We start from the raw sequence: 67178 nt of genomic DNA, 5'->3' as shown, positions 1-67178 counted from the left end.
CATCCCATCTGCTTCCTTGCAGACTCATTTAACCTTCCCTCCTCTCCCCGCAGGACAGGAAGGGTTTTTATTTCCACTACTGGGCCTTGTTTGATGGCCATGCGGGAAGTGGTGCTGCTGTCATGGCATCTGAGAGGCTCCACCTGCACATTTGCGAGCAGCTCCGGGACCTCGTGGAGATCCTGCAGGACCCCTCCCCACCTCCCATCTGCCTCCCGCATGACGCAAAGACCAGTTCTGCAGATCCAAAGCGGATGTCCTTTACTGAGGACCATGAGGAGGTCCCAAATGATGCGGTGCCACGGTTTCACCTGGAGAAAGCGGTGTCCCATGAGAGCCTGGTGATCGGTGCCATTGAGAATGCCTTTAAGCACATGGTGAGGATCCTCTGCCTGTGGGACCATCCAGGGCATCTCCTGGGAGCACTTAGGAGCAGTCAGGTGCTATTTGGGGCTGCCCACATACCGTTCCTGCAGCCTCTCTCTGTCTCCCCAGGATGACCAGATTGAGCGGGAGCGAGCATCCCAGCACCTGCCTGGGGGCTGCTGTGCCCTGGCTGCCATCTACCTCATGGGCAAGTTCTATGTGGCCAACGCCGGTGACAGCAGGTACAGCCCCACAGGGCAGCCCTCACCTTTTGCTGGGTGACTGGGGACACCCCAGTAGAGTGGAGTGGTGCTGGGGGCATTGCTGGTGACGACCACACTGTTCCATCTCTGTCTAGGGGAGGGTGGAGGTGGCAGAACTGGGCAGAGCCATCCCCTGCCTGTTCCATGCCCCAGCGACAATGTGCTCTGCTGTGATCTCCACGTTTGCCTGGTGCACAGACAGGGCTGTAGAATTGCCTCCCAAAATCTGGGACATGGTCCCTTCCTTCCTAACAGCATCCTCTTTGCTACTCAGATGCCTATGGATCACACTCTGGCCCCTGCTGCTGGCACTGGCCAGGGTTGCAGGTTGGGGAGTGAAAATTGTCCTCAGCAAAGCTTTCAAAAATGTGCAACAAGATATTTTAGGGTACACTTCATACCAGTGACCTGTTTCAAGAGAAGGACACAAATCTATGTGCAGACAAGTGTTGTGGGAACTTGGAGCTCAAGAATTTTAATTGCCACGTGTATTTCCAGGGGTGGGCTGCTCTAACTGCACTGTGTGTGCCCACACACCCAAGCAATGGCAGGATGGCATGTCCACCTTACACTAAAGATGACACTGTGGGTGAAGCTGGTTTGAGCTGCCCTGTATTTATCATTGGAACACAGAATGGTTTGGGTAGGAAAGGACCTTAAAGCTCATCTCGTTCCACTCCCTGCCATTTGCAGGGACCCCTTCCACTAGACCAGGTTGTTCCAAGCCCTGTCTGACCTGGCCTTGAATATTTCCAGGAATGGGGCAGCTGCAGTTGCTCTGGGTATTTACCACAGGTTACTGTGTCCTCAGCAATGTCAGCAAATACAGGCTCTGGTCAATTTTCTCCAGTTTTCTGGTCAATTGTGCTTCCAGCTCTGGGACAGAGAAGAAGGAGATCCCTCATGCCTCTGCTTTTGGGTGCAGGTGCCCCTCCATGACAGCAGCAGCCATGCAGGATGTCAGTGTATCAGCATACATAGGGTCCTGAGGGTGTAACTGTGCCTCTGTGTGATGGTTTGTGTTGCCTCCTCAGGCATCAGACACTGCCAGAGCTGAGCTCAGCCTGCCTTACATCACTGGAGGAGACTCACAGCCCTAGGTGGAACAGCTGGACCACCAGTGCTGGAGATCCTTGAGCCTACCATGACATCCAGAAACATCTCATAATCAGACTTTATGTTTTTTTTAGACATTAAGCCATCAGAGCAGCCCGAGCAGCAAGTGACAGTGCTGGTGTGGGATGGGCACATGGACCCGTGTCCTGCTGCAGGCGATTTCTGCCCCTGCTGTGTGCAGCTCCCCTCTAAAGAAGGGTGCCCACCTTTGTGCTGCTCCTTTTCTAACCATATGCTGTCCTTTTATTTGCTCTGCTTCATCCCACTCTGGCCCATGCTTGTCTCCCATTTTCCCTTCCTTCCTGCCCCTGTCCTGCGCAGGAGGAATGCCGTGCCCTGCCAAGGGGGGCAGCGAAGCCAGCAAGCAGCCCCCACTCCAGACGAGGAAGAGGGCGGGCAGCAGAGGGGAAGGGGTTGCACCACTCCTGGGAATCAGCCCTGGAGAGCCATGCTCAGCTCCTCCACCACGAGTCCTCTCCTCTCTAATCTCATCCTTCCATGTTTCATTACAGGGCCATTATCATCCGTAACGGGGAAATCATTCCAATGTCCAGGGAGTTTACTCCAGAGACAGAGAGGCAGAGGCTGCAGTTTTTAGTAAGAAAGACCTTTCTTCTAACCTCATTCCTGCTGAAACACCTCCTGGCCTCTTCCCAGTCCCCTGTGCTGCCTGCTGGGCTGCTGCCATGGTGAGGTTCTGGAATCAAGGGCAACCCCATGGCTGGGACCTGCTGTTGGCACTTGTCCATCCCAGACTACTCCCTGGGATGGGAAGAGGAGCTGGGATACAGGGAGCTGTGGGGGCATCTTGTGTTTGGCACAGGCCTGGTTTGCTGTGAGCTCAGTGTGAGGGTCTATGACTGCAAGCCTGGCATGGCCAGCACATGGAGATCCCAGGCTTTTGGCATGGGGCTGGATTGAAACCTTTGCATGGAGCCAGTTTGGTTCATCTTGTCCTGCTGCTGTCCAGCAAACAGGGAGCATCCCCTGCTGGGCTGCTGTGACCTGGAGGAGCACAGCTCTGCTCCCTCCATCCACCAAGCTCCCTTTCACTTCAAAGGAGCTGCAGTGCTCCTGCTGAATCCTAGTTTCTTCCCTGGCTGCTCCCTGGAGAGTTGGAGCTGATGTGTGCCAGTGGGTTTCTGTCTTTCTCCCTGAAAGCTCCCTGTCCCTATCCTGGATGAGCCCCATGGTGCCACCCAGGGAGACTTTTTAAGGTTATAAAGAACTCTCTGAGGGCAGCACAGGGGAGGAGTAGTTTGTGTGGGAGAAGGTCTTGCTGGATGCAATTTCTTGGCTTGCAACGTACTTGGAAAAATACTGAGGTGTTTTTTCTTGACTCTATTTTTGAATGACCGAGAGGAGGAAACTGCTGTGATCAGTATCCTCTCCAGCTGGCTGCAAGGGGCAGGGCACAGGCTGGGGACAGGCACATGCTGCTCTGCCACATGATGCCCAGGCTGTAGTCAGGGCTCCCCTGAAGTGGGCTGGGAGTCTCCATGCCTGTGCACCAACCCCATGCCACCCCATCTTCCCAAGGGATCTCCTCTTTTGGCTTTTTCTTTCCTCTTCGGCATTTTCCAACACTCCCTGTTCCCGATCCCGTCCACACTGTGCTCCAGGAGGGCTTGGGGCTGCTCTGGGAAAGGCCCTGTGCTGCTGTTTGTCCCTTGTCACAGTCACAGCTGGGACACTGTTTCAGGAAAGACCCATCACTCTTTTCCGTGGGTGGGTGCCATGCCCTGTGCTTAGCCTGGGATCCTGGGAGGTTTGCAGCTGTGACTCCTTCTGGGCAAATTTCAGCTTCTCCTGGAATTTGCTGGGGTTTGATTTTTTGATTCCTTTTGAAGATCTTTATTTCCCAAAACTCTCTATGCAAAAGCTTCACCTTCCTGCTGAGTGCTGGCATGGCTATCCCCAGCTCCAGACTTCCCTCTGGCTTAGCACAGGTGGGTGGTTTGAAGCTGCTTTACCAGCACATATTCAAGTTGCTCCGGAGCAGACGATGTTATCTCACCACGGAATGTTGTAGCCAAGGTCCTGGTGGGTGGTGGGTCCCTTATCTGGGCAGGGCTGGATCCGAAGATCCCACTCTCCCAGCCCTGAGAGTGGCTGAGACAGCACTTCTTCCTGCAGGCACTGCTAAAGCCCGAGCTGCTGGGGAAGGAGTTCACCCACCTGGAGTTCCCCCGCAGGATCCAGCCCAAGGAGCTGGGGAAGAAAATGCTCTACAGGGACCAGAACATGAATGGCTGGTAACCCCCAACCCGCCAGTGGCACTGGGGTCCTGCTGCGGTGGCTGCTCAGCTCCTTGGCATCTCATCCCATGGGGCAGGGGGCTCTGGTACTCTGGGTACCCACGGCCCAAGTGGGCAGCAGAAGTGCTGAAGCCTTCACCTGCTGACACCTTTTCTCTGGCTTATTTTAACCAGGGCTTACAAAAAGATAGAAGAGGATGACCTGAAGTTTCCACTTATTTATGGGGAAGGCAAAAAGGTGAAGTGCTGTGGCAGGAGCTTGGCAGGGGTTATTTCCTTCCTGCTCTCGCTTTTTTGGGGGATTTCAGCCCATTTTTGGTAGTGCTGTCATCACTCCAATGCCACCATTTCTCAGCTGGGAATGGAGTGTGAGGTAAAGCCACTTAAAATTCTCTTTTGATTCCACCATTCTCCAGGCTCGGATGATGGCCACAATTGGTGTCACGAGGGGCCTGGGAGACCATGACCTCAAGGTGTTCAGCTCCAACATCCACATCAAGCCTTTCCTGTCCTGCTTCCCAGAGGTAAGCCTGACTGCCAGCTGCTCTGCATCCAGGGGTTCCTGCAATGGCCCAGTGCAGCAGGAGCTTCCTCTGCCTCTCTGCCTCTCACCTTTGCATCTTGCCCTGTTCCCTACCAGGTCAGGGTTTATGACCTCACACAGTATGAGCACTGCCCTGATGATGTTCTGGTGTTGGGCACCGATGGGCTCTGGGATGTCACCAACGACAAGGAGGTGGCTGGTGTGGTGATGGAGGTTCTGACAAGCTATGAGCCAAACGACCCATGCAGGTGAGCTGCAGGTGGGCAGGGGTACAAGCATGTCCTGCGCTCTACCACCTCCCCTGGGCCTGGCTCTTTGGAGCAGTGTTGTGGCCATGTATCCCTCTGGGCTCTGCAGCGTGCAGTGCTCCCCTGGATGTGTGTATCTGAGCTTGGATCTCTCCAAGGTACCCTTTCCTACATGTCTAGCTGCTCCAGCTTCTCCTTCCTTGACAGGATGCTGCTTCAGGGGGTCTCAGGTCAGTGCTGAGCCATGCTCTGCTGTGCCCCCAGGTACACCATGGTGGCTCAGGAGCTGGTGGTGCGGTCACGGGGGGTGCTGAAGGAACGGGGCTGGCGGCTGGCCAATGACAAGCTGGGCTCTGGTGACGACATCTCTGTTTTTGTGATCCCTCTGGGTGGTCCGGGCAACTACACATGATGCTGAATGAGCCTGGGGCAGTGGGCTCACCTTGCCTGGATGGAGATGAGTGGGACACTCATGCTGCCTCAGGGCCACCTCTCCTTTGAGCACTTGTTTTCTGAGCGAACTGCAACAAGAGTAAGAAACATGGAGCCTCAGTCTGTGCCCCTGTCCAGAGCATCCCCCTCCACCTGCTTGCATCCCAGTCCCAGGGGAGGTGGATAGAGAGTGAAGACTGGGGTTGAGGGATGTTTTTGGGCTGCTACTTTTTCGATGCTGTGAAAAGCCTGAAGACTCTTCAGCTCCACCACGTCTTTTGCCCCTTGCCATGGCTGTGCTGCCTCCAGCCCTGTGGGACAGCTGTGGGGCTGCTGGGGCACTCATATGTGCTGCAGTCACCCCGTCTCCTGTCCTGTGACCCTTTTGCCAGTGACACTGAAGCTGCTGTTGGAGCTGGGAGCTCAGATGGGATGTGACAGAATAAAGCCTCACCGGCAGCTGGACAATGCTCAGCCTGGCTCAAGTCCAGTTGTGGCCCTAACTATAGCCATCCCAGCCCTGTGTTCCCAATTTACAGCCCCTCAGACTTTCATTCCATCACCTACCTGTATCAGTCTCTGGTGTGGGAGGTTGGAGCAGTGACCAAGCTCTGCTGTGCACCCAGAGCCCTGAGGAGGGATGAGCCATTGCGCTGGCACTGGCTGTGCCACAGGTTCTACCCCCATCCTCTTGTGCCTTGGAACACTGCAGTGCTTCTGGAGCCAATTATTTATTAACTGGAGAGCTGAGCTGGAAAATGTCTAAATCCTTTCTTGGTGTGGGGAGTCTCTGAATGTATGTCTATATTTTGGAGTGGTTCTGAGTTAGCAGCCTCACATAGAGCAGCCCTATTCAGGCAAGCTTAACAGCTTAACTGCACTGGATCTGCTTAGCCCAGGGCTGGGAACCTGCAGGAAAAGCAGCTTGGTGTGACCAAGGCAGGGGAAGACAGCTCCCACTTTTTCCTTAATGATATCTTATAACTGGTGCAGAGTGGAGCTGGAGCGGTGGATCTCTGCACAGGATTTTTGTACCACACACATCTCTGAACTGGAACATCCATTTCCCAGACCTCTGCAGAGTATTGCATCCTCCTAAACTGTGAGGGATTGTCCCATCCTGGCATTATGGGGATGGGGAGAGCTGGGCCATGGTCCTTTGTTTGGGAAAGGGGCCAGTAGTTTGTGTCCTGTCACTGGGTGCAGCCAGCTCTTGTCAAGTGTCACCTCTGCTGAATGTTGTTTGTCTCCTGTAACCAGTGAGATGTAAATAAACTGGGTGCACATAATGGAAAGTTAAAGTTATGCAGTGAGATTTGAACATGTTGGCATCCATGCCGAAGGGAGCAGGGAGTGGTGCTGGGGCTGGGAGGCTGTCCTTGTGTAGTACTGTGTGTTTAAATAAAGATTTTGCCACTTGCAGTCCTACTTCAGAGTCTTTCTTTGCAGAGCTCCTGCAAAGAAGACTTATCTAAAAGCCAATTATCTCTGATTAATTTATGTAGGCAGGCAAACAGGCCCAGGCAAAGCCATGTGAGCTGCTATCCCTCTGCCCTTGGTACTGGTCAGAGCCATGGAGTATCTGTCTGGTGCCCACAGGCAGTGGGAACCACTGCCGTGCTGCCAGTCTTGGTGTGGTGCTGCCTGGGGGTCTTGCATCCCTGTGTCTGGCTGGGAGGCAGCAGTGATGGCCAGTCTGGTGGGAACAGGAACATTCCACATGGAATGGAAGGGAGAAAAGGCTCATGGTTTTCCCGTCTGTGGAGGAGGGAGTGGGGCAGGTTGTGGCTGCCAGGAATGTGACTATCCCTTTCTGGGAGCTCAGGCACTCAAGCAGCAGCTGCCTCTGCCTCAAGGGTGGGCTGCCTGCTGGAAGCATCCCTGCTGTCCCATGACCCTCTGACGGCCATCTGGTACCCCTGGTACTCCTGATGCTCTCTCTGAACTTATTTGCACAGCCCTGTTCCCCTGGCACATTCCTTTTCGTGCTGGTGGCTGAGAACTGGCTCTGCTTTTCCAGGTCACTGCCTTGCTGCTGGATAAGGCAAGAAGGCAGAGGCTGCATTTAAAGCTTCCTCTGTGGTTCCCTTCTCTACTAAGGAAACATTTCCTTTGGAACCAACTCCTGGCCCGGGGCTTGATAAATTAAGAAAAATTGTCTGCAAGCCCTTAAAATAGCAGCAGTTTATGAGCTTGGGTCTGGGCCAGGCCCCTGGGGCTGCTTCTCTCTGGCCGAGGGACAGGAACTCTGCCCTGCAGCTGGATGTCACGGAGGAGCAGCCGCCTGGTGCTCGCTCCTGACAGCCCATGGTGGGCACGGGGAGCCGGAGCCTCCACCAGTGGCACTGGGCTCACCTTAATGCAGGGTACAACACGTCACAGCCCCCTCTGCCAGTGCCCTGTGGAAGGGACTGAGACCCTGGGGACAAGGCATGTCCTTCTGCCACCTCTGTGTCTGTCACAGTGCGAAGAGGTCTTTGCTGTTCTACCTGGCACGTGGGTGTCTCAGGGCAGCAGCTCAGCCCCTCCCGAAGGCTGGGGTTGTGCCCTCCCCACCTGGCCTCGGGACCCCAAACCGGGAGAACACTGTCGGGGTGCCCAAGGGCTCAGCAGGGAAACAGCGGGGAACGTCGAGCGTGCTGGAGCCGGTGGGGGGACAGCGCTGGGAGTGGCACGGCAAGGCTCGGCGCGGCACAGCGCATCACGGCTCGGCACAGCCCATCACGGCTCGGCACAGCCCCGCGTTCCCGCTCCGCCCTCGGGCGGCCCTGGACGGGGCGGTGCCCGGAGCGGCGAGCCCGGGAGCGGAGCTGGAGACGGGAGCTGGAGCGGGACGCGGTAGCGGCGGAGAGAGGTGCGGGGACGGCTGGGGACGCTGCTGGGGTCCGTGCTGGTGGGGGGCAACTGGGGAGTGGGGATACTGGTGGTGTGGGGGGATACTGGTAAGGAGTGGGGTCAGGGCTGGGGTCTAGGGGAACTGAGGTTTTCATTACTGGTGGTGATCAGGTCTAAGTTACTGGTGGAGTCTGGGGAAACAGGGCTTTGGGATTACCGGTGGGGCTTGGGGGAACTGGGATGAAGGTTTACAGGTAGAGTTTGGAAGGATTGAGATCTGGGGTTGCTAGTGGGATGTGGGGTTGCTAGTTCTGGTAAGGTGTGAGCTCAGAGATGAGGTTGCTGGAGTGTGGGGTTACTAGTGGGGTGTGGAGTCAGTGCAGGGGTGGGGTGTGAGCATTGCTGGGGGAATGGGGTATAGGGTGGGTGGCCCAGCTGGGCTGGATGGGGTACAGCAGGATAGGGTGCGGTGGGTGTGTCTGGGTTGGGGGTCCCTTGGTGTGGGCAGGGGTGGGTCAGCTGCACCTCAGTTACTGGAGGTTGTCGTCCCTTGAGGGTGGCCTTGGGTTGTGGGTCCCAACTTGCAGTTGTCCCTCAGGCAGTGTCAGACCTGGGATGAGAGCCTGGGAGCTGCTGCCCCATCCCACATCCCTCCCTACAGCACCCGCTGCAGCAGTGTCCCTATACACAGCCTTGCTCATGGAGTGGCTACTCTGTGTTTTCTTCAGAAAAAGGAAAAAAGTTCCCTTTGCTTACTGCTGAGCTCATTCTTAAACATTTATATTAGGGGGGCTTGCGGGGAAGGGAAATAATTGTGTAATGTCTTAGGAGCAGGGGAGCATTCCAAAAGCATGACTGCGTGGCCCTTTCCAGCACTAAGTCTGGCAGCCAAGTCTCCCAGTGGCCGCCAAGCCCCCTAAATCCAGCCCCAGCCTCACGACACTCCTGTGGGAATGGTAGCATGCTCCCTGGGTTGCATCTGCATGGGGTGGGCTGGGAGCAGGGCCCTGGCTGAGCCCCCCAAGCTAACTTCTGTGGGAAAGTGTTCCGGTCGGGAAACTGGAGACTGGAGGTAGTGGTTTGGCTGGCCGTGTGTCATGGAGATCAGTTGCATTTTGTTTCTATTTTGCCAAGTGCTTTTGGTGTCCAAACGCCAAAAGTCCAAACAGTTTCAGTTTATGTCCAGCTCCTCCTTCTCAGCTCAGGTAGAGACTGCATGAGAATTTATGAAGTTTAACGTGAATCCATGTTCCTGATAGCTACAGCTTCTCCGGGGAAACATATAAGTGGAAAATAAGCCAAGTCACTGTCTTCCAACAGGTTATTGGGAGCATTTAACCGGGCTCACCTCCCAACTTGCCGTTTGCACTGGAGAGGCGTATTGACATGAAAAGTAAGGAATTGTATTAGCAGATATTGATCGGCGCTGGGGCAGTCAGGCGTTGCACAAGTACAGGCATCTGCTGAGATTGTGGCATGTTATTTGGAGCTTTCAGCAAGACACTTGTGCTACCGTGAGGCTGGGAAGGCTGTCACTTCTGCAGGAGGTAAAATAAGAACATGGCATGATGTCCTTTGGAAAAGGAGGTAAGGGCAGGCAGCTTTTCCCACAAAGCTCAAACACTTGTGGTTCGAGCTTTGTTTAGGCTTTCAAATTCTTCTGTTCCAAGTTCCTTTCTGTGTTTTGCTTGTGGATGTTTTTTGTGGGATTTAGCAATGAAAACATGCCAGGCTGGACTGCTCCGGGTCTGGGTCCAGACAGTTGCCCTTTGCCACTGGAGTGTGCGGTTAGCCCAGCCTGCCTGGTCGTGCCCAAAGAATATCTCCAAAAAAAAGGGGTAAGGTCTAAACTTGAGCACTGAGTTGAGCTCCTATTTTGATGATCACTCATTTGAATACAGCAGGTCTAGAGGTCTGAGGAAGGTTTCAGGTGGTAAATACAGACATTTTCCTTGGTGCCAGGTAGTTTTGGCAGCGGAGGCAGGCGGGGTGGCAGGCGGGGTGGTAAGCAGGCTGGGAGGCTCGGAGCAGGGGGCTCTGGTGGTACTGGTGGTGGATGTGGGTCTGCTTTGGATGTCAGTGATGGCTCTTGGCCTAGGCGAGGGCTGGGGAGTGGTCTGTGCTGCACAAACTAACCAGCTTGGCCAGCCGAGGGGCTGCATGAGCATGAAATTGCAGATGCTGCTTTGCCAAAACCAGCGCCACTTGGATGGTCTCAAACTGTGATCCGCCCAGGAACCCAAGCTCTGCCTTGCCCATTGCATTTTCCCTCAGCATTACTGTTTGCTTCCAGTCCTTTCTGGAAATTTTTTCTGCCTTTCAACCTTAATGATTTTATGATTCTGCAGTAAGAATCCCTCTCGCACTTGCAACAGTGGCCAAGACACATGTCCTGTACTACCTTGGCCATGGTTTAGGTGTCTCAGCAAATGAAATTCCCCTCAGTGCGCATTCCTGTTGGAGTTTAATTTGGAAGTTTACTTACTTTATCATTGCACCAGTGAGTCCAAACTACTAAAAGCTTTTTCATAGTGAAACTGCCCCACAGCACTGGGGGTGGCCCTGTCAAGGGGCTGCTCCCAGCACAACTCTTTCCCCCCCAGCTCTGCCCAGGCTGCAGAGTTGTGCCTCTGGCCAGGGCTGTGATCCCTGGTGTGACAGGTCTGACTGGGGTGGGGCTGTCAGCAGCACTGGGGAATTTCTGCTTTAGAACAAAACCTCTCTGTTACCTCCGGGAACTCGAGCCTGGCCAAGGAGGGTTCAGGGAAAGATTTCTGTCCCTGGTTGGAGTCCTTCACAGCATTAACATCTTTCTGTGCTAATCCCGAGTCCCTGTAGCTGACACTGGATGATGGACGCATCCTGCTGCCAGAGGAATTCCCCATTTCCTGCACAGCAGGAACTTCACATTTTGAGGCACAAAGCTGGGAGAGGCCAGTAACATAAGGGCTGCCCTGAAGCCTGGCTGATTTTATGGTGATGGCTTTAGAATAGCTGCTTGGAAAGTAGAACAGAGCAATTTGGGGTCATGTTGCAGCTTTTTGGTGAGCTGAAGGAGCTGCCTGCTCAGGATTTGGCTGGTGCTGGCAGCAGTGGTACACACTAAATCCACAGCCATCCCTGTGTGAGCCCACCCTGCCTGCAGTAGCAGGTGCAGAGATGGGCACAGGAGTCCTGCGGGGCTTGGCAGTGGGAAATGCTGGCGCACGGTTGCTGCTCCCTTTTGTTATCTCCATGGATGAGCAGGAGGCATCTCCAGTGGGGCCCCTTGAGTGCTGCTCACAACCGAGAGCTGCCAGGTTGGATTGCCAGCATGGGCTGGGCAGTCTAGGCTATAATTTGGGATGGTTGGCACTTGACAGAGTTTAAAATCTCAAATTCCATGTCTGTTGTGGATGACTATGTGCTTTTAATCATTTGGCCTGGTGGCAGTTGTAGTAAAGCTGTCCTCAGATTATCATAGAATCCCCAAATGGTTTGGGTTGGAAGGGACTTTCAAGCTCATCTTGTTCCACTCCCTGCCATGGCAGGGACACCTTCCACTATCCCAGGGTGCTCCAAGCCCCATCCAACCTGGCCTTGGACAATTCCAGGGATCCAGGGGCAGCCACAGCTTCTCTGGGCACCCTGTGCAAGGGCCTCACCATCCTTTCAGGGACCAATTTCTCCTGGAATGGGCTCTAAGGTCTCCCCAGAGCCTTCTCTTCTCCAGGTTGAGCACCCCCAGCTCTCCCAGCCTGGCTCCAGAGCAGAGGGGCTTCAGCTCGATGGCCTTGCTCAAGCAGCTCCAGGTCCTCTCTACGTTGTTCTCCAGGGCTGGAGGCTCTGCAGGTGAGGTCTCACCTGAGCAGGGCACAGGAGCAGAATTCTCCCCTCCCCTGCTGCCCTTGCTGGAGGATCAGCCCAGAACATGGGGGTTTCTGACACTGCTGTGTCATGTTGAGCTTCTCATCCACCAGCACCCCCAAGTCCTTTTCCTCAGGGCTACTCTCAATTCATTCTTCTGCATTTGTGCTTGGGATTGCCCTGTTTGTCTTCATGAAATTGTCTTAATGTTTTTCACTCTTTTTATCTGCTCGTTATCTGGCAACAGTGCAAAGACCTTTGCATCAGAGTCCTCATCCCAGGGACTGGCCTCATCCTGCTGAGCAACAGAGCATCCCCTGGCAAAGCAGCTCATCTCTCCTGGAACAGAGAGCTGCTGACATCTGGTGTTGGTGCCATGCCAGCTGCTGGGTCCAGGGCACGGATGGGGCACCCAGCCGATCTTTGAGGCTCACAGCTCTTCCAGCCCCCTTGCCCCGCTTGCCATTGCACACCAGCTCTGGATTAGTAATGGGCTATTTCTGGATGGCTCTCCTGAGTAATGGAATGAATTGTGCTGAGATTTCGGGTGGGGACAGTGCCTCTGCCCTCTGAGTCAGTGCTCGGCATCACGCCGGGCTCGGAAGCTGCTGGGGCCCGGAGCCGTCCCAGGTCAGGGAGGATGTTGGAGGCCGTGGGAAGGAGCTCTGGGTGTGGTGACTGTGCTCAGTTTGGGGCATCTGCCATCCTCCTCGCCGCCGGGCAATGTGCAGGCAGGGCAGCATGCAGACAAGGAGCAGTGCCACTCTGGTTGGTTTTGGTTTCAATCCAAAGTCTGCAGACTGGGCATGGGCAGATCCTGGTGTCTGTCTGGGGGAGGATGCCTGTGTCCTTGGGCATCTGCTGCTCCTTAGGCTGCAGATGTTGTTGTCTGCGTGGTGGTGTGGGTTAGATAGCGGTATGGCCCAAACTGCCTTTCCTCTTGGGGATACGGAGTCACAAAGCAGCATATCATGTTTTGCTATGGACGAAGAAGCTCTGTGTCCAAAAAACAGGCTTTTTCTCCCTGAGGTTGCCTTTTTCCATGCTGTGGACATGCTGCTGGAGAGAGGACAAGCCTTTGGTCAGACAAGAAGGGTGGTTTGCAACAGGGGTTGGACTTATGCACCTTGGAGGTCTTTTCCAGCCTTAATGATTCTGTGATTCCAAGGATGATGCATTTCTGTGTCCCAAGGGATATACTGTCCTTGAGAGTTTTCCCTCCTCAAGCGGCAAGAGCCAGCAGATTCCTCCAACCCTTGTATCTGCTTCCATGACATAAACCGCCTGTCTCCTCCGGATGAACTCCTGGCCAGCTGCCCCTGCGTGGGACTGTGGGTGTGCCTGGCCCAGCTGGGACAGGCAGGAGCAGGAGGGCATGAGGAATAGGGACAGGAGCTCTTTCCCCCTCCATGTTCAGCCCTTGCCTCCCTAAAAAGTTCCCTCAATCCCTAAAAGGGACCCTTTGGAGCACTTTTTTCATTTTTTTCTACAACTTCCGTGTTGCACAGATGTGTTCACCTTCCTGTAGACATGCTGCTCCACTGGGATATGTGCCTCACACTGAGGCTCCCAGCTGAGGAATGTCAGTTCCTCCCGGATGCAGCCCTTGATTCTTTCTTTTCACCTTACAAGTGCCAGCTTTCTATTTTTATTAACAGCTCCAGAGCACTCGGCAGCCATAAACCTTCCTGCCTCAGCTTGTCAGCCAAAGTGCTTGGAACCTACAAAGATCCATGGCTACAGCAGCAGCTGGTCTGGATTTGGGTGAAAGCTCTCTCTCTTTTGCCCAAACCATTGGCAGTTTGATTTGTGAACTGGGGTGGTCCCGAGGGTTTTTGTGACAGGGGTGACCTGCCAGGCATACTGATGAGACAAGTAGCTTTGCAGCCTGCCTTTGGAATGCAAGTCAGCCATTCAGGCTCATTTTTTAATCCTTCACTTGCAGCTAATTATGATGCAGCCATACTCCTGTTTTACCCTTTTCCTCCATTTTCTGTTGGCACAGGGTGTGGGGCAGGGACAGATGCCCAGCCTTTGTTCAAGCTCAGTGTCAGTGCCCTGGTTAAAGGCCAGGCTTGTGATATTCTGGTCTTCCCAGGGTGATCCCAGTGATCCTGGAGTGATCCCAGCGTGGTCCACTCCCACCACTTGCAGCTCAATGCATCAGCATTGGTGTGTGTGTCCTTCCCACAGAGTTATTTCCCCTGAACCTTCCCCAGGCTCCCAGAATGAATGGCTCCTTCCCATCCCACTGCCTAGGCAGAGGGTCTAGAGAGGGATAGGGCTGAGGGGGAAGACATGGAATATCCCTGCCTTGAGGAGAGGTTTCCTGGTCACCTGTAATTTCCCCCAGAGCAGTGTGAATTTTTCAGGTATTAAACCTTGATGTCTGCCTGCATCATTCCCAGGATCTCAGCAGGGACAGGGAGCTGGTGATGTGCTGAAGGCATGTAAGGAGTGGGTCAGGCTCTTTGGACTGGGAATCTGCAGATGGAAAAAAGGTTTTGGTCACAAGGTTGGGGAGGGATATGATCTCCCTGTAGCTGATTTTCTCATGCCTCATTCAGATGCTGTGCCAGGCGTTTTGTGGCATTGTCCTGGCCGATTCCCAGGCTTGGCTGCTACCCCCTTTTGTAACTGAGGGATGCAAAGGCATAGTTTTCCTTGCAGAACTGCATCCTTTTCCCTTGGGACAGAGAGTAACCTACTTTGTCGTGGGGTTTCAGCTCTGTTTGCTGAGTGATGACTGGCAGTTTCTCCCGTCTCCAGTGCCAGTGTTGGCTCTCTTGGTTCCATGGCAAAGGCTCCTTTGTAAAACAGGCTGGGATGGGGCCAGCCTGGTGCTGGGTGCCAGGCACACAGGTCCTGCTTGCTCAGACCTCCAAGAGCTCGGCTTGATGCGTTCCAGCTGCTGATCAGGTTATTTGTGGGCTGGTGGGTGTGCTGGCCACAGTTTCTGCCCTGAACAATTTTTGATTTAAAATAAACTCTGTGTGTATGTGAGACTCTGAGGTTGTCTAAAATTGTGGTTACCTGGGTGGTGGCACGGCAAAGCCAGGGAGGGTTAGATGTCTAGGGAAAGCCTGAGGTGCCTGCTTGCAGCCACCAGCACTGACCACAGCTGGGAAAATTGTCCCAGCCACAGCATCAGTGCTGGGTGTAAATGGTTCCAGTCAGGCCAGTTCTTGCAGTGCCCATGAGCCTATGAGTGTGAAATGGTGTCCAGCAGGGGTTGGGGAAGCCTCTGTCCTGTGTGTCACTGGCTGCTCAGAGTGGGATGTGCCCAGATGCTTCTGTCTGGTACCTCCCAGGCTGTCGTGCACAGGAATTTGGGGGGCCAGAATTGTGAACTGCCCGTGCTGCTCTGTCCTGCTCACCTGCTCTTGTCCCCACAGCCATGGCAGCCATCAGGAAGAAGCTGGTGATCGTGGGAGATGGTGCCTGCGGAAAGACGTGCCTGCTGATCGTGTTCAGCAAAGACCAGTTCCCTGAGGTCTATGTGCCCACCGTGTTCGAGAACTACATTGCTGACATAGAGGTAGATGGGAAGCAGGTAAGGGCCATCGCCATTCCCATCCCTTGCTCCATGGTCCCATGCTGGCAGTGCCACTGGCCAGTGCTATTGCTAGGATTGGTCTGTGTGCTCGGATGCACCTGCAGCACTCAGAGAAGCCCCACGGCTCCAGCATTTCTGGGTCACCCTGAACCTGCCCCAGTTTGAGGAAGAGCACAATTATACCTAAGGAAGATAAATCTGTCACTCCTGGCCTGCAGAGCCACTGAGCCACGTCTCTCTCCTCTCTCAGGTGGAGTTGGCCCTGTGGGACACAGCAGGACAGGAGGACTATGACAGGCTGCGGCCACTCTCATACCCGGACACAGATGTAATCCTCATGTGCTTTTCCATCGACAGCCCGGATAGCCTCGGTAGGGACCAGGGAGTGAGGGGGACCTGAGGCTCCCACAGGACTAGGTGCTGCTACTGAACCTCCTGGGGTCTGGGAAGCTCTCATGCTGCCCCTTGGGGATGCCAGAGCCTTCCCTTCATACCCTGACTTTGTGTGCACTTCAGGGAAATGCTGGCAACTTGCTGAATGGGGAAAGGTGGTGGGAGCAGAGGATGTTGTGGAGTGAGCTCTCTCTGCTCCAATGGAAAAAGCTTGGGGCTGGTTTCTCTCACGAGACTCTGGATTAGCAGCCCCTCAGCTGACAGGATTCCATGTGTGCTTGCTGCAGAGAACATCCCTGAGAAGTGGACGCCAGAAGTGAAGCACTTCTGCCCCAATGTGCCCATCATCCTGGTGGGGAACAAGAAGGACCTGCGGAACGACGAGCACACGCGGCGGGAGCTGGCCAAGATGAAGCAGGTGGGGACAGCCCTGGGTCCCCCCAGCCAGCAACCCACCTCTGCCCATACCAGATCCTGGCTGGAAGGGTTGGATGCACCAAGGGTAGCTGCTGTTGTGTTCTGGCAATGTTTCCAAACCCTGTTTTTACTGCTTCCTAGGAGCCAGTGAAGCCAGAGGAGGGGAGGGACATGGCCAACAGAATCAACGCCTTCGGCTACCTCGAGTGCTCGGCCAAGACGAAGGAGGGGGTGCGGGAGGTGTTTGAGATGGCCACCCGTGCTGGTCTGCAGGTGCGGAAGAACAAGAAGCGCAGAGGCTGCCCGCTGCTGTGAGCAGCCCTGGCTGGCACCTGCACTGGCACCTGGTTGCCCTGCCTGGGGAAGGAGTGCTGGTAGACAAACCAAACAGGACCTCCTGGTGCCACTACCTGCCCTGAACCCTTTGCACCAGAGCTGCCATGCATGCTGGGGTGTCCCTGCGACATTCTGGGGCCACGAGGGGCCAGTGCCTTTAGCACCCGCTGCTCTCCATGGGCTGGGTGTTTGCGTTGCTCCCCGTGCCACCCCATTTTGTACCAAGGTCCCTGGTTTTGCCTTTCCCTTGGGGATTGCCGCGGTGTTCACTCTCCTTCCCCAGCTCCAGGCAGGTGCCACAGAAACTGCTGGTCACAGCTCACATGTGGGGTGTGCTGGGCCCTCGGTGTGCTCTGCCTGCTCTCTTTGGCTGTGCAGGCAGCACACACCAGTGATATGAACTTGCCTGGGCAGCTTTAGCCCTATCTGTGAGCAGAGCCGGGCTCAGCTGCTGCCAGGAGCTCTTTTCTCCTGGGACACGTGCCCAGTCCTGCCAGTATCGCCGCCTTCAAGTCTGCCTTTGTCACAGACTTGGCAGCAGTAAACTGAACTGCGTAATTGGGAGAATAAATGCAAACCGGTATTTTAGTAATTGTAACTTTGCTTGCGTGGCATCCTTCTGGCTCTCCTTTGTGCCCCTTGCTGCTCCAGGCTCCTGCCTAGGGCTTGGGGCCTCGTGCTGCAGGGTGGGGACTTGCCTGGCCCCCAGCCCCTCTTGCTTCAGCTGCTGGTGGAGGATCAGGGCTCAGTAGCCTGTGCTTGAGAAAGAGCCAGGGAGCTGCTTACGTGGGAAGGGCCAGAGAGGAGCTTCCCAGCTGTACACAGGTGATGGGCACTGCCAGAGCCATCCTGCCTCTGGAGCAGGTCGGGACAGGGCTGCAGTGACCCTGATGCTACTCTGGCAGCCCTGTCTGCAGTGGCAAGGCCCAGCCAGGACTCAACAATACACTGTTTTTCTCTAAACATTTATTCCAGGGAAACAAAGTGCCTGCACAGCCATGCCAGCTCTCAGGCCAGGCAGCTGCCTAGCGGAGAACCAAGCCAGCCTGCCCCAGGCCAGGTCCCAGCCTGCCCCAGGTCAGGTCTCTGCTTGCCCCGGTCACCCATGCCAGCAGCACTGAGCTCCCCTGAGCACCCAGCGATGCTCTTTGGAGGCCAGAGTCTCCAGCTTAAGCCTTTCACTGAATGGCGAGACGAGTCACAGAGAATTGTTTTGCCACAGCCATGTTACAAAATGGTTAAAATGGAGAGTGTTCCCAGTCTGATGCTGACACAGTCCTGCTCTGCAGTGGGAGGACCTGAGCTGGGCCTCGTGACTGGCAGCAAAAGCTGGCAACACCCTCTGGTCCGGTGGGTTCAGCCCCATCTCCACAGGGATGCACAGAGCACCCCAGCACTGAGAAAGGAAGAGCAGGAGCTGCTGCAGGCCAGGGACAGGCTGAGGGAGATGCAGCTTCATGGGGCTTCTCCTCCTTTCCCAGATGGGTTTTCTGCAGAAAAACCTCAAGGCAGAGCTGGCCCCTGACTTTGAGATGAAGACAGGGAAGCCATAAGCAAGAACCTGTTAAAAGCCCTGTTGCCTTTGGGGCAGGAGAAGCCTCCCAGTGCCCCAGGTGTAACCCTGGCTGTGCTGCTGCCCCGGGGTGCTGGCATGGTATGCGATGCTGCTGGGGCCTACTGGCAGCACCAAGCTCTGCTCACCTTGGTACTAAACATTGAGTTGCAGCGCTTGGAGGTCGCCGGCGATTCTATCCTCAGCTGGGCTCTCATCCTCGTAGGGGTATCCTGTGTAGCCACCCTCTTCCTTACAGTACCTGAGGAACCTGCAGGTGCAGAGCCAGGGGAGTGTGGGCACACGGTGGCACCAGCCTCACTGCTGCGTGGCGCTGGGCATGGCTGGGCACCATGTGCTGGCAGCAGAAAAGGGCAAGTGCTGGTCACAATTGTCTGCAGCAGGGGCCCGGAGCAGCTCACCTGTGCCAGTGGGGGTCCTTGCTGAGCACAGCTGGGTTACCCACCACGATCAACAGAGCCTTGGCCCTGGTGATGGCCACGTTGAGCCTCTGAAGAAGACAAGCAAGAGGGTTTTACCTGGCGGCAGCACCTCATCCTCTCCCAGCCCCAGCCGGGTGCAGGCAGCTCTGGTGTGGCACTGCTCTACCTGCTTGTGAGAACCAGAGGGAAGAAGGGGATGCCAAGGAAGAAGGGTCTGTGTGGGGCAATGCGGTACCTTGGGGTTCTTGAGGAAGCCCAGCCTAAAGGTCTGGTCAAACTGGAAGTATGTGCTGCAGCTGCGCACGGTGGAGATGACGATCACGTGCCGCTCCTGGCCCTGGAACTCCTCCACAGAGCCCACCTGGGGCAGGGACAGCAGGTGAGGGGCCAGGAGCACCCCTGGGTTCAGGCTGGCAAGGCTCCCTCCTCCTGTGGCAGGGTGTGCTCCTCTCCCCTCCATGCCCAGGATGTACCTTCAACTGGCTGATGTCTGGCAGCTTCCGCAGATCAGGATCCAGGGAGGTGATGGCTTTCCGGATCTTTTCCACCTGAGTGGAGGCATGAGGCAAAATCCAGCCACCACAGGGCCATCCTTGTGCCAGCCCTGGGGCTGCCCAACCACCCCAGCGTTCCCTGTCCCTTGGTGAGGTCTCTGCCCATGCCCTGCCTGCAGAGCTGTGCCCCTCACCTGCTTCCTGTAGGGAGAAATGATGCCGATCTCCTTGGGGGAAACAGTGGGACAGCCCCCCTTGCCCCGGCTCTGCAACAGCTTCTTGACGTAGTGGACCAGCACCTCAATTTCGGCTGTGTTGAAGAATGAGGGGCTCTTGGCCTCTCTCTGGTCTTCCCCATGAACCCCATGGAAGATGATGGGGAAGCCCTAGGGATGAAGAACATTTGGCTCTGCTCTGCCTGTGCCTCGGGGATCACCATGAGCCAATCCCTGCTGCACCCCTCACTTTTTTGGGAAGCTCCTCCCAGGTACAAAACAGATTCCGGATGTCAAGCCCGTCTTTCTTGCACACCTTCAGCTCGTTGTCATAGAAGAGCTCATTGGGGATCCTGAGAATGGCCTCGTGGGACCTGGCAGAGGCAGGACAGTGCCTAGGGTGGGTGCCATGTGGGTCCAGCACCCTCTCAGGAAATGTGCACCCAGGACAGCAGGTGCATTCCCATCTCCCACACCAGCTGGGGCACTAGGAGGCTCTGGGGGACAGATCCTGGAGAGCCCTGCTCAGCAATCCTTGCCTGGCTCATTTCCTGTCTGCACCATCCCTGTCCCCACCTGTAGTTCCAGAGCAGTTTGGTGATGAACTGTGGGTTGTATCCTCCACTTGACTTCTTGTACAGGGGATTGTGCAGCATCAGCCTCTCCAGCAGTGAGGTGCCTGTGCCCAGTGATATCCTGTGGCTCCCCACAAGGCCACTCAGCACCTGTGGGGTGCCTGCAGCATTCCCACCCCTGTCTTTACTCACCCAAGCCATGCTGCATGGCCAGTGGTGAGGTCAGGACTGGGCCCAGCTGCTTGGGGTCTCCTGCCAGCACCAGCTGCCCCCCCTTGGGGTTGGTCTCCTGGTCCATGGGAGTCAGGAGCCCTGGGAACAGGGAAAGCTCAGTGGGGAACAGTGGGGACCACGGGCCATGCAGAGATGCCGGTCCTTGAGACAGTGGCTGGGCACCACTCACCCGCAATGGCAACCAAGCTCTCTGGCTCTACTGCATGGCCACACTCATCAATGAAGACGTGCGAGAAATACCCAGGGGGAAAGTTGGCTGACACCAGCCTGGGGGAGAGGTGGAACAAGGCTGCCTCAGCATCCTGCCCCTCCTGGCCATCCTTCCTCTCCTACCCCTCATCCTCAGCCTCCCACAGAGGAGGGTTTCATCACCACTGCCTGCCCTCCTCCAACCCCTCCCCACTGAATTGCAGAGGGGCTGCCTTCACAGTCTGCCTGCAAGGCAGCCCTGGGTCCACCTGCCGTGGATGCTGGGGACAATCCCAGCTCCTCTGACCTTCCTGCTGTCACCAATGTGGTGATGATGATCCGGTAGTGCCTCAGGTGCTCCTTGCTTGGGTACACATAGCTGCTCTGCTGCTCATCCCAGTTGCAGCAGGGCTGGAATGCAGGCATTGGGTGAGGTCCCACTTTCGAAGGGGATGCCAGCCCAGATGTGCTGTCAGGATTTCAGGATGGAGAGGCAGGGACCTACCTTGATATCTGCTGGCACCTCCCTGTAGCTCCTGGAGCTTGCGATGAGCCTATAGATGTTCTGAGGGGCAATGTCCTTGATGAGACGCTGGCACAGCAGGTCTGCGGCGCTGTTGGAGGGGGCACAGGCCAAGATATGGGCATCCTTGAAGCAAGTCCACACCTGGGTGGGAGGAGGAGGTGACACTGAGCACTGAGCCCTATGGGCCAGAGTGAGCAGCAATGCTCACGGCTGGATTTGGGCACCAGCCACTCACCTGCTTGATGGCCTCCACCATAGTGACCGTCTTGCCAGTGCCAGGGGGGCCAAAGATGAGGTATGGGGCTGGCCGGGACACCCCCGTCACAATGTGGGTCACAGCTCTGCACTGCTCCTCATTAGTCTGCAGCTTGTGGTTAAACCACCTGTGGGGGCAGAGGCTGCGCTGCCAGAACCCCATCCCCTTCACCCCCTTCATCCCTCAGACCCTCCCACCCTGCAGAACTGGGGCCTCACCGCGGCTGGAAGGGGCCTGGGAAGAGGGACTTGTGGCAGGAGGCGGAGGGGAAGAGGAGGCTGAACAAGCCGTGGCGCATGGCCAGGACTGCAGCCCGATGCTGGACCTGCAGTGGCAGCCGGCTGAAGGTGAAGGTCACATCAAACTTCAGGTTGTTCACAAACTTCTTCTGTAGCCTGGGAAGGAGCAGTATGAGCAGGGCACAGGGCACTCTCCCATGCCCTCTCAGCCCTTTCCAACCCAGTCCAGGCCTTTGGCATCTCCATGTTGATCTGCTGGGGCTGGACATCACTCACTTGGAGGAGAAGCCCAGCTTGACCTTCTCCAGTTCCACACTGTGCACGTAGCCCTTGTACTGGACAAGCGGGGAGTGGTGCCGCTCGCTGCTCAGGTGGGCAAAGAGGTGGTCCCCCCTCAGCAGGGATGGGCGGTTCTCAGCCACACCAGGCACCTGTGCCAAAGGGCCAGTGTGATGCCAGGCACTCCAGGAGTGCCAGTGTGATGCCAGCACCCCTCCCACCCCTCACTCCCCTACGCACGTCAAGAACCAGCAGTGCCCTGTCCTGCACCATGGTCACATCCTGCATGTCGTAGCGCCGGATGTCTGCCTCCATCTGTATCTCCTCAAGGTGCAGCAGCAGCTGGAACTTCTGGTGGTAGTTCTCAGCCTGCAGAGGTGCTTCCAGCAGCGAGCTGAGGGCAGCAGCAATGTCAGGAGCAGCTTGGCCCTCAGGGAACACCTCAGCATTGCTCTCAGCCCTTGGCACTCACCGCATGGCAGCCCAGTTGGAGCTGGCACAATTGTTGGGTCCACGCAGGATTGTGTCCTTGAGGCTCTTTGGGCACTGGTAGGTGCCCAGAGGGATTTCCCTTTCCAGTTCATTTTTAAGGGAGCTGGGTGGAGGGGACAGCAGTGCTGCAGGGACTGCAGAGTGTCCCCAACCCCACCGTCACCAGCCATCGCACAGGGTTGAAGCACTGCTCTGTGGTGTCAGACAGCCAAAGCGCTGAACCTTGTACTGGCTGGAGAACAGGCTGGGCCCCTCTGATCAGAAAGGCAACAGATGACTCCACCACATACCTGTCAGGGGGGATGCCATCCTCAGTGATGACTGTGACAAGGTGCTGGAGGCTGGCCTTGTAAGGCTGGAAAGGTACCGAGGGCCCCAGGTCCTTGGCCAGCTGGCTCTCGGCGATGGCAGCAACATAGCGTGAGATGCTGAAGGGCTCATGTGGCTCCTTGCTGAACTCGAAGAACATCACAGCACTGAAGTGCCCATTGCAGGTAGTGAGGCACTGCACCTGGATGGGGTATATGCCACCTGCGGGGTGAAGAGGTGAGATTGGGTCCTGCATCCTCTCTGCAGGGCATGGCATGGGGCAGGAGTTGGGATGGGACCTACCTGGGTGTAACAGCAGGGACTGGCCCTGCACTGCCCCTTGCTCATCGGTGAAGGAGAGCTCCTGTGACTGCTGGCGTGGCTGGAAGCGCTGCAGTGTGACTGCCTCCGTCCCACGGTTCTGCACATGGACAGTGACTGTCCGGGGCTCACCCAGCACCACTGGGAAGCGGATATTCCCATTGCCCTGGTCAAAGTCTGAGACGATCTCTACCCCGTGCTTCCCACGAATGAGCTCAGTCCTGTGGGGAGGGAGGGTCAGGCTTTGCCAGCTGGGGGTGTGGATCTGGGGGCCATGCCAAGGCAGGGTGCTGCCGGTCATACCACTGCTTGGCATAGATCTGGGGCATCTGTGGAGTGGAGCTGAGCTGCTGTCTTGAGGCAGATGTGGACACGGATGTCTGTGCATTCGTTGTGGGCCTCCGGTATTGGTCTGCCACCACCACATGCCTCTTCACCTGCAAGGAGCAGCCAGAATCAGCGTGGCCCTGGGGACCTGCCTGGGGCTCCTGAGGAGCCAGTGCTGGTGGGCACTGCTCCAGCATGAACTCACCTTGAATTTCACCACCTCCCCGCGCACCTGCACCTGATGGGTTGCCTGCAATGCGTACAAGACACTGGAAAACTTGGGTGTCTTTGCATCAGTCCTGCAGAGACAAGGGAGAGGGTTTGTGTGGGACAGCGTGGCTCGGCTGCCATGGGCACAGACAGCTGAGGTGAGGCAAGTGAGAAGATGAAGCAGGACACTGAGGCTGGGGTGAGGGAGTTCTCAGAGGGTCCCCTCTGCACCAGAAGAGGAAGACGGACTTGGGCTTCCCACTGGCCTGTGCAAATTTTACATCTCTGCTGGCCGCTCCAGCAATTCCATGCTGTGCCATTTTTGATCCAGTTATGCCACAGCCATTTCAGCTGTCTCACTGCATCCCTGCTGGCCCTGATAACCATGCAGTCCCTGTCCATGCTAGTGCTCAGGAGCTGAGCTGGCACAAGGTGGTGGCTCTGTGAAGGCACAGCAACCATGGTGCTCCCAGCAGTGATGACTCCCCAGGTACCTCCTCCCAGTTCCACCAGTGCACTGAGCTCTGGCTTTGCCAATGATTAACAGTGGTGGTATTGCACAAGGGCCAGTGCGACTGGGGTCAGCAGGGTGAGGTGGGAGGGCATGGTGGGCACTGGGTGTCCAAGGCCATGCCCAGGCAGCTGCTGGGAGCACATGGAGCTGGGGATCTTCCCATCGGGGCTTTGATTAGACAGAATAGCTTGGGGGTCCCAGCGATGCTGCTGGGACCAGTGATGTTGGCCAGGCACTGGGGATGCTGACCCGGGGATTGGGAGATGCTGGTCAGGGAGAATGGGTTATGCTGGCCAGGGGTCTGTCCCAGGGGATGCTGCCGGGGTCTGGCCGAGGGCTCTCACCTGCCCCGGAACTCCTGGTTGTAGATGCTCCGCAGCGTTTCCCGAAGGCTCGTCTGCTCCCGGCCCGTATCCCGCAGGAACTGCACGAACTGATCCCCCCACAGACTGGCCTCCGCCACGCTGAACCGGGACATGGTTGATTCGAGCCGAGCCGAGCTGTGCCGAGATGCGCTGCGTCGTTGTGCCAGTTCAAGCCCGGCTGGGCTGGGCTGACCCAGGGCTCGTCACGCAGGGAGAAACGAAAGCGAAAGGGGCCGTGCGGCCGCCCGGCTGGGACCGGGGTGGATCGAGGCGCTGGACTGGGATAGCGCAGCCTGCTATAGAGAGGGCTGGTGGGGGAGAAGGGCCAGGAGGCAGGCAGGGAACGAGTCAGTCTAAAGGATGATTAGCTAAAGATTTGGAGAAGGACAAAGAGATAGAAACACTCTTAAGGCTGGAACACCAGCAGTGAACTACTTGCAGTGTAACCAAGGAACAGGAGACTAGCCTTGAGGCAGATAAAAGCCGTGTTGTGCGCACAGCCTTATCTCGGGCCCTGCTTCAGCTTCACATTCCTGGAATTGCAGCAGTGAGTTCCTGGAAGGGTCTAGGGCCACAGCCCACAGTACCTGAGGCCCACACCTTTCATCTCCCCTGAGTGCTGTGGCAGGGAGGAGACCCTCTTAACAAACTGTCCTTGAGTAACTTCATGCACAGCACTGTGCAAACCCTCCAAAAAGCCCTGCTTTGTCCTGTGTAGGATATGACCAGGAGCATCTGAGGTAGGTGTTACAGTAAGACACAGAGGATGCATGGCATTACCTCCTTGCTGCTTTTTTTCCAGGATGAGGAGCTTCATTAAAGCTCTGCAGCTGTTTTTAATTTGGAAGCTCAGCCCTCCAGTTCTCGTGTCTGTATACCAGGGTGGAAACATCACCCACGGGTCTGGAGTGGTAACACCCCTGCCTTAATCATGGAATTGTTAAGGTTGTAAAAGACCTTTGAGATCATCAAAGTCCACCCATCAACCCAACACCACCACCGTGCTCACCACTAAACCATGTTAAGTGCAGCACTCACATCTTTTTGAACACTTTCAGGGATGGTGACCACCACTTCTCAGCCTTCAGGAATTAACAGTGAGACCACAAAAGAACAGACACAAATGGCTTTAGACAAAGACTGGTGTATTTGCACTAGACTAGATACAGGGGATGGCTGAGGGATGAATGGTCAGTCTCAGCAGCAAATACAAATATATTTTATTTTGATAAAACTCACAAAGGACAGAAACTTATTTTGTGGTATTACTGTGCAAAACCTGAAGTGTAATGCACAGGCAACCCCATCCCTCTCTTCCCAACCCTTTTTCCTTTGTGTATTTAAAAACAGGAAGACATGAGCCAGTTTAAAAACCAGAACGTGCAAGGCGCCCACTGATAACCAAGTGCAAACAAGCAAAGGGAGTTCACCAAAGGAGGTTCATGTTGTCGTGAATCCATGTTCCAAGGTCTCAGAAAGGCATGTGTATCTCTCCATCCTCCCCTTCACTAACTGGTAGGAATGCTAGTTTTGATGGTATAGGGGGAAGAAAAGTAACGTAAAGCAAGGGTGTAGAAGAGATTAATTCCAAAATTTGCTCTTAGCATGACAAGGAACTGTCCACAACTGAGACAAATGGAAAGGATTTGTTCTCTCACTTTGGTGCAAGTTTATTTATTTTGTACACTATCCATCCATACACCTGTGATACAAATCTATGAACCTGCCACAAAGCATTAAAGCACAACATACTATTATTCTGTAGACATTTGCATTTTTAATCACCATCAAGCCCTTGTGGATCAGCAGTGACTCAACTTGTAGTTCTGTAAAAATGCAGATGTCTGGTAACCGTACGTACACAAGGGAGAAGAGAACAAAGATGTTCACTTTTAGGGAACATGGCTCAAATCTTCAGACTAAAAAGAAGTTATGTCCCTGGAAGAGCTGGGTGAGTAAGGAATTCTGTAAAGGATCCAGTAAACTCATTTTCTACAGTAAAATCTAAGCCTGCAGGCATCTGCTTTGTGGAGTCTGGGAATAAGGATACACGAAGACTCACTGTCTTGCAGTGCTGTGAGCTGTTGGCAGGTTTGACAAACTTACTGGATACCTGGAGTGCTCAATACAAGTGAAGGGAATGCTCTGCACCCTCCGCTGGGGTTATAATAGGGCTTTTCCAGCTAGGAAGTTTTCCAGCCAGTGACTGAAAACAGTTATACTTCTGAGCCATGAATGGCTGAATTAAAATGACCTATTAAATGCAGTTACAACAGGAAGTTTATGTGGCAGGAAACACAAAACACAAAGACAACTATTTGTTCCACAGTTCCCTCTCAGGCTAGAAAACCTGTTAACTTTGAAAGCCCTAAAAGATGCTGCTCTGGTTTAGAAACCATCTACTTGGCATAGGACCACATTTGTTTTTTTGCACACGAACGTTTCATACACCTCCTTGTTTTTGCATTAAGCATTCTGCATTTCTTTGCCAATCTTGTAGCTGAGGATTTTGTTCCAGTCAATCTTGGTGCGGGTGACGGGCAGCTGCCGGCGTAAGGCTTTGAAAGTGGTGTCTGACATGGTCTGGTAGTTTTCACTGATCGCTGTCTGCAAAAGCAAGCAGATTTGGTTAGGGCACTCATAAAATGCTGTGAGAAAGTTCAACTCAGTTTTAAAGCCACAGACTCCTTTTGTAAGGCACACTATTAACTGAATTAATAATGCCAATAATTAAGTCATGAGTGTGTGTGCAAGTCAAAGGGTTTCTATTCACCTTCCCTGTAATCCAGCAGCATCTCCTTAGGTCTTTCACTGACTTACCTCTTTCGAGGCTCCCTGCACACAGGCTGTGACAATTTAAAAGCTGTTGCACAAATTTCCTCCTCGCTATTCTTAACTGTCACAAAGGGAAATACATCGACTCATCCACCCACTCCCCTCCCATGTTTGTTCCTGGTATCATTTGTAACCCTTTAAAAAAACTATACAGCAAACTTCATAGTTAATTACAACACAGCTTCAGAACGATATTGTTTAAACAAATACTACTGCCCTTTTCTTACTGATTCTTACAGTCAATACCAGATTCAGCCAGAAACAGAATTAGAGGTCAGTCTTCCACATTTCCATTAACTGCAAATGGAGACTGATAGGATTCTGTGGTTTATTTAACCACCACTAAACTTACCTGGTACTCGTTTTCTGCATTTTCTATTATCTTAATAAACTCCTTAGCAGTCTGGATATCACTCTGCAAAGGAGTAAAAAAAAAGTTTATATGTTTAAGAGCAACTTAGATAAGCCACACAAAAGATTTCTTCTCAAATGATAGGCTGAGTACAGATTAAGTGGGTAACATCAGTTTGTGCCTTGTGGCTGCTCTTTTCACTTACTATATACTGGGTAGAGCTTGTGCTCCAAACTGGAACAGGGCTGCACCCTAGTGAGCAAAAGGGAAGTGGACCTTCACACTAAAATGAGGCATTTTGCAGCTGTGGCTCCCTCTACCATACTAGAGGATTCTTCATTTCCCTTAATGTACATCTCTTACTGTTCCTTTCCCTTACACAGAGATACAAAAACCCATTCTGTCATCTTTAACCCCAACTTCCAAGAGAAGCTTTCCAGCAGAGACTTTCTAGTAAGACTGAATTTTAAGGAATTGGGAATCTGGGACTTCTATGTGACTCTAAACACTACATTGACTGTTCACCCTAAAATTACTTTAAAGTCAATACAATGCAGTCATAGCAGTGCATGCTTCGTGAGCTGTTCAAGGAATGAAACAGTTGCTGATCATAGAGATCTTTTAGCATACTTACTGACACCTGTACAGAGTCCTGGATGTCTTTGTGACTAACCAGCTGGACGTTGCCATCTTCATAGTAATGGACCTGGACAAAGAGACAGAATGCAGGTTTTATCACAACCACTCAATCCAGAATCCCTGAGCCCCCAAATGCTACTAAAATGGCACAATAGAGCAGTGTGCCAGTCTTCTCTGCTTACGTGGAGACTAAAAGCAGGATGGATTTTCTAAAAGGTTTCATTCTTTGTCAAGACTGTTCAAGATTATGTTAATGCAGTAAACGCCTAGAGTTGAAATAAGAGCAATTATAAAAGATTCATGGTAGAGGTTTTAGCTCTATAAAGTGAAGCAAAGTGGAGGCCTATAGGGTAATGCTACCTAATAAACCACAGGTCAGATCTGAGACTATTCCTGAAATATTAGAATTAAGAATGAATTTCTTGAATTGTTTAATAGCATCCTTACTTGAGAAGGACATCTCTGCTGCATTTCAGCATCTCATTGTGAGCTGAATTCATTTGTATAAGGGAAGCACAATGCAGCTTCTCCTGTTATTGCCAGGAAAAATAACTCACCTGGATTTTAAGCACTGCAGCCACTTGAGCTGTTGGTGGTGTGATGGTAAACTTCCATTCTGATCTCCAACGCCCATTCCTAAAAGCAATCAAAGCATGAAAAACTATTTCCAAGAAGCTCCAGCAGCAAAAAGAACCAAACTAACAAGAGCAAGATGTTTCTGATGTTGTCTTATCACCAATACTACATGGGATTTAGTGCTTTATAGGGCATTGAGTTCAACTTCTGCAGCCCAGCTGAATATAATGCAGCTTCAGTACAGAGAAGCTCCAGTGTGCTTGTGCTCCAGAGATGTAAAGGGTTCTCTATCCAGCTCTACAATACCTTTCTCTCTGCATAGGTCACACAAAGGGTTTTGCTAAGTGCTAAGGGCGCTGCAAGGAAAACAGATTACAGAAGAACAAGTATTTCTTGGGCAGTCCAAGACTCCCTGTCCTTCAGACCATGTCAGAGCTAGAGGATGGGTTGGTTTGAGGACTAGCAAAGGAAGAAAACATACTCTGTTGAAATAGTCTTACCAGAAGTTTTTTGGCTGAAACTGGTGGCTCTCAATACAGGCAATAATTGTCTGCTGTCCATCTATAGATTTACCATAAACCTGTATTTAGAAAAAGAGTTAAAAAGGCCCAAGAGCTAAGGAAAGCCATTTTCAATCTCTGTTCCTGGCAGCAGTGTGGAAGCTGCTGAGGTGGCACCTCACTGGGAACATGCACATGCACTGTCCAACACCTCCACTGGCAGGCATGTTATTACCTGTAGGTGTGAAGGTGCTTGGCAGTCCTGACTATAAAAGGGTCTAATCCATCTTTACCACTGTGTGCATACCAAGATAGTTGCACCCTCTTTGGAACTTGTCATTCCAAACTTAGCCAAAATGCTAGTGAGGATGGAGAATTCCAACAGCTTTGCCCAGCAGGGTCTGCTCAAGGACTGACTGATTCAGAGCAATAAACTTTCAGAGAAACAAGATGGATACTCAACAGTGCAAAAGCCATTGGGGTAATGATCTTTGACGTAGGCTCTCAATGCACTGTCACAGGCATCTCTCCATTGTTTTAAAGCTGATTCTGTGTCCTCGGGCTGGGGATCACTTGCTTCTTTCCTTAAGTGATCAAACTTGAATGAGAGTTTGTTTCTTGGGTCTAAAAATCTGCCATTGCCCAGATCACCATGTTCTGTGATTAAGACCTGTAAAAGAGTTGAAAGTATGATACATTTAGGCTGCTATAGATGTGTTATTTTGCACTTTTCCTTACATGCATTACAGTGTTATAATAGGTTCTTTCATTGAGCTGTAAGATCACATAAAGAAAACCAAGTATTTTCAGTAATTATTTAAATTAATGGTAGTTGTTGTGAGGCTGAAGGTAACTCTTTGCTCTCCAGTAATACTGGACTTAGACTTATGTCTCAGAAAAGGCTAAACTATAATAATGTATATATTTAGCTTAAAATTGGGTATCCTTACAATATAAGCAGGTTGCTTTGGTTTTCCTTCTTCGTTGCTAAAGGAAACTGAGAATTTTATTCTGGAATCTACTATTTATTGCCATGTTGCAATAGCTCTACTTCAGGGCAAGAAGGGTACACAGAAGTGACTACTTCTAAAATACACCAACTAAAGCACACAGCAAAGCAGCATTGCACATACCCTCCCTTCTTCTTATTCACCATAATTCTCTGGCACCCCAAATATTGACTTTATTGGGGTGGTTTTTTTCTTTTGCAGGTTGTACTCTAACTTTCACATCAAAGCTATTTCTATGAACAGCCCTCTTAAAAATATCTGCCTCCCATAAACATATCTGGGATACCAGAAAAGCTGGGTCAGAGCACAGAGCAGATGGTCAAGCAGCTTTCTGGCTTCTCTATGACTTGCTGTTTGTTCTCAAAACAAAGTTAAAAAAAACCCCAACCTGTTTTGCTGGCATAGACTGGCTAGTATTAGGTATAATCATTATACCAAGTCAATGATTTGGCATAAATGAAGATATAGTTTGTTTTTTAGGATAGCTGGGAATGAATTAAAATTGCAGAAAATGAAACAAATGAGCTATTAAGAATCTACTATCAATTCTCAGAAGGAACTGTAAGCAAGTAGCAACATAAGGATTTGTAAGTGAGCTTTAAATAGATAGTAATCTTTAATCATTCATACTCCTAAGTAAAATTCCAGTGACTTCAGCATGGAGCTTCAAGGAACAACAAACTGGACTTAGTAAGCAGTGCAAGACAGGACTTAAGAGTATTTTACGTATGCTTTGTTCTTATAGAAGAAAGTTTGGCATTTTAATATGTGGGGGAAGGAGGAGAGGTGGTAACTTGTGAGCAGAATGAGTGAGTCAGCTGATGGTTATGTTGACTTGTGAGTCATCACCTTGATGAAACATTCTTATTGCTTTTTCACAGTGCAGTAATACAAACCTCAAGCGTACTAAGTTTCCTCTTACCTGATCATCGTACCCTTCTATCTTCACCGGAGTGAACTGATCCATGTTGTACTGTGCAAATGCACTGTTGAGGATTAAAAGAACATGAACTTAGCTGTACTTGCACATTTGACTCAGAATAAGCACTGTGTGATTATATTACAGGAAACGTCAATTTAATCAGGCAAATAATACACATGAGCACTGTTAAAAGATTTTTCAATACCTTTTACTATAGATAGCTATAAATCCTGGGTCTAAAGGCAGGTTTGTTTAGTAATGGCCAGGAAAATACAGAGTTCAAAAGCAGAACAGCAAGCAGCCTGGGGGAATGTGAGCAAGCCAAGGCAAAACAGGAACACCCCAGCTACAGTTTAAACAGCAGCAAGGTAAACAAAGGAGTAAACAAATATTTACAACAATTTTCTTATGTAAAGACTTGCTGACATGCCACCTAGCTTGAAATAAAATCTTAGCATCAAAAAGCTTGCATGTGTAATCTTTAAGTACCTTCTGATGAAGCTCTGGAAATAAGGAAGATATTTTGAAAGCTTTTTATTGAGGGCAGCTCTTTTTCTAAACTTAGGCTACAGATTACTCCGTATTTCAGGCTTCAATATGATCAGACATTTCTGCTGCTGCAGAGTTAAACTTTTTGGCAGAGTGCCTTCCACTTTGGTATTTTATACAGCAAAAATTCCAATTTAGGGCTTTTAAGAAGGACCATCCATACTTTTCATCATATATTTTGTTAGGTGGGATAAGGAATTACAGAACTTTGCTCTCAATACAGCAAATGCTTTTCTTGGTCACAGAATGATGGGTATAAGAACACAGAAGTATCTCTGATAGTAACCTGACGTGTTCAAAATCTTACTACTTACTGTGCTGCTCCTTCCCTGAGAAGATTGTCATTGTTAAGCAATAACCGGACATCTGGAGAAGAAAGTGTTCAGGTGGGTTATTGGATTTTTTAATAAAATGTTTCTCTTCATGCATTTTATTTTCATTTGTACAAATGTAAACATTAAAATTATTAAATCATTTCATTAAGCAGATGTAGTCCAGAAGGACTGCATGCTTTCCCAAGCCACTTAACCTTAAAAGCAGTACGGTGTGACACAATCTTAGACTTTTGTAATAGATAAAACGTGAAGAAAACACCACAGATAATTTTTTCCTTCATTACCTACCATTGAATACTTCATTGAACTCTCCAGGGGGTGCATGAGTGATGAATTTTGCAGCTATACGCACCTACAATGAAGCAGAAAAGTAATTAAAGACAAAAGATAATTTATAAGACTATTCAAAACAAGGTTGGACATGGCTTGGAGCAACCTGGTCTAGTGGAAGGTGTCTCTGCCCATGGCAGGGGGTGGAACTGGATGATCTTCAAGGTCCCTTTCAAACCAAACCATTCTGGGACTCTATGAAGGCATTGAGTTTGTGATACATAGTGAGTGATACTATAAATAGCTGAAAAGGCCACCTTTGAACGTCCAGAAACTTTGAATCTGGAAAAGAAAAGCCCTGTCTCTTCTAAAAGAGTAATAAAACTGCAATGTGTTCTGAAGTCCAATATACATGTCTTGCACTATTAGAATTTAGGTGGTCCAGGTATTGATTCTGTTGGAATTAGTAAGAGTTTATGGTTTTCATTATTGAACATTTTATGGCTTTTACAGGACCAAAGGGAACAGAGAGATCTTAGAAGAAACAAAAGAGGAAATGTCACAAAATTAAACCTCTCCCTTAGAATACATCCTTCCACAAATTCTCTCATTTGGAAGGATGAACAACATTAAATCAACACATTAAGGCCTCTGTGCTTCAATCAAATGTTATTACAAACCCAGCTCTAAACAAAGCAAAGGCTGCAAGTGAAAAGTGTTCACTTGGATAATTATCCCTTGCCCTGCCTCTCACTGTGCAATAAAATACAAAACATTTCAGTCAAAGTACTGAAATCAGGAGTGCAGGAAATTGGGGAGTGATTAATTTGAAATGTCAAGCACTTGAATGGTTGTTAGTTTCCAGAGCTCATTTCTTGCAGGGCGGTGTCAGGATGCTCCGCTGCAGAAACACCAAAATAGGACTTTCTGCAACCTGCCCCACTTCCTGGCCCCCGGCGCCATTTCAGGTGCCATTTCAGCTCTGCAACATCAACTTCCTGCTTCTAAAATGGGGAAGGTGTCTGAGGGGAAGGGAAGCTGCTCAGCTGTTAGTTTAAACTCACAAATTGGCAGCAAAATGAACTTGAGCAAAACAGGAGATTTCAGAGGAACTGAAAATCACAGAATCACAGAACAGTTGGGTTGGACAGGACCTTAAAGCTCATCTCTTACTTAAAATATGCCCACAAAGAAGTCAAGCTTGGGGGATGAAATGAATTAATTTTGTTGCTCAATTGATATTTCTGGTTTTTTTGCTTTCCTTTAAAGTACTGGTAAACTCAGACTTAAAAAATTAACATATGTAAAGTTTAGACTCATCTGAAAAGTCACATGATGGATACTGCAATAAATCTTTGCTGCATGCTGCTCTTCCAGATCCTCCCTCAAGGTTGTCCTTCTCTTCCTGTGTGAGGCATGGAGTTAGCTGAAATTGAATCAAGCTGTGTGCTGAAGACCTTAACAGTTCTGCTCTGGAAAACTTATTTCAAACAGTCTCACCTAAAATACTGACTAATGGATGAACTGCACCTTTAAAGGTCTGCTTATTTCACAACTGATGTCACTGAAATGAAGCTGAAATTGCAGTTTAAGTGAATAATGAAAGCACACTTAGGATCCTTGAAGATCCATGAGCCCGAACAACTCCTCTAGAATGTTAAAAAACAAAGCAAGTTCGTAATGTAACACTTCTATGACGTAAGAAAGAGTAACAGTGTATTTTTAAACTACTGTTTGTAGACAGCACTTTTACCTGGCAGAGAACTTGCAGACTGTAAGTTTCTCGCATTCCTACACAAGAGGAAAAATCTGCTCGTTTCCTCCTTTCCTAAAATAATTAGGGCTCTATTTGCTCCTACTTAGTACTTTCCACCCAGTACAATTGGTAGGATCTACATCAAAGTTCCTGTCAGCAGCTGGGGCGAGCAGAAAACGCGACGACAGACTCAGTGGATGTTTAGGAAGTGAAGAGGTTGCACAGCACCTTACAGACAAGCTGGTTACTTTGCTGATTTGGGAAAAGAAGCGCAGAAAACACATTTTCGCAAAATCGTTTTGATTGGAAAAGACCTCCAACATCATCGACTTCTCAACCTATGACCGATCCCTGCCTTGTCAACCAGCCCAGAGCACTGAGAGCCACGTCCAGGCGTTCTCTGCACATCACCAGGGATGGGGACTCTACTACCTGCCGGGGCAGCCCCTTCCAACGTCTAATTGCCCTTTCTGTGACGAAACTCCTCCTGATGTCCAGCCTAAATCTCGCCATGTTTAGGTTGAGACTGTGTCCGTTTTCATACACAAAGATGAGCCGAGGCGCCTCAGCTGCACCGAGACAACGAAGAAATCGCAAGACAATGAGCAAAGCGGAAGGCAATAAGGAAATCTTAACGCAAAGTGCTGCGCTGGTAAGGAACGGCCGGTCCTTCACCCGGGCGGCGGCGGCCCGGTGGTCTCGGGGGCCCGCGCGCCCCGAGGCACCCGCAGGACGCCACACCGGCACCAGGTGAAACACCCGCCACTCCCCACCCGCTGTCTTCCCGGGGGCGGCGGCGCAGGCCCACAGCGGAGGAGAGGCCACCCCCTTCCTTTACCTTCTCCTCATCCGACACCCGCTCCTCCAGGTCCGCCATCTTGGCAGCTGTGTGCCCGGCCCCACGTGGTGCATGCCGGGAGCGCCGGGCAGTGGACCGAAAGCGCCAGTAGCGCCATCTTAGCTGCGGGCAGACGCGGCGCAGCGACCATCATGGAAACGGGTGGGTTCTCGCGGTACCGGCTGACGGAGCCACCGCCGCCCGGAGCCTTCGGGGCTCCCGGGCATAATATGGGATATGCTTGGGCGGAGCAGCGGTGATGGGCTCGACGAACAGGCTGCCCGAGCAAGCGGAGCCCCGCCCTGGTAATCCCGGCGTGCCCGGGCTGCGACGGTCGAGGGCTGTAAACCGGAAGCGCAGCTCCTGCCATCTTAGCTGCGGGCAGACGCTGTGCTGCCGCCATCACAGGAATGGGCAGGTTTCCCCGTACCGGGAACACGGCGGTGGCGGAGCCGCCGCGTCTCGGAGCCTCCGGGAATCCCGGTTGGGGTGTGGGGAACGATCGGTCCGCGCTCCGCCTTAGAGCTGCGGTGATGGGGTCAGCGAACGGTCTGACCGCGCTGACGGAGCTCCGCCCCGATGCTCGTCCCGCCCCTGTCCCGGCGTGCCCCGTCGGCGGCAATGGCGGAGGGCAGCGGCGGCGGTGGGAGCGGCCGGGGGCCGCCGTGCCCTGGGGCGGCCTCAGCGTTCCGGCGCTGGGAGCAGCTGCGGCGGCGGGCGGCGACGCCCTGGGCCCGCGGGCTCCTGGCCGTGGCCGCCGGGCTTGGGCTCCTGTACGCGGTGCTGCGGGTGCCGGTGCGGCTCCGGGACGGCCTGGCGGCTGGTGAGGGCGGCAGGGGCGGATGGCGAGCAGGGGAGAGAACATTGAGGGGCTGGAGGTGTCCAGGAAAGGGACGGAGCTGGGGGACGGTCTGGCGCACCAGGAGCGGCTCAGGGAGCAGGGGAAGGCTCAGCCTGGAGAAAAGGAGGCTCAGGAGGGCCTTTGGTTCTGCACAGCTGCTGACAGCAGGGTGCAGCCATGTGGGGTCAGGCTGTGCTCCAGGGAACAGGGACAGGACAAGAGGAAACGGCCTCAGGCTGGGGGTGTGGCAGGCTGGAGCTCTGCCCTGGCCACCCTTGTCCCTGTCAAGCCTGCATTGGTAGCAGCTAATAAGGCTTACGTGCAATTTGAGTCCAAACCACGGTCAGAGCACCACTAGGTAATTGTCAAGAGCATTGTGTTCTTGATAGCAGGTCTGTGGAAAACGTATGTTAGCACTGAATTTAAATCTGCATCAAAACAGCATGATTTTGTCGTACGTTAAAGCGAAATGATATGTTAAATTGGCTCGTTGTGGTCCACCAGCCACTGTATGGCTGAAACTATAAAATGCTTTGTCTAGAAATGTACACTGATTTTTTAATTTGGTATAAAAGTTGGCTGTCATAGGTGCTTACAAACACGTGGTGAGGATTCCTCCTAACAATGTAGCATTATTAAGCTACTAGGGCTATAGTATAGTATATATTTGCATGTTATTTAGCATTCCTTAATAAAAAAGCATTTCTGTTTTTCAGTTCTGCTTGTTAAGTCATTGGTTTTGTTTCTCTTAACAGTGACCGTGTTCTTAAGCACTTTGACTCCAAAATTTTACTTTGCCCTCACAGTGACTTCATCTTTTATATCTGGACTGATATTTGTAAGTAGTGTACTTCCATTTTGTTAAATAAATAACTTTAGCACCTCTCAGATGACCTTATGAGGGGGAAATGGAATAAGTATCAGACTCTAGAGGGTGCCTTTGTACTGAGAAGGAGCTCCTCTGATGTATTGTGACTGTGTGAATCTGAGAAAAGAACTTGTACGGAATCCCAGAATGGTTAGCAGAACATTCAGTTTAATGGGCCCTTTAGTCTTTTATTTTTTTAATTATTTTTATGAAATGAAAAAAACTATGTGTGTGTTGAATACTGCAAATTTAGTACTACAGGTAGGGCTACAGCTTGAAACATCCTCACCAAAAAAAGAGGATATAATGGTTTTGTCTCTATTCCGAGTTTCCCTATACAGGCACTACTGAAAGAGTTTATAAGTTACACTTATGACCTGGGGAGGGAGGAACATAACATTTGACTAAAATTTTGCTAGTTTTTTTTTAATCTCTTTCATGTTCTGTGAGTGATCCTGCCTGACTAGACAGGCCAAACCAGATAGTTAGTGTTACTCTGTATGGAGATAAGTTCCATCCCAGATCATTTGCAAGGAGTTGTACTCACTGTTGTGAACGCTCTTCATCTCTCATGTATGCTACAAGGGTGTCACCTAAGGAAATTTCTGGTGCTTTTTTCTCCTGTGACAGGTGTTTGAGTGGTGGCACTTCCGAAAATATGGCACATCTTTCATTGAGCAGGTTTCTGTGAGCCATTTGAGGCCCCTCATTGGGGGTGCAGAGAACAGCCCCCCAGCCCCAGCAGCTTTCTCAGCGGGGGAGAATGAGACCAGCAGGCAGAACATGCCAGGTGATTCCTGATGTGCTGTAGCAGCTTTCCTTAAGCTTCAGGGTGGCTTTTAATGGCTTTGGCTCTGCATTAGTGCTTGTAAAGGATGGACAAAGCCTACATCTTACAAAGTGTTTTGTTAGTAATGGTGAAACTACACTAAATAATAATGTATTTTTGCTCTAAACCATTCATTGTTAAAAACATGATTTAGAAAATGTTATACATTTAACTAAAAGTGTTTCAGTAACGTTAGTTATTTACTGTTCTAAATATGTGCAAGGTAAACACTGCATAAGTGTACATGGTGGTGTTTCATCTTCCCACCATGTGCATTTGTACCCCAGCAGTGTTGGGGAGCAAAAATCTTTATGGAATAGCAGAAGTTTATAAAGATGATCTTTGCATAATAATAAAATTTAAGCAGCTTTTGAAAGCACAACTGCTTTTGCATTACTGCATTTTAATGTCAAGGTAATATTTCGCACGCATTTAGTTTAAAAAGTACTTTTTTTTTTATTCCTCAGAGTGCAAAGTGTGGCGAAATCCTCTCAATCTTTTCAGAGGGGCAGAGTATAGCAGGTATTAATTATCTTGCTTGCCATTGCATATTTTTAAAATTAATTGGGGGCATGCACATGACTTCTACACAGAGTTTGCACTGGTGATGTCAGGAGACAGCTGGAGACCTGCAAGATTATAGGGGTGATTGATGCCCATCGTGTGTTTAAAAGACACCAAGCCAAGCTTTGGCAGTTTCAATGTTAAGAACAAAATAATTACTGTAACATCAGGATTTTTGGAGAGTAAAGTACGAAAAAAATTTATTCAGTGGTTCAGACAGGGATTCTCAATCTAAATTCTCTTTTATTAAACAGTATTGTATGTCTCCTAGTGTTACTTCATGGGAAAAGCTGCTTTCTAGGAAGCCAGTTCCCAAGTTTTTTAGAACTTTACAGATTACTGAACAGTAGTACTTGAAACTTCATTTTAGTAGCTTTGGTCTTTTATTAATACAGATTTTCTGCACAAAGCACATCAGATATCTGCTTGGTATCAGCATTGCTAATTACTAGGAATGCTTCTTACTGAAATGTCTTTTGGTTTAGGTACATGTGGGTGACTGGGAAGGAGCCTCTTACTTACTATGACATGAATTTATCTGCTCAAGATCATCAAACCTTTTTCACCTGTGACACAGATACACTTCGGCCTTCGGATACAGGTAGTGATGTCTGTGTAAGGTGTGTAAGTGTTGGATAGTGTGAAGTGAGTGAACTTCAAAGTAGTGCAAGTTATCATGTCAAATATTTTGTGAAATTTTAGTTTCTCAGCTACTAAAGGTAATAGAATCACAGCATGGTTTGGACTGGGAGGGACCTTAAAGCCCATCTCATTCCACCTCCTGCCATGGGCAGGGCCACCTTTCACTAGACCAGGTTGCTCCAAGCCTCCTCCAACCTGGCCCTGAAATTTAGCATTCAGTGTTTAGTGGAATTTAGTGGAAAAGTATTTCACTTTGTGTATTTTCTCAACTTTAGTGCTGTCAGGGTCCTGACATTCTTTTAAGATCTCACACATTTCAAATAATTAACACAATATTGCAAATCTGGGTTATATTCTCAACAGCCAAAACGTGGTCTCATTTAAGCTCTAGTAATGAATTGTGTAGTCTCCAGATTTTTTTCCTTGTGTTCCACATCTTTAGTGCAAAAAATATTCTTTACCTGGTTATTGTCAGTGTGGGTGTGAATTATTGTCAATTTGTCACATTCCGGAGGTGTTCCTTGTCAGTTGGCTGTGACATGTTTGATATGAAAGATGTGTTTTTATTTCACAGAAGGGAGTGTATTGTCTCGCTTGCTGAGCCAAGACTAATATTTTGTTTCCGAAAGAAAACTCAAATATTTTTCCACGTTATTCTTGCTGGACAGCAGGAGGTTTTGTTCCAAAAGAAACATGTATAGATTCTCCAGTTTTCTTATCGTCCTTGAGATAGGCCAGATATGGAACTCCATGAATGTAAGGTTTTGGAGTTCCTTCAGAACTGGTTTTTAGTGTGAAAGTTATTAATTCTGCATAGAAAATGGTAGCTGTGAGTGTGTTGTTTTCCTTGAAGTTGGTTTTTGGTTTGTGTTTTCCATTTTTCCCAAATAGAAGCACAGTGGGGAGGGGTTTAGAGTCATTGCATTGAAATAATTTTGAATTATTCTGAAGCGTCAAAGGACGCTTTCACCTTTTTTTACTTTTTTCCTAGAACACTTTCTTGTAAGCTGATAAATTGTGTTTCTTGAATTGGTTTTGCCATGTGATGCCATTCAAATGTGCACTGTAAATTTAAAAAGAAATTGTTAACCATTTATGATCTGACAGTTGTCTAAAAAGAATTTGAAAGCTTAAATTAAAATTTGTGCAGGTCTATGCAAGAACCTGTGTTTAACAATTGCTCCTGCCAAGCTTTCAACATGTCTTGGGAAATGTGTCCAAAAATCTGTAGCAATTTAGAAATTGTACATCTGCCTGGTTATGTAAGCTGTTTTTGTGAGCCCTGTAGGAGTTCTGAAATGGTCAGCGACAAGTCTTTCTGGTGGTGTTGCTTTCTTAAACTAAATTTGGGATGTAGTGTGCTGTTGCAAGGGTTTGGTGCTTGTGGTAGGAACAGTCTGGAATTAAAAAACACTTGTTTCTTCTTCCTTACAACAATCATACAGCAAACAGGAATTTTCGGACTGGAAGGAAATGTTAATTAGAGCTGGCTCCAAGCAGCCAGTGTTGGCCTCCACTGGCTCCCAGGTCTTTCACAGGTGTCCATGTCCCTCACCAGCCTTTCCATGGTTTTCCTACAGTTATGCAGAAAGCATGGCGAGAGAGGAACCCACAAGCCCGGATTAAAGCTGCATATCAAGCTCTAGAGTTGAACAATGAGTAAGTTCATCAATTCAGCTGCTGTGTTTCTAGTGTGAAGGATTAAGTGGAGGGATACTGAGCACACTATCAGTTTCTGTTTCTTCATGTAATAATTCACTTTTAACAAAGTTCTGAATATCTTAAGGGGGACACAGGGGGCTGTAAGTTGCACTGAAGTATTCCCTCAAAAGGGCTAGTAGGTTTTTCTGTTATTTCAGTTGTGCTACTGCGTATGTCCTCCTGGCTGAGGAAGAAGCAACAACTATTGTGGATGCTGAGAAATACTTCAAGCAGGCTCTGAGAGCAGGAGAAATGATTTACAGAAAATCTCAGAACTGCCATTCCCAGAGCCCCCAGCACGAAGCACAGCTGAGTAAGGACTTTGAATCACATTAACTCTTGGGTTTGTGTGAGCAGAAATGTAAAACTAAAGTTGTAATTAGGAGAGGTAATTGACTGGTAATTGAAACTCGTAGACTCATATTTTTTTGTCTTTGTAATCAGGAAGAGACACCAATGTTTTGGTGTATGTGAAAAGGAGACTAGCTATGTGTGCCAGGAAACTTGGAAGAATACGAGAAGCAGTAAAGATGATGAGAGATGTAAGTAAAAGTAAAAAAACCCTGGAATTAACCGTTTTTTCAGTCTCATTGTCCATATTGATGGTTTTAAGTTCATTTCTAGGCATCATAATTAATCTAATTGAATTATTTTCCCATGAGATTAATGCACTGTGATTGGATGGGGCTTTGAGCAACCTGGTCCAGTGAAGGTGTCCCTGCCCATGGCAGGGGGTTGGAATGAGATGAGCTTTGATTGCTTCCAACCCAAACCACGCTGTGATTTTATGAAATGATTCAGTTCTTTTCATACTGCTTCTATGCCAGTTTCTGTCACTCTGAAGCAACTTGACATTGAAAAATCTTAAATTATTGTGCTGATTTCTTGCAAGTATTTCAGCGATTCAACTGCAATTCTACATGTAATTTATTTCTCTTTACTGATTTGCAGTTGATGAAAGAGTTTCCACTTCTGAGTATGCTGAATATTCATGAAAACCTCCTGGAGGCCCTTCTGGAGTTACAGGCTTATGCAGATGTCCAGGCAGTTTTAGCCAAGTATGATGGTAAGTGATGCTTGTCGGCCAGTGTGGGTGTTTTTGAATAAAAGTGAGGTGGGCAAGGGATGTCTGTCCACAGGCAGGAGTCTACCCATGACCTCAGCAAGGTGATCAGATTCCCTTCATTCGTAACAAATAGGTGCTTCCTGAGTGCAGGTCAAGTTCTCCGTTTGACTGCTGAGGTCAAATATTGGCAAATTTAAGTTGCATACAAATTACCTCTAATCTGTAAAGAAATCTTTGCTTCAGTTGAAGGATTATTTTAATTAATCTCTGCTACATCCCTGATTTTGCCTAAATTCATCAGCCTTTTTCAGACAGCACAAAGCCCTGTAAATAATTGTGCCTTGATCCTCTTCTGCATTGATTCCTCTTAGTCTATGAAAGCCATTTACACCTCTCCTGGTGCTTCTTTCTGCTAAGACTAGGAATTGTGACACTTTCTTAAGAAAGGTTTGCTGATTTTTTTCTGAGCATCTGACAAAGTGAGATTTGTCAGATGATCTGACAAGCTTCAAACTCCCTGCAGCACCACTGTGTTTTGCTTGACACGACAGCCAGACTTGTAGTCAGTGATAGACAAGCCCAGGATGGGATTTAAAAAAAAAAAGCAAGAACTATCTTGCTATACACAACAAAGTACTATACACAACATGGTGCTTGGGAATTAGACCCCAGACTGTCTGCTTTTAAAGTAAACTTGCACTGTGGAGTGCTAACCTCCTAATCTGTAATTGTCAGCTCAGACTTGGCTTCAGATAGTCTACAAAGCTACAGTTAATAGAATGTCCCCCCATGGAAATGCAGAAGAACAGAACTTGCATTTTTGTTCAAATTTGTCTACCTGCCTGAAATGTCATTTTTTGTGGTCAGCTTCTGGTCAATGTCTCAGTGGTGTATAAAACTGTGTTAATTTACAGTTGCAAAATTAAATAAAGATTAGAAGATTACTTTAAATCTTTGTGGGTTAATACAGGAAACATTCTGTTTTTAAGTGTGATTATACATGCATTTCTCTTTGGATTCAGGTTCAGTGTGTTGGTACATCCAGAAACAAAAAACGACTCTAGCACCTAAACACAACTCTGAGTTTTCTGTCTGAGACTGACTGACTGGCAAAGAACTTTAGTGTTTCTAATCACAGCTGAAATGTTCCAGATATTACATTCATTGTCTCCCATACCCAAGGAAAAGTCTTTAACTCAGAGGATGTGGGTTAAAAATGTTTGTATTGCCCTAGAATGTTACATTGTAATTATTTTATTTCATCTTATCACAGATATCAGTCTTCCCAAATCAGCAGCAATATGTTACACAGCAGCCCTGCTAAAAGCCAGAGCTGTTTCAGAAAGGTAAGCAACGACATTTGAAAACAATGGTTTTTTGCTACTCTTGGGTTCTCGTGTAAAAAAATGAAGGAAAAAGGTCTAAATCTTTTATATTTTAAAATTATTTCTAGTCTGTAAGGAAATACTTTCTTCAAGGATTATTTTAATTTTTTAATCTTTTTTTACATCCCTGGTTATGCCTAAATAAGTAGCAGTTACATTTCTAAGAGCACGTTGAGTGTATTTATATAGACACATACATATTTGTGTGTGTATTTAAACACAATTTAAAACGCCTTTTAAGAATCCATAAAGTTAATACAGGTGAGGATGCTTTTCAAGAGCCCATGTATTGGCCAAGTGCTTTTGTATAAGTTCTGTTTTCAGTGCTTGGGATTTGTTTTTTGGGGTGGGTGCAGGATATCTGTGGTGGTTGATGCTGACATTTCTCTGTGGTCTGAGTCCAGCTCCCCTTTCCCAGGAGGTGATGCTGTGTCAGGGAGCTGAAAGTCAGCACTGATATCACCTGACATGATTGACATGAATTTTCAAACATATTTCATTTGGGCATGAAAAACAGTCAGGATACCTAACTTAACATGAACATTTGTCTCCTAGAAGTGTTTGTTTATCTTTCTTGACAAATCAGCCAATTTTTAATGAACTCCAAGCTCACAATGCAAATAAACACCTGGCTAGCATTTATTATTTATTACGTTTGTCCAATGTGGGTTTTTCCCTTCAGGTTCTCCCCAGAAACTGCCTCCAAAAGAGGGCTTAGTACAGCAGAAATTAATGCTGTGGAAGCAATTCACAGAGCTGTGGAATTTAACCCTCACGTTCCAAAGGTAAGAGTATTTTATTTCCTATTGGACCACTTCTGCTGTATTCTGGAAAATACCATGTTGTAATATAATTTTGTTATTGGAGCCTTTCTAGCCCCGTGTTTTCTTGAATTTGGTTATAACTCTAGCCATGGAGTTGTTAAAAACATAAGTATTTATATCATAAATGTTTTGTGGCCAGAATTTTTTTGATAATAGCTGATGTTCAAACAGGGTATTTTGCACAAAAATTTGAACTTGGAATTTCCTAACTCACTGGAAAATCCAGTAAGGTATTACTAAAGGCCCTTTACTCTCAATAAGGGTCGAAATTAATAAATATAAATGTAGATATTTAAAGTCATAGAATAATCACAGAATGGTTTGTGTTGGAAGGGGTCTTAAAGATATCTTATTCCAACCCCTTGCTTCCAAGTCTGTGAAGCCAAATTAAGTTCTCCAAACAGTAATCACTCCAGTATTCCAAACCCCTTTATTCTGCTGTGCTTCCAACCATGGCTCCATGGTTATTGAAAGATCTACAGTCACTTATTTTCTTCATCCACGTGTAAACAAGATTAGGAGTCTGTATCACCACAGACTGTAATTTAATGTTTGGCATCAAAATACAGATTCCACACAGCATTGGGTGAAAATAAAATCTTGCATTGCTTTTTACTGTAGTAGTGATGCTTTCAGTATGAAACCTTGAATGCAGGAGGTTGGCTCGGTGCTGCCTCTAATCCTCTGCAAATGATGATGGAGTCCCAGTGGCTGCTGCTGGGAAGGCTGGAATGATCAGCCGCCCCGTTCTGTCTGCCTGTCCAATCCAATAGAATGTGCACTGAGAAAGCTAATTGCTGGGAGAAATTGCTGCTTGTTTGCATGACTGATCAAGAGCACAGCAAGTTCATTTCAGACAGTCTCAGACAGATTTTTCTTTAGCCTCTGCCTTTAGGGGCAGAAGATTATAATACATTATAATTATCTAAAAGTTCTTTTGTTTTGGGTATCCTCCAGTTGTTTCTGGAGCCTCATATACCTTTTAAAAGAAATTAGAAATAATTTCAAAACAGACTGTTGTTCAAATATGGTCTGTAGTTCTGCAGACAAATGCACAAACTGATTCCAGTTTTCAGTAATTTGATTTTCTCTTCCAGTTGTAGATCTATCAATTCTTCATGGGTTTTTTTATTATACTGTTGCCTTGAGGCACCAGTTGATTAGATGACAGAGCAGAAATTTACTGGTATGGGCTGTTTAGAACTCTGAAATGTTTATGGTCAAAGCAAACAAGTGAACAAGGGCAGAGAAGTGAAGCAACTTGCCCAGTGAATCACAGAGGGGGAAGCAAATCTGATTTTTAATTTCTACTCTGTTCTGTCCCATAGACTAAAAACAAGTGAGTATGTAAAGTAGAAATCCCTTTGCTCACACATCTGATGAAAGTGGTTGTCTTTGCACATAACATCGTATTGCATAAGGAAAATAAAATAAAGTTTGTTCTGCTTTTACAAGTCTCGGGTCTCTTTGGAAAGTTAGAACCAGCTAGCAAACTGGTTCTCTTAAGCTGTTTCAAATTAGAAATCTGCAACTGCCTTTTGATACTGTATGAAACAATCTTTTGCAGTCATCTTCTAAATATCTTAGAGATTTTTATTGTGTATTAAGACTTCAAAACCTGTGATACTTTCAGTACTGACACCTTGCCTGTTTTATGCTTAAATATGGACATGAAAACCTGCCAGACTGTGGAATTTTTCTGTTTATGTGGTAACATGGGCTTAGAGAGAGCCAAAGCCTGGAGTTGAGCATTGGTGTGTTGTGGCAGTACTTGCAGTGGGGCTTCACAAGCACTGCTGGGTTTACATCCCCAGTTAGCATAATGGAAAAGTGGGCACTGTGGAGAGCATGAGGAGTCAGGTCAGGGGTCAGATATTTGAGACCATTTTCCCACAGCAGCCCTGTGTGAGTGATCCTTTACTGTGTTAAAAAAAAAAAAAATTAGAAAAAAATTGAAGAGGATTAGAGGGGATTAGCAAGAATATTACTCTCCAGAGTGCAGGCCCAAGGCATTGAGAGAAGAACCTAGCCAGGCAGCAAATGTGCTTTATTTGGCTGGGGCGCAACGCCTCCTACATTCCTTGAAGAGTCTGAATGGGAAAAGTTAAGTCCTCAAACTGGATTAGTAAATAATCTCATAGTTTGTGGCATCTGCTGAAATCGGTGAGTTAGTTGCATTCTTACACTTTGGGGGACACTCCACAGAATTGCCAGCTACATTGATCAAAGATGTGGATTAGCTTTGGCTGTTATTGAATGAGACACTATATGGTAGAAGAGAACAGCTCACAGGTGAATACCAGAGCTGAAATTGTCATTTCATGCTTGTAAAAAGTACTCATCTATTTTTAAAAGCTAACTTCAAATGAATACCTGACCTTATTAATGCACCATGAGAAAGTGTGCATATTAAAAAAGTTGCATGTGCTGTGTTTCAAAGGAAATGGGAAATGATTAATCCTTGCGCTCTTTGACCCTTCTGAGCATCAGGTTTTCTGCTGATGGAGGGAGAACGCTGAAATTGAAAAAATCTGAAATCAAAGATACTTTGTGGTAGCCCAGTAAGACCACATTAAAAGAAGATTTTCCTGGGTTTGGTTTATTATTCTTCCTTTGGTTAGCTCACTGACATTTTCAGGTTTGCTGCTCATATTTTAGAACTAACAAGTCCTCAGCCTTCTACATTGAAACTTTCAGTGATGAAATAATGAGCAAAAATACCTTGGTCTGGGGTTTTTTATCAGCCTAAATTTGTCGCTCATTGGTGTTGCACCTGCAGCATTATACTTAATGTCTGTTCCACAGGAATGTATTTTTGTTGTACTGAAGCTGTATGTTTTTTCTTGATTTTTTTTTTTTTGAGTGTGTGTGAGAGAAAGCTAATTTAAGAGTTACACACAGGAGTATGTTTTGCTGCTTTTCATTTCACATGTGAATGCAGCCTGGCTTCTGTGTGGTAGAAACTGGCCCCTTCTATGCTCAGTTACGCCTCAAATGATCATTTATGTTTCACAATTAAAGGTTTTGGAATATTCCATGTAACCAGGTGTGTTTTCCATTTTTCCTTTCAGTATTTACTAGAAATGAAAAGCTTAGTGCTGCCTCCAGAGCACATTCTGAAGCGAGGGGACAGTGAGGCAGTAGCCTATGCTTTTTTTCACCTCCAGCACTGGAAGAGGATAGAAGGGGCTCTAAATCTGCTGCACTGCACATGGGAAGGCAGTAAGTGTCTCCTTTTATTTTTTTTTCTATACAGTAGACTAGCCTCTCTGCCTCTACTCCCCTTAAACATGATTGGTTCTCTTTGTGAGAAGCGGGTCGCAGATTTAATGTCACTCACCCTTTTTGCAGCATTTAGGATGATCCCATACCCATTAGAGAAAGGACATCTTTTCTATCCCTACCCGAGCTGCACAGAAACAGCAGACAGAGAACTGTTGCCAAGTAAGTGGTTTCTAAGCAGTAATGATAATAAAACACAGGCTAAGGACATGTTCAGTTTGTGGTATTCTGTATTTACCTTACTGTGATTTTTTTAGTTTGAGCTTCCTGTGAAGGGGATTCAGCTATTTGTTGATATCCCTCTGAAAAGATCCTGAAGCACTTGACGTGTGTGTGTGGTAAATGTCAGCTTGATGCTGTAATAGCCCAAGTCCTTCAGAGATGAAATCTCTGTGTGGTACATTCAGACTGAGTCTGGCCAACTTCGAGGACAACAAAAAGGACCATTTTTTAAAAATTGCTTTTAAAAGAATTCATGGATTTCACTACTGTAGCAAGGAATCAGTCCATGGTTCCAGTCCTGCATTGGGTATCCAGTAAAACCTGGGATCTGAGACAGAATCCTTGGTTAATCTGTAGCTTCATAGAACATGTATTGCTTTCTGTCATTACTTCATTGGTCTGTATTTATCTGCTGGCTGCCTCCTGAAACTTCTTATCCATGTGTTTCTATGGACTTATATTAACATTTGATACTGAAAAGTAAGTCTTACCCAGTTGCTCTTTGCTTCAAGTTTCCTATATGCTATTATGAGGATACATGTTTTTTTCCTTTGCGCAAGACAAATAAACTAAATCGTTACTGCCTGTTCTCATCATATTTAGGAAAACAGCATTAATTTAGATTAGAATTGAGCTGTTAATTATACATCTTAATTGAATTCCTTTGGGGTTGAACGTCTATACTGTGAAGAAACACAAATCCCCTGGGACTGGAAAGGGCTACTGCGAAAGCACCAGCAGCCCCACAGAGACCACAGCTGTGGAAAGGAAAACTGCACAGACGTGTTTCTATTTAAAAGCCTGAAGTTATATTTAAAATGTGTAATTTAAATTTGCCCCCAGACTGCTTTAAATTACTCATTTCTCACTTATGCAGGATATTGCACAAGGAATTCCTCGGTTAGCAACTAACCCTAAATTGTAGACTTCCCAGCATAATTAAACACCAACACATGCAGATATTTCAACAGCATCACTCACGCATTCCTGTTATGTTTTAAATATAAAACTACCCATAAATAAAATCATCTTAACACTTTTATTGCAGTACTTCCTCAAGAAATCTTGACACTTAATTTTTTAAATTTATCTATTTAAAATAATGTTGACCAAATCAATGATTCAAAAAACCTGGATTGGTTGGATGAGTGATTCTTCTCAAATGGCTGTAAGCATATAGAATTCACTTTAGTTGTCCTTAGCTATTTTGGATTTGGTTTTAATTTCCCAGTGTAGGGAAGGCTACTGCAAAAAGAATTAATTCCTATTTTCTAAACACTTTACTAAATTATATCAGTCCATGTTTTAGAAATCAGGTGAGTTTCTATATAGTATGAATCTCTGGGTAACATTAACATCTCTAATGGATATTAAACATGGATCTTCAAATATTCTGCTTATTGTGCTCCAAAATCATATTAAAAGCAAACCCTGAGCACTTTGCCATTATTGAGTTGCAAGAGCACAAGACACTTTTTCTGGGTTAGTCTTCTAATGGTGCTTTAATGCACCAGCATTCAGAAACAGTAACTGGGAGGGTAAAGTGTCTTTTTTCCTCCACAGACTTCAGTTTGAAAAAGAATACAATTATATTTTCTCATTTTACAGAAAAAAGTTTGCTTAAACTTTTAGGGTTTTGTTAGATTTTAAAAACAGCTTGTCAAGAAGGGCAGTCCTTTTATTATTACTTATGTCTATAGAAACTATTTTTTTTTTAAATTTAAAAATGTTTTCAGATCATTGGATAGAAATCAGAGCTGCAGGTATCCAGAGCCAGTCAGTAATTGTATATTCACCAAGCAGATCCTCAGCGAGTGACCAGTAGTAGTGTTGTGAGTGCTGAAAGCTCCACATGCCACCCTTGGCCTGGCTAATCACCTGCTTTGGATTTTGTTACCAGAGATTGGAAATTGCAAAGAGCTGCTATATACAGAATTTATAACCCAGTCCTGGTGATGTTTTCTTTGAGGTCTGCTCTGTCAGCTGCTCTGAACAAATTTACTGTAGTCTACAACCAGAAGTCTTCAAGAAGTACTAAAAAATATACGTGTATTTAATATGCTGGTTGTTTTGTACTTGCTGAACTTCTTACAGGGTGGGGAGGTGTGCTGTTCTTTTCAGGTAACAGGATTAGAGCTCCAGAGAGTTGAAAACACCTGAACTGTTTTAATTGGTCTGGGTAATATTGACAGCTTGAGAACTTCACAAGTGTTCCCTCTGTCCTGCTAAAAGAGTAGGTACCAAAAACTGAACCTGATGAAATGATTCAAAAATAAAGCCCATGAAAGTGAAAAAGGAGACTGGGAAGAGAATATTAATAATGAAAACAAATATGTAATAACTATAAATAATGAAGACAAGCATGTAATGAAGGGGAAAAATTTTTAAGAAGTTAAAGTACTGGAACCTAAGATGTGCTACACAAGTCTTGAGTTCACACTTACTTGTTCTGAAAGTCCAGAACTGAGTTACAAGACTGCAAATAATTCAGAAAGGAGTCCTTGATTATCAAATGTCAACATTCTTTGTTTTTTCCTTTCAGCATTTCATGAAGTCTCCGTTTACCCCCAGAAGGAACTTCCATTTTTCATCCACTTCACAGCAGGCCTGTGTTCCTTTTCAGCCATGCTGGCCCTCCTTACCCACCAGTTCCCTGAGCTGATGGTCATTTTTGCAAAAGCTGTAAGTACTATCTCCATCATGGGGCTTGCTTAGGCATCTCATGGGATTTTTGGGAATTTTGAGGTCCAGGGTGAAGTTTTATTTTAGCTTGAATTAATGTTGACTCTTAATCATACTCTAATGACAAAAAATCTTCCATATTTTACCTATTAGATGATTTTACTCATGATCCCATTTGTGGTGTTTTCAGAGGGATTCAGAAAACTTATGAGAAGCAATGATACTCAACATCAAAGTAGTATTTCTGATTTTATTGCCCACAACAGGGGTGTTGCAACTAGATGATTTTTAAGGTCATACATTCTTGCATTCTGGAGGTCTGTATAAGTAGCATTTAGTTGAATTTTTATACCAAAAATGTAAGATTATCTTCTATTTAATGACACCAGCCTTTCCTCTCAAGCATACTGTGATAAAGCAATTATTATTTGCTATATTCATCATTATATCTTCAAGTAATTCTAATGCTTTAAGCTTTTAAAACTTTTTTCCTATGTATTTCATTGCTTCAAGTGTTTCTCATCTCACTGTGCTTCAACTTGTTAAATATAGTAATTTGAGATAATAAAGTTCTAGCTGGTATATCTGGAGTGCTTTGGCCTTAGATAAAAGCAATGCAAAATGTATTTCCAGCAAATTCTTGAATTTCCAAGAAACCAAGAACACAGTTTTAGGAATGGCAATTGGAAAGTATTGTGTATATGGAGTTTTTTACTGTAAATCTCCAAGCAGTGACTCCTTAGATTACATTTCAGTTACTTCTTAATCAAACTGTTTTTCCAGCAGTTGAATCCACAGCAAGCTGAATGCCTTGGATGGGGTTTAAGAAGTTGAATACCTTTCTATTGACTTGAAAAGTCTGAGTTTACATATTTTCATTTGTTAGTGCTTGAGTTTGTTTCCTCCATAATAAATCACAGGGTAAACCTTGGCAAATTGCTAAAAATATTCCAAGTGGCCAAAAATCACAACGAAGCATTTGCTAGTTCCAATGTATACAGTGTGATCCAGCATGAGCAGCGGCCGGAGCGCTGGCACCGGCAGTGGGAACTGCTCCTGCCCCCTCACTCCCAGCCCTGCCAAACGGCGCCATGGGGATTTCTGTGTCTTGCACAGGTCGGAGGGTTTGCAGGTGTTGGGGACTGGGGCTGGCAGAATGGTGAGCATTTACTGATGCACTTGGAGCCCATGAAAGTGCCCAGAGCAGCTGTGGCTGCTGCATCCTTGGAAGTGTCCAAGGCCAGATTGGATGGGGCTTGGAGCAACCTGGGATAGTGGAAAGTGTCCCTGCCTATGACAGGGTGTTGAAATTAGAGGATCTTTAAGGTCCCTTCCAACCCAAACTATTCCATGATTCCATGATAACTGTGTGAGTGGGTGCTGGTGAGAGCAGTGGAACAGGCAGTGGTAGAGAATCCACATGAGCTGCAGTACAGCACAGGTGCTCCCTCAGCCTCACTGTTTGTTTCACCCAGATTTCTGATCTCTTGGAGAATCACACTGTTCAGTTTCTCAAGTAGTTGCTGTTTAGATTCTTCTCAGTGAAGTGACAGAAGGGAGGAAAGTATGTGAATGACAATCTGAACAGCTCACTAAACAAGCTGAAAGACACTGCTAGATAGAAGAACTTCAGTTGGAATTGCAGACAAAAGGGTCTGATTGTTTTTTCTTTCTTTATGAATTTTTATTTTTTAATAGCTACATAGGTGGAGAACTGAGTGGATGTGTATCATCTTGCAAAATGATACCTTCCACTATCCCAGGTTGTGCTAAGCCCTGTCCAACCTGGCCTTGGGCACTTCCAGGGACGGGGCAGCCACAGCTTCTCTGGACAATTCCAAGCAGATCAATCCAATTTTTTTGCACTTGAACCTTACGTTACTGGAATAAACCAGTATTAATTATTACTAAAGTACTGAAAAAATAGTGCACCAGTGTTCCTGCTGTATCCTACTGAAAATAACTTTCTTTTTCAGGGAATTGGACAAAATCTTAAGATAGTCCCTGTTCCAAAGTGGTTTTATATGGATGGCTTGATATTTTCACAACAATGAAAGAAGTCATGGGACTTAAATTAAAAATTGGCTAATTTTGATGATTGCAAGATTAGGAGAGAGCATTTCACATTCTGACTGTCCCCTAGCTCCCTGTTGGAAGATTCCTTGCCATTTCGTCCATGGCAGCCATCTAGGGACAGAAAATAGGACAAAGCAGAGCAGTGTCTGGCAAGTCCTGCTTTGTGTGACACTCTGCTTTACTTTCAGAACAAATCCCCCTACCACTTTCCCCAAAACTCATTAAGTGAGACTGGAGAATTAACTTTTTAGCCAGCTGCTGAACTTTTCATATTTATAAACACTTGAGTCTTTTGCTTATCTAAGAGAAAATGTGTATAGTTTGGAGATGTGCACTTCCCTGCCAATGTGTAATGAGTGGTTCTACACTTGGTAGGAAAAAAAAGCCTGGAGTTTCCTGTCAGAGCTGAGTGTCGATGCCAAGGGCAAAGGTTTCTTGCCTTGCTAATCTACATCTTAACTCATGCACTTAATGTGAAGGTGCCACACACAAACAGGCAGGGAAGAAGCCCACTGCAAGGAAAAGCTCCTACACTGCTGTGAATGTTATGTTTTAAAAGCCTTTTTAATGTAATATTTGAGGTTATGATAGAAGCCAGGAGGGCCAGAGTAAAACCTTCAAAGTAAAAGAGTCCTGTTGTTGCTGCCTCGTGAAACAAAGGTTTGCACAAGGATAACCCGAGTGCCAGTGGAATACTTAAGGGGGTGGGTTGAGAAGGTGCAGGGGAGTTTGTGTGATTCCTTTTAGCCTAATCTTAATTCTGGAACTGTTTAGATGGCATCTAGAATATGGATCCTGTCTGGAAGCACAGATTGGTCTTGGTGGATGGGCTGTTCAGTTTGAGTCGGTGACCTGTAAATAGACTATGCGTGAATATTGAGAAAATGAGGTCTTTAAGGTTCCTTCCAACCTACACCATTCTGTGATTCTCTGAATATCAAATGTCGTCCTCACCCCAGCCTGTTCTGCCCTGAAGGCACAGTGCTGAGCAGCTGGAAGAGCTGTAGCATGAAGAAATGCCATCCTAACCGCTGTGCTTTTGCCCAGGTGCTGCGGGTGCTGTGGCCAGTGAGTGCTCCCAGTGTTCTGGCCTCCAGCTGAATGGATTGCGCCAGGGTGAGTGAAGAAGTCTGGAACCCCCTGGGGCTTCCAGAGGGTTTTTATTCTTTTGTGTGTCTTCATTAATATCTAATGTTTACAACAAGCCTATTTCATGGCATGAGCAGTGAAGGGATTGCAGTTGCCTTGAGTGAAAGACACAGGCTGGTTTTTATTCATACCTTGAGTTTGCAGAAGGAAGTTGGTTTGGAAACTGAGCTGATTTATTCTTGTGTTCTGTTTCTTACAGTGCTTTGGGACTCTTCTTTCACCCTTCAGTTTCACTATGGAACACATTGAGGTCCTGCTGCTGTCCAGCCCCTGGCATCAGCTGACTCCAGTGTGACTGCAGTGTGTTTTCCATGATAGTTTGATTTTATTCTCATGAGCCTCACTTGGTGGTTGGCTGACCCTCAGTTGTGGGGGCCAAGGAAGAAATCTGGGCTCTTCAAACTGATAACCTTGACAGGCTTCCATGTTGATGGTGCTTAACATATGAATTTCTTCTTTGGCCTTAATCTGTAATCATCTAAGAAAATAGTTTTTGTTGAGCAATAGTTTATTGCTCTCTAAATCACTTGGACAACTGGAAGCTCATACTTCCTCTGTAAAAAAGGAGAATACACAAACTGAGCAGGTGTTTGGAGTATTGATACTTCCTTCTCAGCTGCAGATGCACCAGATACTTGGCTTAGATTTAATTTTATAAGCCTTTTTCAAAATATTTGTTAACAGCAAAGTATGGTTCTGCTTTCTTTATTAAAAGGTTGCTACTTAACACATTGAATTAGTTGCCTTTTTAAGCGTCTGTTTAATATAGATTATAATGTGCAAACTAAGATTTGTTTGTTCTCTATCTTAGGAGTTTGCATTACTCAAGGAGATGGTAAACTCCTCTATTTGATGTTACTTCTTTAGATTTAACTTTTATTCTTCGAGACAAAGATTATGAAAGACGGGATGGCTTCTGAAACTGCCCAAGGTGTTGTGATATATGCTTGGGAGTCTTTGTTGGGAGACCTGAATTTTCAGGTGTTAGTCCAAAGTAGCGTTGCAGTTGATACAAAGACTTGAAGGGAAAGGAGAAGTGGAAAACTCTTCAAAGGAGTTGCTTCATATACAGACCTGAAACAATCTGAATTTTTTCCTGTATTCTCTTAAACAATCCCTAAGTCAATCAATCACATTTCATTTGAATTGACTTAAAATACCTCTTGATACAGAAGACCAAGAACGAATTATTTTTCTTTTTTCATATTTTCAAATCCTTCTTTACTTTATAAACCAAGTTTTATGAATCAGAGAGTCACCTCTGCATCTCATGTAAGTGTAGTTTATTTGTAACTGCCTGGGAGGAAACACTTGCTTAGGTAGAAATGCCATTGTTTGCTCTTCACTGAATATTTCTATTGACTGGACTTTAGTCCAAGTAGAATATTTGAATTCATCAAGGAATCAAAAGGGAAGCCCTACAGAAAGGTACTACGAGTGTTTTTAGAGTTATCTAACTACTAGAAGGTAATTTTCTCAACTTTCTTTCCAGTTGAATTTGTGTCATTGGGGCTGTTTCTCACTTTGGAGTCATTGTGGTGATTAATAGGCCTGTTATGTTCATGTGATTTCACTTCTTGGTCTGCAGGGGCCCATAAGGTAACCAACCTAATGCTTTTTAAAGTTGAACCTTTTCCAGCAGTTGTGTGGGGTTATAAATGAAGCTCTGCCTCCCATGTATCATCCCAAGAGCTGCTTTCTCTCACTGTCCTCCCCTGACATAACAGTAACAGAAAGGGGATGGGCTTGTTCTGAAAGGAGAGCTGGCAGTGGGTTGTGTAATGAAAATCTTCCTGTCTCTAGAAGTGCCAGCAATTCTTGAGGAAGGAGTGCTCTTTCTGATTTCACAGCAGGATTGTCCATGCTTTTTAGAAGTGTTCCTTTGCCACTTAGGAGCAGGGACTTACACCTGACCCATACCATAGTAATACTCCATCAATTATGTTGTGTGTGTGTGTGTGTATTTAAAAAATTACAATTAATACTGATGAATATTGATGTAACTCCCTTGAAACGAGAACTGTGATGATCTTACAGCCATTGGGATGGCAAAAGCTTTTCCACAAGGCTTTATGTGGCATTAACAGATTCCTCAACTTTTCAGTTCATTCAGAGTAGTCAGTTGAAGTTAAATCTTGAAGATCATAATTTATTTCTATACCTAAATCTGATATGTGTATTTGTAAACCAGGGTAATTATAGGCTCTTTGATCGTTCAGGCAGGGTTTGAGCTTGGGGTGAGTTTGGTTTGTTGGATGGGTTTTGGTGCTCGCATATCAGATTCTGGGGAATGATCTCTGGCAGATATTTACCATGCTGGGACCCCTTCATTTTTGAAATTTGGGATAGATGCACGTGTTAGTAGCTTTTATGCATGTATGTACATGGCAAAAGGACCTTTCATGCTGTCAGACACCTTGGTCACTGAAGTTATGGGGACAAATTTATATGAAGATGGCCCTGGGGTGTCTCCATCCAGGTTTGTCACAGGCCAGTTCCCTTCTTGCATTTCTCCAGCACTGGCCAGGCATGTTTATTTCGTGCTCCTCACCCTGGAATTGTTGTGAGGGTGCCAAGCCTTGTAGATCCATGACTCTGAGCAAGGCAGGGTGTAAAGGTCATAGTTGAGACCATTAATAACAAGGTGCAAATGGCTGGTTTATATGTAATGTGAAGCTTTTTACTTATTTCATTTTTGCACTTTGGGGGCTCTGTTTGCTTATGGAGCACTTGGTGTCTGGTACCTATTTAGGCTGAGAGCAGGCAATTGGGTTCCTTCAGGCCTTCAGAGGAATGCAGAAAATTGTTCTCTGGTGTTGTAATTCTGCTGGGATAACTGGAGCTTATTTGTCTCACTGCTTATTAAATGCATACTTGTCTAGAGGTCCTTTTTTTTTTTCTCCTTTTTTTTTTCCTGAAAAACCTTGGGTGAATCCCAAGGACCACAAGTGAGAGGAAGATTCCAGGAGGAGGGGGAGAGGGAAGTGCCTGCACCTCTCCACAAGCTGCATCATCCACCTCCAGTGCCAGCAGAATGAAGAGGTTAAATATGAGAGCAGACTCCCTTAGGGAAAGGAGACGAATGTATGAGGCTCGGCCAGACATAAATTAATATTGCCCTTCCCCCTGCTCAGAGATGAGACAGCGAAGGGAGCAGCACCTCCCAAACACTAATGTATGGGGTGTGTGGTTGGGAGCCAGTGAGGCTGCACTGAGGTGTCCAAACAGGCCCAGCTGTGGAGGTCAGGAGCAGATGTGAACAGAACTGGTGCTGTGCTCTTTGCAGAGCTGTGGGCAGCAGGGCAGAGGGTACGTGGGGTTCATGGAATCACAGAATATCTTGAGCTGAAGGGACCTACAAAGATAGTGTCCAACTCCTGGCCCTGCACAGACACCCCAACAATCCCAGCCTGTGCCTGAGAGCTGTGTCCAAATGCTCCTGGAGCTCTGGCAGCCTTGGGGCTGTGACCATTCCCTGGGGAACCTGTTCAGTGCCCCAGCACCCTCTGGGGGAAGAACCTTTTCCTGATACCCAGTCCAAACCTCCTCTCCAGCATTCATACTCTACCAGTTTCTTGAGCAGTACCCAGCTTGCCCTGTTTTGCTGTTAAAAGGGACAGACTCCTCGTCTGTCTCCTGCAGTTAATTAGGATGACTGCAGAGGTGACGTGTGAGCTGTTGTCACCTCTTTTGGGTCAAAAATCTCTACACATCAAACAGGATGACAGTAGCAATGACATTGGGCTTCTGTGTTCATCTCCTGTGCTCTGAATTCACCAAACTTAAAGGTGGATAAAGAGTAAAGGCAGCTTCAGTTTCCAGCTGTCTCCTGGCTGCCTCCTCCCTGTCTGGAGCCTCCTCCGTGGGGTGTTCTCTGCATGCCCCAGCCCTTACACTAGAGGGACAAGACGGTGATCAGGGATGCTGCTCATGTGCTTGGAATTTTCCTCATTTCTAGCGTCAACTGCTGTTGTGTGCTCTTTGGTGGGATCCTCAGTGAGTCTGGTCATTGGGGAGAGCGAGATAACACACCCACGCTTACAGCATCACTGAGGGTACATCCTCCATGATGAGTGTGTTCCTCCATTGGGATCTTCCCCCTTTGGTTATTTCTGGCCAACATTTTCCCTTTACTCTGGATGCATTGAGTTGTGCAATCACAGTGTGGCCTCATCGCTTGTACCCTTCTCTTAACAACCTCTTGATTTCTTTGCTAATTTGGCTGTGGGGTTTCATCAGTTATAAAACAGTGACACAGTATGTGACTATTGCATTCTCCTGCCTTGACTCACCAGCTGTGACTCCAGAGCAGTGACCCCCCTGCTGCTAGCTGGAGCCCTCCATGACTCGGCCGGGGGAATATGGGACGTGAAAGCTCCCACACAGATCTTGACAGGCTGTGCAAATGTCAGTCCAAATGCAACAATAAAGCTGTCCCTGTGAGCTGGACCTGTTACAGCAGGTGATCCGCGAGGATTACACTGAGCACAGGTACCTGAGCAAAGCCTTCTGTGCCTTTATGAGCCCCATGGAGAACAGAAAAGGCCCATGGGGAGACAAGAGGGATTGGGCTAGAGCTTGGCAGTGTATTCACCTGCATTGCTGAGCTCATGAACTTACTGATCTTACCATTATCTCCAACCCAGAAAATGGTGGTGTCACCTGTGCTGCTCTCACTTTTGTAGAGAAAATCAGAGTCATAGAATCTTCTGTATTGTGGAAGAGAGCCACAAGGAACATTTGGGCCCTGCACATGATCCTATGTTTCCAATGCCTTCTACCTCCTCCTATGTGTCCTGAAGAAACTGTCACTTATTCTGTCAGCTCGATGGGCTGTCTCCATGACTGCTTCTTCAGCTATTTGGTAGCACTTGCACTTGATTCCAGTTCCTCTTATTTCCTGCTGTGACAGAGGAATGGAGCTGTACAGGTGAACCTGGCACGGGCTAGGGAGGGTTCCTGTCTCAGCTGTGGTTACTTGACAGAGCCCTGGAGGCATCCACTTTCAGCATCTTAGTGATGAAACAGGAAAGGGGGAAGGGAAATAAACCCAAGACAGCCCATCCTCAGGAGTTTCCCTGTTTGTTTTAAAATATGAACATCTGAATTTGAGGGGAGGATATATTTTGGCAGCAGCCATTGATTAAGTTTGGTGGGCCCACAGATCTGCTACAGACATCTCTCTGGGGTCCTGACCCTTGGTCCCCAGGCACTGAGTCCCTCCCAGCCCACAGAGCGTGTCCTGCTCTGGGGAGGGAGGCTTGGATTGATGGCTGAGGGGGCAGCATTTTTTTCAAGTCTGTTGTAAATTGCTGGTAGGTGGAACAGTAATGAAGATAAATGAGAGGCTCTTCCCAGTCGATTAGCCTGTGCTGATGGGTGCTGCACTGGCTTGGGATGCCTTTGGCCTAGCTCAGACCTCCCATTCACCTGCCAGCATTCCTCGGTACAGCCAGGATGGGAAAGTTGTCTCTCCCTGAAATTCAGAGGGCCTAGAAGGACTTGGGGGTGACCAGAAGCATCCTGGGTAAAACACCAGCTTGAGTACAAGAGCAGGGAAGGTGCTGCCCAACCCTCTTGTGCTGTTAGGGAATTAGTTTAATTCTGTAAGAAACACGTTCACTGGGAGGTGGGATTCCTGTAATTCTCTTAAGTTCTTCATTAAAATGTTACCTTTTGGCTTGTCTGTGGCTTTGCAGCAGCTCTGCTGAAAGTCCTTTTCCTGCATGAGCACTCTCAGGGTCTGGCATGCAGGAAGGTGCTTAATCCAGCCCCTGGCAGGCTCTTTCAATTCTTTGAATAGTTCCCCCCATCAAAGTAGGTTTCAAAGTGGTTTTCTCTTCGCACTTAAACTTTTATTTCCTAGGGCCATTGGGTAAAATCCCTCTTTAGAGATAGTCTTGGTGCAGTAGCTGATGGGTGCCTTAGGACTAGAATAATCTTCTTTGGCTTAATCCCATTCTGCTCCTTTGACCTTCCTTCAGACTTTGCTCTGTTGCCTGCTCAGCTCCCTCTTGCCCACACACCTCACTGCTTCCAGAAAACCCCAGCTCCTCTGAGACATCTGACAGCTCCTCTGGCAGCAGTAAAACAGACCCCAGCAAAATGTCCTGATACTGCTAAGGAAGGATTCCCCTGGGACTCTGGAATGCTGTGGATGCCATCCTCAACTTTGTGGGAAGCTTTAGGACAGCGGAAGTTGCAGACAGTGGGGAAGAGAAACACTGCAGGCTGGTTGCTGCTCTGGGGAAGTGCCTGACTGGGTGTGTAGGAATTAAAAAAGCACAGGACATAATTTTATGATACAGGTTTATAATGAATTTTGACTTAAAATAATAAGCAGTATACACAACATACACGGGAGTTGTACAGAGATGCTGTTGTATCGTTGACCTCAGAACCTACCAGTAAGTTCACAGGTTTCATTTGCTCTCAAGCCCTGTGTGTCCGCCAGCTCGAAGTGGCCTTTGTGCAGTCCTTCAGGGTTCAGTTCCAAGTTCCAGCTCCACTTGTTCCCTGTGCTGGGGACACAGGGACAAGCCTTGTGCAGAGGTGGCTCTTGCTCAGTGGGGCCAGTGATGTGCCAGGTCCACTCAAGGGGAACAGGTATCATGGAACTGTCTTATGGATTTGAAACACTCTTCCTCTGGCCTTGCAAAAAAGGAAAAGCAAGAATGCTTTTGCAAGAGTGGATTATTCTGAACTAGTGTTTTTTGCTGGTGAAGCTTTACTGTAACGTAGATTCTCTGGGGAGGTGCAGGATTCCTCAGCCATCACATCCTGACAGTTGGTCCTCCAAGTCCGTATTGGTTGCACCGTCCCTTTGCGAAGAAAACCATTGCAGGTTCACAGTTAAAGCAAGGATTGCAGCCTCCTCCTAGGTCGGGGATTAGTTTTGCTGAGCAAATCGAAGGGCCCACAGTACCTCCTGGGAACTGTAGTCCTTTCCTTAGTGCTTTGCAGAATTAATTAAATAAAAGCCATGCAGTTGAACTACAGCTCCCAGAACACCATGGCCCTCAGGGCACCGTGACTTAAAAAAAATTGCAAGGGGGGTGGCAGTGAACTCTCCTTTGGGGCTCCCGTCTCATCATGTCTGGTCCAACCACTCGGCCCGTTTGGGTGCTTTACACGTGTGCACATCCACAGTGTCCTCGCACTCCTTGCAGCGCACAGCGCAGCACCAGTGGAACTTGCACTCGCACTTGGTGACACGGGTGACACGTGTGGTGTCATAGCCCCGCCCGCAGCACATCACCTCGCAGCCATCCGTCCCACGGGACACCTTGTTGCACACCCTGCCAGCCGTGCCCAGGGAGCCTGGGGAAGGAAGGGAGAGCAGGTCAGGGTGTTCTCCATTGCGTTCCAACGCTTCCCCACCACCCACCCGTGGGGGTTACTGGTGAGACTGGGCATCTCTGTCATGGGGACCTTTGGTGGGACTACTTTAGTGGGGAAATCCCGCTGCTCCTGTCACAGCACGTGCTGCAGCTAGGCCTCCAAAGGCAGTATTTTGAAGCTTCACTTCCCGTGCATTATGGACATGGGATGCAATGAGCCTGGCCAGGGATGCAGCTTTGGTATCTCTGCCCATGGTGGAGGGTTGGAATGAGATTATCTTTCAGGTCACTTCCAACCCACACCATTTAGGGTTTCTATGACCCTCTGCATGGCCCTTTCCCATACCCACTGCTAGAGCCTCTGTTTGCTGCTGCCAGAGCATAAAGGCAGTGGGGGACAAGGATGGGCTAACTGAAAGCTGCTGGCCTGTTGGGAGGGAGGAAAAGATGCTTTTGGGCAATGGTTGGAGCTCTGGGTTTTACCTGCTGACTTGTCCATCACACAGTAATCAGGTGAGTTCTCAAAATACACCAGATCTGTTTTTGTGGGCTTCCTGAAGTTCTTGTTGGCGACCGTGAAGCCAGTGCCGTCCTGATTCATCGTCACCTGGATGGCCCCATTGTATTTCTTCCTTAGGTAATCCCCTGTTTTTCGAAAATCTGACATTGCCAGCCAACAAGTCCTTAGTGTGCAGGAGCCACTGACCCCATGGCATTTGCACTCCAGCTTCAGGAAGCGCTTCACAGCCTGTGGGAAGAGGGATGCATAAGGACCAGTGGTCATCCTGGGCGTCAGATACTGCAACAGTGTCTACTCATTCCTGGTGCAGCTGATCAGCCCTTGGCTATGTGGGATGGGGTTCCTAATAGGAGAGGGGGGCTGTGTATGGAGATCACTGATGGCAACATCAGCAAGGACACAGGAGGCAAAGGTAAGCAGGGCACTGCCATCCTTATGGGCCATTCCCCAGGGCAAAGCGTGCAGGAGAGCCCTGGGAAGGCAGGGCAGCATCCAGCCCTGATCCACAGCAGGACCTGCCCTCCAAAGATGCCCAAGTTCCCATTTCTGTGCCCAAGCTGTTCCCGCTGCCCAATCCCCTTCAGAAGGTCCTAGTGGATGGGCAAGTGCTGGGCTTGGCTGCAGGGGCTGCACTCACCATCCTCCCACAGCGGTTGTTGTGCAGATTCATCAGTGCCCGAGCATCCTTCACCTTCTTCTCCTTGGCATCCACAAAGGCTTTGGCAAAGCGGATCCCATAGTTGATGTTGTCGCTGCAGCCACCCCAGTCGAACTCCCCGCGCTCGTCCTTGGAGCGACCCCTCTTGAGTGGGTCACAGCTGCACACCTTGAGGTCCCCTTGGCTGCAGGCCCGAGTGATGGCATAGACCACCCCAGCCGAGGAGATGGCATAGACGAAGGCTGCCTCCCTGCTACCTGCCATGGGAGAGAAACACAGCGATGGGGAGTGAGCATGCCAGGCTGTGCCAGGTGCCTGCAGCCCATGAAGGACCAGGACACTGGGAGTGAGACCACTCTGGGTGTGGGTAAGCCAAGCCCAACCATCTCTGCTGGTCACAATATCCAGCCTTGGCTTCCCTGGAGCTCTTCACACTAAATGAAATGCTCAGGGAACATGCCTATGGGTCCTTGGCCTGCAAGACCAACCTGCACCCTTCAGCCAGGGCCACTTCCTCCCTCCCGGTGTGATGCGGAGCATGGGGACGGCGCCAGCTCTGGCCAGAGAGCTCTCGGCTCTCCCCACGCGGCACAGCTTGCCGCCTGCTATTTTATGTCTCTGGTTCAAGTTCGCAGCTGTTTTTATAATGCTGTAAAAGAAGCTGCAAATCAAAACCATGTTCGTCTTCATTTCGAGAGCCTTTGAAAGCAACTTCAAAGGCAGCAGAGCTCTCTTTGGGCCTCGCAGGATGGGGCTGTGGCGAGGAGCTTTCATCATTCCCCTTCCTTTGCCAGGAGAGAATGCGAACAGGAGAAAAGGTGCCGTGATGGGAATGGAGAGACTGAGCAGGCAGGCTGCAGCATGGCGGGGTGAATGCTGCATTAGGTATCCCAGTCCCCTTCCCTCCAGTCAGATCCTTGGTGGGCATCTTGACTTGTGGCTCTGCTGCTTGTCCACGCCAAGGGCAGCTGCCCCATCCCCCCGCCAGCTGGGAGCAAGCCCCCCACTCCCTCTGTAGTGCCCACGTGTCCTCCATACGAGCTGCGAGTGGGAAGACTCTTCCAGACGCTTTTGATTTAGAGGCCACATGGCTGGATGCTCCCAGCACATCACGGGATGCAGCAGCATCTGTCCTGCAGTGCCGCTGCCTGTGCTGGGGCTTACACCAGCTCCCAGGGCTACCAGAGCACTCCCGGGACAGCTGGAGCCCATGGTGCTGCTCCTGCTCTGGAACCACCCCATCCCTGCCCCATCATGTCTTTCCTCTTTGTTCCTTGGGTACATCCCTGCTCGTGTTGTATCCATCCCTCACCTGGAGTGGGAACATCCCTCCTGTGGGCATGGTCCTTCTTCACCTTGGAGCCCAAAGCAAGGTCTGGAGCTGCATCTCTGCCTTGCCTCCCTTGCCATGCGAGGGAACAGCCAGTTCCCACGTGAATTGCTGAGTCCTGGCCAACCCTGCTCTCCAAATATTTATATATCCCATTACTGTTTACATATGAGCCTGTTCCCCGGAGGTGTCTCCTCCTTCCCCCTTCTCCCCCAGTGCTCCCCCTGCTCCATCTCATCTGGTGCAGCTATTCCAAATGCAGTACTCTGCTCCCATTACTATTTGATTAATTTACAAGGAAAGGCAAAGCTCTCCTAAGGGAGTAACCCAAGCCACCGGGCACAGCAGCCCAGCAAGAGGAGAGACTCCCAGGAAAACAAGGCACATGGTGGTGGGAAGGGGACAGGGCAGAACCTACTTCGCAGCATGACCCGTCCAAAGACAGTGTGGTCCCGGTCCAGGGTGCTGCAGTTCCAGCGGTGGTGCCGGAATTGGTGCTGGCACTCCCGGATCCACTCCTTGGCTCCCTCCCCAACTGACTGCATGATGTCAGGGTACCTCTGGCACAGCTGTCGCTGCTTGTTCACCAGCCCGGGGATGTTATCACAGATCACCCTCGCGCCCAGCGCCCCGATGTACCTGTGGGAGAGAAGGGTGCCACATTACTGCCTTGCCTGCAGAGAGTCACAGAATATCCTGGTGGGAAGGGACCCACAAGGATCATCGACTCCAACTCCTGGACCCACACAGGACACCCTCAAATCCCACCCTGTGCCCGAGAGTATTGTCTAAACACTCCTTGAGCTCTAGCAGCCTTGGTGCCATGACCACTGCCCTGGGGAGCCTGTTCCAGTGCCTGATCAGTCACTAGAGGAAAACCTTTTCCCAATATCCAGCCTAAACCCCCCTGACACAGCTCCGGACATTGTCTGAGTCCTGTCCCTGGTCACAGAGAGCAGAGATCAGAGCTGCCTCTCAGGAGGAAGTTGCAGACCTCACTGAGGTCTGACTTCAGCTGAGAGCAAGCAGAGCTCTTCTCAGTGTGTGCATCATTGCAGGAAGGAGCAGGGAGTCTGCAGAGCCCATCTCCCCCTCTGGGTCGGCTCTGAGTGCTGTGAGTCATGGGATGTGTCCCATAAGCCTGGGCTCTGTCAGCTCCTGGGGCAGCAGCAGAGAAACTTGCTGATGTGCAAAACCTCCCTCCCACCCTCTTCCCAACATCCCAGCCCCGCGCTGTTGCACAGCCCTGCTGAGCACAGCAGGATGAAGCCCAGCTGAGCTGGTGCATGGCTGGTGCAGGCTCTGCCCTGTCTCCTGCCTGCATTCCTCAGGAATGTCCATGGCACAGACACCTGCCATGCACAGGTGAGGGAGGAGGTGGAGCAGCTTTCACCTCTCGGTGCTGCACTCCTCACCCCCACTGCTATCCCCCAGCTGTCCATTCCTCTCTGTGCATCTCCTGAACATTTATTCTCATGGCCTGAAGCTGCATAACTGGTAGAACTATGCTCTGGCTCCTATCTTGCCTGTATTCCAGTGCCCTCCCTGGGCAGTGGGGAGAGAGCAGGAACTCTGAGCAGAAAGACAAAGCACAAACAGCAGCCTGGCTGAGCCCCACGGGCAGCTTTCCACAGCCACGGGGGAGGGAGGGACCTAAGCTCTGTCCTGCACTCTCACACCATCCCGGACAATGGCAACAACATGGAATTTTCCGTCCCAGTTAGCTCCTGCCTGCACACCACCCGCTCACCCCTCTGGCTGCTTGTGCTGGAGGATGATTTTTGCCGCAGAGCATGGAGCTGGGATACTGGCTGGAAGGGATGAGGTTTGGGTGATATTCAGATTTTTTCTAGCCCCCAGACTGGAAGCAAAAACTTTCCTTCAATAATAATAAAAAGCAATAATCTTGGACAATATTTCATTGTCTCTCTCTGGCCATGTTCTCTCACTTCTAACCACCCCAGAGAGATCTCCCAGGCTCAGGAAAGCCCTGCAAGCACAGAAAGCAATGGGATCTGTTCCCTTTTTTAAAAAATATTTTGTTTAAACTCTGGCAGAAGCACAAGGTCATCTCGGGCTGGAGCTGAGGATAATAAACTTAGCTCCCCATGGCTTTACAAGCCCAGACTCCAAGGGGCAACAAGCATTATTGTCACAGGCATGCTCACCAGCCTTTCATCCTGAAGCAGAGGAACAGCAAAGTGGCAGAAGCTGTTTGGGATAGAAAAGCCAGCAGGAGCTCCTTGAGCACTGCTGACTGTGGCTGTTTCTCTGCCTTGCTCGTGCCAGACTGTGAGAGCAGCCTGCTCCTTCCCATGGGGAGGAGGGCAGGGCAGAGGAGCATCCCACCCACTGGATAATGGCACAGTGGCCTCGAGTGGGACTGCAGAATTCCTATGGGGAAGCATGGTCAGGTCCCCAGCCTTAAATGGATTCTGCCCAGCAAGGATGGGAATGGCTGGCTTGTGTGCTGGCAAGAGCAGCAATGAGATGCTGGGAGGCAGCAGATTGCAGGATGGAGGTTCAGAAGGAGCCACAGCTCCTCTCTGCTGGAGAAAAGTGATACTGAGGAAGCTGGAAAAGGTAGAAAGTTCTGTGATGGGCCACCTCAGCAAGGACCTGATCCTCGCCCGACGGCACTGCTGCTGAGCAGGGCACTGGTGTCCAGTCACAGCTGTGGGCTGGCAGTGGGATGGGACACAGCAGCTGGCAGAGGAGCTGCCTCCCGGACTGGAGAGTGATGGATAAAACACTAACACCATCCCCTGGGAGACCGAGATCAAGGGAAACCCTCCAGACAAGATAAACACTAGGCACTCCCTTTTTCACACTGGAAGCTAATTACTTTTCCTTAATTCTCCTGCCAAATACCCAGATCAGAGCAAACATTATCAGCAGGAGAAAGTGGGAGGAAAGCAGAGCAAAGGGCACCAACCACTGCGGGAGCACCTTGTCATGTGCATCCAGAGCCACCAGGGTCAGGGGCTGCCTCTCCCTTTGCCTCTGGCCTGTGGCAGCAGATTTACAGTGGTACCTATAGAATTCCATCAGAGTTTATCTACTGAAATCTAACACACAACTAAAGGGAAAATTCCTCCCACGTCCTGGAAAGACTGTGGTTATCTCAGCAAAGCTGAAAGCTTCCACTTGGTGAGAAATTCTCCAGTTGGGTTCAGTTACTCTGAAATGGAGAGAGAGGGGAACATCAGAAGATTTTGCCAAGCAGAGTTTTGGGAGGGAAAAAACCCAAACATTTGTTTTGGATGGATGAAAGCATCCCTCCTGATTTTATTTCTCAAAATCTGTGACATTTTAAAAACACTGCAATGGGGAAGACAATGGATGTTCTGAGAAGTCCCCAGCTGCCTTATCAGAACTTCATTTCCAAAAGAATGAAGCTGTGCTGAAAGTGGCACATTTCTGGGCAACGCTGTACTCTGGGGGAATCTGCATTTTTCCAGCTGAAAAAACCCCACAAAACCCAAGCCCTAAGTTCAGAATAGTGAGAGAGAACTTCTCCTGATGCTGGAGGCTGCTCAGGCCTGGACTTCATGGCTGGGAGGAGAAAGGCATAATCAGAAGCCAGGCAGCCTGCAGTGAGGAGGAGCTGGGAGGGAGTGAGGGAAGGAAGGAGTGGATAATTAAATGCATGTGGGGATAACAATCCCCCACCCTGTCCGACAGGATTCCATGTGCTGCTACCTCCTGAGGGTGTGCAAAGCCCTGGCATCGCCCTTTGCCAAGTGCAGAGCTGTTTGCCCAGCCTGGCTGAGAGGTGGCACAACCCCTCCAACCACCTCTGGCTGCACGATGCTGCAGGCATCACCTCCTGCCCACCAGTGTGCAATTCCGAGCTGGGTGCATTTCCGATTTTCTCCCGGAGCCCTGCTGCCAGGAGCAGGGTGTGAGGGGCTGTGCTGTGGGACACACTGTGCACTGCATCTCCCGCCCTCCCTTCCGTGCTTCTCTCGAGGCAGCAACACCAGCAGAAGATGGAGGCTTCCTGTTCCAAGGGCAGGTGCTTCTGCAGCCCGCGAGGTCAAGCCCTCCTCTCTCCCTGACAGCCTTCCTCCTCACTGCAAGCTGCAGGGATGTGTCCAGAGGCTGCAGCAAGCTCTTCCCAAATGCCGTGAGTGCCGAAGCACGAGGGAACAGGAGACAACCGTCACGCGCTGCCTTCCAGTTGTTGTTCTTGTGGAGAGTCTGCTGACTTTGGCTCTTGTAAACAAGGAGAAACCTAAATTGCTTCTAAGATAAACATGCAAATCAGAGGCAGACGCATCTATTTACTTGGTAGCATGCAGGCTGTGCTAACCTCCTCCCACAGCCCGACTGTGCTGGATGTCCTGCTCCTGTGGTTCCCACTAGAGCCTGCCCTGCTTCCCAAAGGACCCCCAGGCTCCTGTGGCCCATGTCGTGTCTCTACCCTCTCAATGGCTCCGTTTTCCATGGCTGCTCTCCTCCCTG

The 67178-nt window shown here is 48.6% G+C and overlaps 6 protein-coding genes across 19 annotated transcripts in view; 3 read left to right on the top strand and 3 right to left on the bottom strand.

Moving 5' to 3' along the window:
- The window catches only part of PPM1J (protein phosphatase, Mg2+/Mn2+ dependent 1J), an 8803-nt gene extending 2154 nt beyond the window's left edge, over positions 1-6649 (top strand). For all 4 annotated transcript variants that reach the window (XM_085044302.1, XM_085044303.1, XM_085044304.1 and 1 more), the window contains 8 exons: positions 54-377; positions 496-608; positions 2258-2342; positions 3882-4000; positions 4178-4241; positions 4420-4527; positions 4644-4795; positions 5060-6649. In XM_085044302.1, coding sequence (XP_084900428.1) covers positions 54-377; positions 496-608; positions 2258-2342; positions 3882-4000; positions 4178-4241; positions 4420-4527; positions 4644-4795; positions 5060-5207 — 1113 coding nt within the window. In that variant the 3' untranslated portion in view covers positions 5208-6649. The remainder of the gene's footprint in view (positions 1-53; positions 378-495; positions 609-2257; positions 2343-3881; positions 4001-4177; positions 4242-4419; positions 4528-4643; positions 4796-5059) is intronic.
- A 1337-nt stretch (positions 6650-7986) lies between these two features.
- Positions 7987-17208, top strand: RHOC (ras homolog family member C). Of its 6 annotated transcripts, none has more exons than XM_085044310.1 (6): positions 7987-8081; positions 9383-9455; positions 15304-15461; positions 15715-15835; positions 16145-16275; positions 16416-17208. In XM_085044310.1, exons 2-6 carry the CDS (start codon positions 9449-9451, stop codon positions 16587-16589), a joined length of 591 nt encoding a protein of 196 aa, XP_084900436.1. In that variant the 5' UTR covers positions 7987-8081; positions 9383-9448; the 3' UTR covers positions 16590-17208. The 6 variants fall into 6 exon arrangements, with proteins under 6 accessions (XP_084900436.1, XP_084900433.1, XP_084900438.1 ...); XM_085044307.1 differs by having other exon boundaries at positions 9383-9649; XM_085044311.1 differs by having other exon boundaries at positions 8012-8110.
- Positions 17209-17559: 351 nt separating this feature from the next.
- On the bottom strand, positions 17560-24559 carry MOV10 (Mov10 RNA helicase). 3 transcript variants are annotated; one of them, XM_085044300.1, is made up of 22 exons: positions 24130-24553; positions 23267-23360; positions 23038-23171; positions 22717-22955; positions 22395-22635; positions 22085-22207; positions 21853-22006; positions 21610-21764; positions 21313-21489; positions 21074-21221; positions 20818-20979; positions 20620-20723; positions 20293-20390; positions 20082-20201; positions 19891-19993; positions 19565-19688; positions 19294-19485; positions 19079-19153; positions 18841-18966; positions 18585-18673; positions 18312-18433; positions 17560-18135 (listed from the first exon to the last, which is right to left on the bottom strand). In XM_085044300.1, exons 1-21 carry the CDS (start codon positions 24261-24263, stop codon positions 18319-18321), a joined length of 2907 nt encoding a protein of 968 aa, XP_084900426.1. In that variant the 5' UTR covers positions 24264-24553; the 3' UTR covers positions 17560-18135; positions 18312-18318. The 3 variants fall into 3 exon arrangements, 2 of the variants coding, with proteins under 2 accessions (XP_084900426.1, XP_084900427.1); XM_085044301.1 differs by having other exon boundaries at positions 17560-18100; XR_014847256.1 differs by lacking the exons at positions 17560-18135; positions 18312-18433; positions 19565-19688 and having other exon boundaries at positions 18660-18673; positions 24130-24559.
- Positions 24560-25278: 719 nt separating this feature from the next.
- CAPZA1 (capping actin protein of muscle Z-line subunit alpha 1) lies at positions 25279-34864 on the bottom strand. The gene is made up of 10 exons (XM_085044363.1): positions 34733-34864; positions 32157-32220; positions 31848-31899; positions 30985-31048; positions 29516-29722; positions 29053-29132; positions 28534-28612; positions 27972-28043; positions 27338-27400; positions 25279-26757 (listed from the first exon to the last, which is right to left on the bottom strand). Exons 1-10 carry the CDS (start codon positions 34769-34771, stop codon positions 26617-26619), a joined length of 861 nt encoding a protein of 286 aa, XP_084900489.1. The 5' UTR covers positions 34772-34864; the 3' UTR covers positions 25279-26616.
- On the top strand, positions 34773-53590 carry ST7L (suppression of tumorigenicity 7 like). 4 transcript variants are annotated; one of them, XM_085044362.1, is made up of 16 exons: positions 34773-34894; positions 36329-36411; positions 37072-37231; positions 37738-37792; positions 38320-38435; positions 40057-40135; positions 40336-40490; positions 40622-40719; positions 41129-41243; positions 42517-42589; positions 43311-43413; positions 46524-46674; positions 46804-46896; positions 49499-49638; positions 52762-52830; positions 53063-53590. In XM_085044362.1, exons 1-15 carry the CDS (start codon positions 34885-34887, stop codon positions 52813-52815), a joined length of 1485 nt encoding a protein of 494 aa, XP_084900488.1. In that variant the 5' UTR covers positions 34773-34884; the 3' UTR covers positions 52816-52830; positions 53063-53590. The 4 variants fall into 4 exon arrangements, with proteins under 4 accessions (XP_084900488.1, XP_084900487.1, XP_084900485.1 ...); XM_085044361.1 differs by lacking the exon at positions 34773-34894 and adding an exon at positions 34977-35037; XM_085044359.1 differs by lacking the exon at positions 34773-34894 and adding an exon at positions 35251-35527.
- A 5565-nt stretch (positions 53591-59155) lies between these two features.
- WNT2B (Wnt family member 2B) overlaps positions 59156-67178 on the bottom strand; it is a 15932-nt gene continuing 7909 nt past the window's right edge. The window contains exons 2-5 of the mRNA XM_085044253.1: positions 63130-63350; positions 61361-61638; positions 60687-60951; positions 59156-60183 (exon numbers count right to left, since the gene is read on the bottom strand). Of these exons, the coding sequence (XP_084900379.1) occupies positions 59954-60183; positions 60687-60951; positions 61361-61638; positions 63130-63350 (994 nt within the window). The 3' untranslated portion in view covers positions 59156-59953. The remainder of the gene's footprint in view (positions 60184-60686; positions 60952-61360; positions 61639-63129; positions 63351-67178) is intronic.

Source organism: Lichenostomus cassidix, unplaced genomic scaffold (genome assembly GCF_008360975.1).
Source record: "Lichenostomus cassidix isolate B80296 unplaced genomic scaffold, HeHo_3.0 unassigened_scaffold_chr26, whole genome shotgun sequence".
Classification (NCBI taxonomy): Eukaryota; Metazoa; Chordata; class Aves; order Passeriformes; family Meliphagidae; genus Lichenostomus; species Lichenostomus cassidix.
The sequence above is the reverse complement of the archived record's forward strand: the minus strand, read 5'-3'. Positions and strand labels throughout refer to the sequence as shown.

Coding starts and splice junctions, on each gene's coding strand:
- RHOC (XM_085044307.1), top strand. CDS start 9,628: ATGATGTCCTTTGGAAAAGGAG. Junction 15,462..15,714: donor TAGAGGTAGATGGGAAGCAG/GTAAGGGCCATC, acceptor CTCCTCTCTCAG/GTGGAGTTGGCCCTGTGGGA. Junction 15,836..16,144: donor CGACAGCCCGGATAGCCTCG/GTAGGGACCAGG, acceptor TGCTTGCTGCAG/AGAACATCCCTGAGAAGTGG.
- MOV10 (XM_085044300.1), bottom strand. CDS start 24,263: ATGTCCCGGTTCAGCGTGGCGGAGGCCAGTCTGTGGGGGGATCAGTTC. Junction 23,172..23,266: donor GGGAGGTGGTGAAATTCAAG/GTGAGTTCATGC, acceptor TGCTCCTTGCAG/GTGAAGAGGCATGTGGTGGT. Junction 20,391..20,619: donor ACATTGGTGACAGCAGGAAG/GTCAGAGGAGCT, acceptor CCTCTCCCCCAG/GCTGGTGTCAGCCAACTTTC.
- CAPZA1 (XM_085044363.1), bottom strand. CDS start 34,771: ATGGCGGACCTGGAGGAGCGGGTGTCGGATGAGGAGAAG. Junction 28,613..29,052: donor TTTCAGCCAAAAAACTTCTG/GTAAGACTATTT, acceptor GATTGCTTTTAG/GAATGGGCGTTGGAGATCAG. Junction 28,044..28,533: donor CTGCAGTGCTTAAAATCCAG/GTGAGTTATTTT, acceptor CTCTTTGTCCAG/GTCCATTACTATGAAGATGG.
- ST7L (XM_085044359.1), top strand. CDS start 35,266: ATGGGGTCAGCGAACGGTCTGACCGCGCTGACGGAGCTCCGCCCCGAT. Junction 42,590..43,310: donor GCCAGAGCTGTTTCAGAAAG/GTAAGCAACGAC, acceptor TTTTCCCTTCAG/GTTCTCCCCAGAAACTGCCT. Junction 46,897..49,498: donor AGACAGAGAACTGTTGCCAA/GTAAGTGGTTTC, acceptor TTTTCCTTTCAG/CATTTCATGAAGTCTCCGTT.